The sequence below is a fragment of the Pseudorasbora parva genome, chromosome 20 (assembly GCF_024679245.1).
Source record: "Pseudorasbora parva isolate DD20220531a chromosome 20, ASM2467924v1, whole genome shotgun sequence".
In the NCBI taxonomy this organism is placed as follows: Eukaryota; Metazoa; Chordata; class Actinopteri; order Cypriniformes; family Gobionidae; genus Pseudorasbora; species Pseudorasbora parva.
Genome location: NC_090191.1, coordinates 31,391,644 through 31,463,732, shown reverse-complemented (window position 1 = coordinate 31,463,732; position 72,089 = coordinate 31,391,644). Strand labels below are relative to the sequence as shown.

Below are 72,089 nucleotides of genomic sequence, written 5' to 3'. Positions count from 1 at the left end.
CAAACGGTTGTGAATCAGCAGATCGATTCATGATTCAGATCGCGTGCCAAACTGCTGAAATCACCTGACATTGGCGATCCGTATCATGAATCAATACGCTGATAACTGTTTGAATCTTTATTTGAGTATTGAAAACAAACCCAGAATAGAAGATAATGCTTAATAAAGTCATAGTTTTTGTTATTTTTGGACCAAAATGTGTAGTGTGCATACACTTAGATATGCTGTCGGACTAAATATAAAATATCTTAAACTGTGTTCTGAAGATGACTAAAAGATAAAGATGAACATGGACATAAGGGTGAGTCATTAATGACATACATTTCATTTTTGGGTGAACTAACCCTTTAACAAATAAAGACTTACTATAATGTTTTACCATAAATCTTTTTCATAAATTTCATAAAATGACTACAAGGATGATGGATCACTTTTTGGTTGGACAAACAGTCATTACATAACAGAAATGGATAATGTTCAAACAGACTGTGCGAGTGGGACTGAAACCCTCATTGTGATTCAGACGCACACACACACACACGCACACACACACACACACACACACACACACACACACACACACACACACACACACACACACACACACACACCGAGAGACTTTGACGGCAGTCCCACTCATCCATACTGATTGGCACTCACTCATTCACACGTCCACTCTGTAACACTTTCTCCCACTCATTTTCTTTTTTTCCCTCCTAGAACTCATCTATCTTTTCTCTCAAGATGCTGCATCTGTTGTAAGTCATTGGAAGACTCTAGAAAAAGATCGGCCCTTGTATTGCACAAAGAAATTTATGTTAAATGGGGTTATTCTGAAGCACACAGTGCAGTTGAACTGCGTTTGTTCTGTATAGCCATCTGTCTGTCACTGAAAACATGGATAGGTGGATTTGATTTATTACCCAGACATAAGGTAATTAATATTACACATCCTACAAATGGTAACACCATAGAACTGTGCTACAGTACATTTGATCTGATTAATTTAATCGGTTTTAAAGATAAACAAACAAACAAACAAATATTTTGAATAGAAGTTAATGAAGAAGAAAATGTTTTGATGAGTTTTTAATTATTGTTTTCGGACTTGCTTTCCAATTAAATATCAAAGTGTGTGTGTGTGTGTGGGGGGGGGGGATTATTGAGAAAAACACTGCACGTCTTCATCTTGAAGTATTATTTTTTAATATATAATTTTTTATACCGTTTATATATTCTCTGGAGACTTAATATTCAACAGTAGGTTGTGGTGCTTCAAAAGAAAATGCATTTTTAGGGTTTTAAAATATTATAAGAGGAAAATAAATGAACGGATGAATGAATGAATGAATGAATGAATGAATGAATGAATGAATGAATGAATGAATGAATGAATGAATGAATGAATGACTGACTGACTGAATGAATGAATGAATGAATGAATGAATGAATGAATGAATGAATGAATGAATGAATGAACACATGCATATACGTATTTGTGGACTAAGTTGGATATGGTAAAAGTATTTTAACATTGAAAATAAATATTCATTGCTCTGTTTGAGCAGACCAACATGAACCAGAGCCCCTCTCCCTAAAGCGATCTTAAAAATTGCTTAACATTGCAGTATCCAAAGTATCCATGGAGAAGAAATTACTTTTTAATGAGTTTTTAATTGTTATTTTTTGTCTTGTTTCCCAATAAAATATCTACAAATCCTTGAGTAAAAAAACTAAGAAGAATTGGATAAGATATTAGGACTTGTTTTAGAGAACATATCTTCAATATAAATGTATGTTTTTCTTACTGCACTAACAGATCTTGTACTTGTTTTTATACTTACAAAAAATGCTTATACATCTGGATATTAAAGATGTATTATCCAGAAACTTAAAGGGATAGCTCACCCTCAAAAATTAGATTTTGTCATCACTTTCCCTCAAGTTCAAAAAAACGAAATAAAATATTTTAATGAATACTGGTAATCAAACAGTTGACAGTAGACATTAATTTCCATAATAGGAAAAATATACATGGAAGTGTCTTTGTCTGGTAACATTCATCAAAATATATCCTTATGAGTTCAACAGAAGAAAGAAACTCATACAGGTTTCAAACAACATGAGGGTGAGAAAATGATGGCAGAATCTTTGGATAAACTATCCCTTTGCCAATCAAAAAAATGTATTTAGTTTGAAGGGTTTTTAAATATAACTGAAAAATAAGAACTCTGTAACACTCATTTTCTCCCACTCATTTTCTTTTTTTTCCTCCTAGTATCTTTTCTCTCAAAATGCTGCATCTGTTGTAACTCATTGGAAGACTCTAGAAAAAGACCGGGCCTTGTGTTACACAAAGAAATGTATGTTAAATGGGGTTATTCTGAAGCACACGGAGTAGTGCGGTTGAATTGATTTTATTTTAAGGGGAGTAAATGATGACAGAATTTTCATTTTTGGGTAAACTATCCCTTTGCCAATTAAGAAAATATATTTGGTTTGAAGGATTTTTAAATATAACTGGAAAATAAGAAAAAGAAGTGAATAAACTTCTTTTGTGTGGGACCATAGACTAAGTTTGAAATTTCTTCATTATCTTCCATTGTAGAAAAGTGAAGCCACCAATGTCGAATATGGCACTGACATATTGTGCTGATTTGGGATTAAAACCCCGCCCACACTTTTGCAGTATCTGCAGTAGGCTAGTACAGTTTACAGCAGATCTACTCATATTCACACGAAAATCCAGAAAAAGTCAGTTGGTGCCTCAGTGACAAGAGAAACTGTCAATCATGACATCACATCCCCGTTTTTATAGCATAAAATAAATAACTAAAACTAAACTTATTTAAAGGGGTGATGAATTGAGAAATCAACTTTCCCTTGAGCTTTTGATATATATAAAAGGTCATGTTAATCTAAGATTATCCTGTCAGTTTCAGAGCTGAAAAATTCCTCGTTAGTCAAAGTAAAGCTTTTATAAACACCAGGCCCAGAAAACGATTGCGTGCTTCATCCTGATGTCTAGTGGCGAAACACCGCCTCTATAGAATAATAAACGTGTAATAGCCCCTCCCAACGACTCAACAGATCATGCTAGCCGAAGAAGATAGCAAGATATTGTGGAAGAACAGTCGCTGCTTAAGCTTCCTTTGGATCATAACATTAGGAATGTGTCATACTACATTTATTTTTAATGAAGTTCAAGTTGACGTGGGGAAGATATGCACGTCTACATGTAATTTACAAAACGTGTACGTGTGTTCATTTCATTTCACTGTGGAATTGTTTGTAAACAATTCTCAGGAGCTGGATTTGCACAATGTTGTGCCTTCTATATTGGATCTGACTAGCCTGGTTTTACCAGACTCTCGTACATTTCATTTGTACATAGAGTCTGGCCACTCTCCATTGACAAGGGTTTATTTCCGCGAAGGCGGGCACCCTGTTGAGGTTTAAAACTATTGAGCCACTCTGAATCTGACGTTTGGTCGTGACGTATGTCATGCGCCCTTCGCCTGTTTCACTCATTGAAATCCGACAAAATAAAAGTGCACATGTGCATGCCAACTCAGTGATAAAACTATAGGATAAAACCTAAAACTTGTGCATTCGGATTGTGATTTATTTATGTCACGGTGGAGAGGAGAGTTCTGTGACCGGGAACGTGGCACTCACGCGGTCCGTAACATCATCGCATGCTGTAAATAAAATGTCATATGCTTGGTATGATAATAAATGGTGCTATAAATAACGGACCAATTCAAATGTTTAAGTGCTTTTATTTTAATTTGTTTGAGCGGAGATTAAATATATTGCTCTTCTAAATACTTGCCAGCATTTTAAGGAAATACAAGTCTAGAAATGCATCCTAATAACAGCAAAGCAATCGTATGGTGTTCTGCAGTGGTCAAAAATGATTACAAACAGTGAATTTTGAAGTGATATATTGGTGAAAACTCAGAGATGTGGATTCGGACAGCTATTACATCAACACGACGTTGCGTTTGTCAAAAGCAGTCGGTAACTCGGCCGGGGATTTTTACGCGGGTGGTGAGAGACGGACGGCAGTAAAATAACTGACCAGTCCCTGTAACTTAAATGATGGCAATACCTTCCGACCCCACGAGAAACAGTTACCGTCCGAATAGCTTCAGCCAACTCCTTCATCACTAACGAAGCGATCTGGAAAATCAAACTTTTTCCGAATTTACCCTGTTGGAGGGCCACAACATCATGGCCACCAACAAACTCCAGCAAAGACTGTTATTGCTCGGGGCTTTAATTTCTGGATATTCGGCAGCGGTACCACAATGCAATGAATGGTTTAGTTTGCATCTTTCTCCGCCGCCATTACTGAACTACATCTCAAACTAGCGCTCGACATCAACGTCATCGTTCTCAGCCACTCCCTCTGTTCGCTGATTGGACCGGTAAAAATTTGTTTGGAGAAAACCTAAGACTGCACAGCAGTCCCAGACGTAGTACTGAAGGAAAATGAAAATTGAGCGGAAGTACGTAGGAGGGCAGAGCCAGGCTAGGATCTGACAGGAATGGTGCAACAAACTTATGTGAGTAAAACATCTTTTTTATATGTAATAGTAGTCCCAGGGCTGTGTGTTTTCCAGACGGGCTACAAAAATGTACACCTGTCGGCAGAAATAATATTTTCTTAATCTGGGTGCACGTGTGTTTACGCTTATATGAACACACACACGCACAGAGATAGTGCGGACCATGTAAAACAGAAATAATATTCCAATCAATTGCGGGTGGATGAGAAATAAATCATTGTGTTAAATATGCAAATCTTATCCAATCCTGGGCCTTTACTTTCTAAGTCTCCAGTGAGGCACGCCCATCAAAACCCAGAATTCAGGAAAGAGCCTCAAAACCAGTGTAGAAAATTGCCTATTACTTATTAGGTATGATGTTTCTGAAAGTAAAAAAACTCAGACAACAGTATAAAAAAATTAAAAAGCCAGTTCATGACACCTTTAAAAAAATAACACTTGAATTTATGTGACAAAAACTAAATTTGAAACCCTTTTGGAAAAAAATAATTTGATTGTATAGCTTTTGTGTCCCATTAGAGTACATGGAGGGGCGTGGTTTATGAGCTGTACTTGGACCAACCACCTGGGGGCGATTGAGACGCTTTGGCTTTACATTTCAGGACGTGTGCTGCACACTTGTGTGAGACTAGTGTAAATAAAGTGCCTTGATACTAATCTTCAACATGTTTGCCATGACATGTTCATGTGGAGTTTGAAAAATATACATTTTTAAATCACATATAAAGCATGCAGTTAAAACATATTTTAATGCAGTGCTTAACTGTTGTCAAAATTTACACTACAATTACAGCGCACATAAAACATTTTGGACCGCATCTACACCAGCAGTCTTAATACCATGCTGTACAAGAAAAAGCTCCGTCATAAGTGCTGTGAGTAAGTGTCCAGCCACACAATGGAAAGCAGCAAGCTATTCAGAGACAACAGATAGAGAATAATATAAGATGGAGAAAAGAATGGCATGAGTGCATGAGATTCTTTAAGGTCAGAGAGAAGAAGTTGGATGGAACTTGAAGGGAAGGGGGGAAAAATGGGTTTGAGATAAAGGAAAGAGTACGGAGAGAGGGGCTGACTGGAAGGATAATGATGAGACTGAGTTTGAAAGTGCTCTGACAGTGTCCTTTAAAACACCCTTTCTGCTTCCTTCAACAGAAAGAGAGAGAGAGAGAGAGAACGAGCGAGCAGCCATCTGTCAAGACTTTACACTGCAGTCTTGCAGCTATCTGATAGCCGGCAGGAGAGAGCGGCCTGACAGCTCAGTGTAACACCTGCATTAGCATTCGCCGGGCAGAGAGAGAAAGCATGTAAGGGCAGGACAGAGTGCTGAATCCTGCTGATATTACAAGAAAGCTTTTTAAGCACAAATTATTCAAAAGTAGCCCCTTTTGTGAGGAAATTCACTTTCCCCACGCATCCGCGCACACACTCGGACTCCATTTTGCCCTTGGGGAGGAAAATAAACATTTGCCGCAGGATAGTCTTTGTTCTCAGGGTTTATTGACATTTCAAACAGATGAAAAATGCTGGGCTCTGTTAATGGCTTAGCGTTTCCTTGCTGTTCGAGCAGGTTTTTGCAGAACAGTTTATTTATTGTTAGTAGATAAAGCAGTTTATTTATGAATATAGGTTACGGAGAACTCACACTGGCTGATGCTTGACTCCAGTAGGCTATGCACTAGCATGCTAATTTATTGCTTTCTTGAGTAGGTCACTCTTACATTGAATTTCTGCCTGAGTTTGAGTTTAAAGACTGTTTTATATACATTAAATACATCTCTTTTAATCCCATGTGAATGTGATAAGGTTTTAAAATATTATTACTCCGAAGTCCGAAACCTCTTTTTCTTGATTGGACTCTCATCCCAGAAGTCCTGAACTACCAATGTTGACTGACAGGTTATTCATATGACACAGTATGGTAGTGGTTAATAGCTGTCTCCTTCTACAAACTGCCAGTAATGTTTAATGTCATTTTTGTGCGGCACCATCAACAAGAAACTGGAATAAAATTATACATTTCAATAGAGCCACATGCTAACACAGATTCGGTATAAACAGCAACATAACCCATATTAAATTCTCTTTCCTCTTCAAATACATCTGAGTTAAAGAACAGATACTGTAAGTTTGAGGTTGATAAGAAGTTTTTGAAAGTCTTTTATGCTATAAGGCTGCATTTATTTGATCAAAAATACAGTAAAGCAGTAATATTAATATATAAAAAATGTTTTTAAATGTAATTTATTTCTGTGATGCCTGTATCCTTCAGAAATAATTCTGATAAGTTGATTTGGTTTTTCTTATTATCAATGTGAAAAACAAATTGTGGTGCTAGTATTTTTGGTGAACACAATATATATATATATATATATATATATATATATATATATATATATATATATATATAATTCAGAATTATTTTATGAATTTGAAAGCTCAAAAGAGCAGCATTTATAAGAAATTTTAATCTTTTATAACAATACAAATGTTGTTACTATCACTTTTTCCCTTGCTGAATAAAAGTATTTTCTTTCAGAAAAGAGACATCTATAGATCCGAACATTTACGTTACTCAAAATTGAATATTATACTTGAATAAAATCACAAAGGTGCCCATTTTAAAAATGTACTTAAGCATCAAAAGTCCAATCTATTAGGACAATAGATATTATGCACCAGAAAAACAAGTACACAATCGTTAGAATTTTATCTTTGAACTTTGTCACATTTTGCTGTACCTCTATACATTCCTATGGCATCGCTGTTGAGGCTAAGTAATCTGGAAAAAACACCAATTGTTGAAAATTAGAGGGAGAAACATCAACAACCCGAACGACAAATGCCAAAGATGTGACCTTGCTGCAGTAAAAAGGACCTGGAATATCTGATTCAAAGACTCAAAGAAGAAAGCAAATGCATAGGACTGTATCAAGAGAATATCAAGAAAACAAATGTAATAAAAATAGCAGGCAATGGCACACATAACAATCGACAATAAGAGATCTAATTGAAAACGAAATCAAGAAGAAAGAGAAAATGTATTAGCACTGAACAAAGTTCCTGAACTTTGAAAAAGTACTTCCTCATCATGAGCTAGGACGTTTTGAAGTTTCCCCAGAACTTAATTTAGACCTTGGTTCCTGTGGTCGAAAAACACTGAGTACCATCCCAAAGTACCTAGTGGGTACTGGGTAAAGTTCCTGCAGTGAAAACACAGCTATAGATTTAAAATAATCGACGCAATAGTTTTCCTGATCTCCACGTATGCATGTGAAAGCTGAACACTTGGTGGACAGAAGAAAAATCTGCATTTTTAAACTGTTCGCCTTGGTGTAAGGGCGAATGCTGCTCAGTGCTGCTACAAGATGATTCTACGGCGAGTTCAAACGAAGATTATAGAGGGCAAAATCACAAAGCAGCAACACTCATATTTTGGTCATATCATGTTTGCTAATTTCTTGGAAACAACATTAAAGACATCAAAGAACACACTGACTGGACATAATCAAGGCTGACATGAACATGTGAAAGAATTTAAAGAAGCGGACAAAGATCGTAAAGCATGGAGAAGGATGATCCATAAAGTGACCAAAAGTCAGCCGTGACTGAACGGTTAAATCATAATCACATACCAACAAAACGAACCTGTATGCGTTAAATCAGGCCGAAATAGCTCTTTAAATGTAACAATTGCAAGTTACTAGCCTGACAAGCCAGACCCACATCAAGATGTTTGGTCTGGAAACTCACCATAGACAGGGCTCAATCCGAGGGGCGGGATAAACGGTTGTCTTTCAAACTCCCTCTGCACGCGATAGGATAGCGCTACAACCAACCAGAGCAATGAAGGTGAAGCAGAGCTTTTTGATAGATTAAACATTCGTCGTATCCGGTCGGCAAAACTCTGAACACATCTTCCCTTTTTAAGAATGACTTCAGTGCCGTTCTTTGTTCTTTTCTCAGAGAAAAGCTTAACTCCAAGTCTTCCAGAGTCGCGGTCAAAGCTGATTCGAAAGACCGCTGTTCGCCAGTTTCTGTGTTTAAGCATGCAAACGCAACTCGGCCTTCGTCATTGTAGCAAAGTTCGATATAAGGAGGAAGGAAGAGGACAAGGGGTCGGCTGGACGGTTGATGCTTTCTCTTTATTTTCTCAATAAACTTGTCAGCACACACACACTCAAGTGTGGAATCTCATAACACGATCTCTCGATCACTTCCGGGTCGGCACTTCCGGGTTCCGGTACTCAGTCTCAATACATGGGGGTTCGCATCAACCGTCCGGGTTCTCTCTCTCCTCGATCTCCGGTTCCACTGCTGTTTTATCCCCTCTCCGCGCTCATTACTAGAACAAGAGACAGGTGTTATTAATCTGCTTCCAACCCACTCACGTACCGCTTGTCCCGCGGCTCTCTCTCCCGCTGCAGACCTCGCTGAACCACGCCCCCCTTGCCACATACCCCCACCGCCCGACTCAGGCCGGGGAGCCGTCCGGCCTGCAGCCCCCCCCCCCCCATTTCTGGAGAGGAAGTCGGCCACAGCCATCTGAGCACCCGGCCTGTGGACCACCTGGAACTTAAAAGGCTGAAGAGCTAGATACCAACGGGTGATCCGCGCGTTGGTATCCTTCATGCGGTGGAGCCACTGGAGAGGAGCGTGGTCCGAACAGAGGGTGAACTCCCGCCCCAGAAGGTAGTAGCGGAGGGTGAGAACGGCCCACCTGATGGCAAGGCACTCTTTTTCGATGGTGCTGTACTTAGCCTCTCTCTTCGAGAGCTTACGGCTAATGTACAGCACCGGCCGCTCTCCCCCCTCCACCTCCTGGGCCAGGACTGCGCCCAGCCCCCTGTCCGACGCGTCAGTCTGCAACAGAAAAGGGAGAGAAAAGTCAGGGGAGTGTAAAAGCGGCCCGCCACATAGAGCAGCCTTAACTCGGGTGAAGGCCTGCTGGCACGGCTCCGTCCATTGGACCGTATCTGGTAGCCCCTTTTTAGTAAGGTCAGTCAGGGGGCTGGTGAGGTCCGAATAATTTGGTATAAACCGTCTATAATATCCCGCCAGCCCCAAGAACTGCCTTACCTCCTTTTTGGTCTTGGGCCTCGGGCAGGTTGCAATTGCGGCGGTCTTATCAATTTGGGGACGCACCTGTCCATGACCCAAGTGGAAGCCCAGATACCTTACCTCCACCCGCCCAATTGCACACTTCTTCGGGTTGGCCGTGAGCCCCGCTCCCCTCAACGACCTCAAGACCGCCCGGACATGCTGCATATGCCGCTGCCAATCGTGACTGTAAATCACGATGTCGTCCAGGTAGGCAGCAGCATATGCGGCATGGGGACGCAAAATCCTGTCCATGAGGCGCTGAAAGGTAGCGGGTGCCCCGAACAAACCGAAGGGAAGCGTGACGAATTGGTGCAAATGAAGGCTGTTTTTTCTTTGGACAATGGAGACAAGGGGATCTGCCAATAGCCCTTCGTTAAGTCCAATGTCGAATAAAATCGAGCCGTGCCGAGCCGATCAAGCAACTCGTCAACCCGCGGCATTGGATACGCGTCGAATTTCGACACTGCGTTCACCTTGCGGTAGTCCACACAGAACCTGACCGAGCCGTCGGTTTTAGGGACCAAAACGATCGGGCTCGCCCAGTCACTGTTGGACTCCTCTATTACTCCCATATCGAGCATTGCCCCTAATTCTTCCTGAACTACTTTTTTTTTGTGTTCAGGTAAACGATACGGCCGGCTGCGAACTACCACGCCCGGCTCGGTCTCGATATGGTGCTGAATTAAGTCGGTATGGCCCGGTAGGGGCGAGAACACGTCGGCGAATTCCGCCTGTAGTTTTGAGAGATCAGTGAGTTGGGACGGTGAGAGGTGATCTCCCCCAGGGGCCAGTGCGACCGATTGTGCTTTGATGCTCGCCTCTGGCCCGAGATCATCCTCTCCCCCGATCACCGTCGCCAACAACACTGATTCGACCTCATTCCATTTCTTCAGGAGATTGAGGTGATATATTTGCCGTGCTCCGTTCCTATCGGACCGTATCACTTCATAATCGAGGTCTCCAACCTGTCGAGCGACCTCAAACGGCCCCTGCCATTTCGACATTAATTTAGAGCTCGATGTCGGGAGTAATACAAGCACTTTCTCTCCCGGTGTGAATTTGCGTAGTCTCGTACCCCTGTTATACGACCGGCTTTGGCGGTCCTGGGCTTGCAACAAATTCTCCCTAGATAGCCGCCCCAAGGTGTGGAGTTTTGTTCGCAAGTCCAGCACATATTGAATTTCGTTTTTGGCCAAAGAAGGCCCCTCCTCCCAAGTTTCTCGTAGGACGTCCAGCACCCCACGGGGCTGTCGTCCGTAGAGAAGCTCGAAGGGGGAAAACCCCGTGGAGGCTTGCGGGACCTCTCGCACAGCGAATAAGAGGGGTTCTAACCACCGATCCCAATTTTTGGCGTCTTCCTGTACGAATTTACGGATCATGGATTTAAGAGTGCGATTAAATCGTTCGACCAAGCCGTCTGTTTGTGGGTGATAGACGCTTGTCCGAATCGATTTGATGCCCAATAACCCGTATAATTCGCTTAACGTGCGTGACATAAACGCCGTGCCTTGATCAGTGAGGATTTCCTTCGGAATCCCCACTCGGGAGATTAAACGGAACAGTGCGTCCGCAACACTCTTCGCCGAGATGTTGCGGAGAGCCACTGCTTCCGGATATCGTGTTGCGTAGTCCACGATAACTAGCGCAAAACGATGTCCGCGTGCGGATCGCTCTAATGGCCCGATGAGGTCCATCGCAATTCTCTCGAAGGGGACCTGCATTAATGGAAGGGGGCGCAATGGCGCTTTTGGGGAGGCCAGGGGATTCACCAACTGACATTCAGGACAAGACGCGCACCACCTGCGCACATTGTCGTGAATGCCTGGCCAAAAAAATCGGGTCATTAAACGATTCAGCGTGGCCGCCTGTCCCAGGTGGCCCGCCATTGGGTTAGAGTGAGCCGCCTGGAAAAGCATTTCCCGGCGGCTCTTTGGTACTAACAACTGGGTTGTATCCACTTTTGTCTGAGCGTCTTGGGTCACTCGATACAACCTATCCTTAATTATGGCAAAATAAGGATACGTGACGGGCAAGGCGGGTTGAAGGGACTGACCGTCGATAGTGCGGACCTGTTGGAAAGCATGTTTTAGGGTATCGTCTTGAGACTGCTCCAGAGGGAAGTCATCGCGGTCCGAGAGAATCAGTCTCTCGACCCCGCTCGGTTCCTCTGAAGCAGTTCCCGAGGGTCCCGTATCAGTCTCACCAACCTGCACTCGCACCGCCCCGTTCCTAGCCTTGCTCCCCCAAGCGGCATCCGCGCATATCGACCCCAATAACGCCGGAAAGGCGGGCCAATTTGTCCCCAGAATTAGCGGATGCCGGAGGTGGGGACTAACCGCCACCTCAACACTATGATTTTCTCCCCTAAACTGTATCGTGACTGGGACAACCGGATATTCCACCACATCCCCGTGCACACACCGCACCTTAACCATGCGGCTTGTATCCAATGCCCCAGGCTGCATCAGGCTTTGATGGATCGAGGTTTGGTTACAGCCTGAATCCACCAAAGCCTGATATGTACCCCCCTTGATACTCACAGGAACTTGGTACTCTCCTGCTTGATCAGGGGTGGCCCGCTGAACGTCCGGGACCCGGATCATTGTCCCGATGTCCATCATTGGACATCGGTCCACAAAATGGTCCGGGTCGCCGCACCGCCAGCAGGCCAGCCCAGGCCTGCCCGCCGCCCCTGCGCGGAGGGGGGGTGGAACCGGAACCGTTATCCCCGCCCGACCCCAGCAGCCCCGCCCCCCTGGGCGGGGCCCTCGAACTCCCGTACTGCCCTGGGCCCATTCCACCCCGACCTCTGGGGGGAATGCGAGGGGGCCCTGGAGGGCGGGACCTAGGGAGAGGGACAGGGTGAGAAGGAGAGACAGAGGGGGGAGAGAGAGAGGGAGAGGTTAGACGGGGTTCGCCGACCCCTGGGCACGCCACCAGATGGTCCTCCGCCAGGTTGATGGCCGTCGTCAGCGACGTGGGCCGGTGGCACTGGACCCACTCGGCGGTCTTCTTGGGTAGCCGAGCGATGAACTGCTCCAGTACCACCAGATCGACGATGTGGTCCACGTCGCTTCCACCGGCCAATAGCCATTTGCGGCAGGCGTCCCGGAGCTGGTGGGCCATCGCGAAGGGCCGGCCGGTCTCCCCCCACTCCAGCGAGCGGAAACGCTGACGGTGCTGTTCGGGGGTCCGACCGACCCGCTGGATGATGGCCCTCTTCAGATCTTCGTAATCCAGGAGGTTCGCCACCGGCAGTTGTTGGGCGGCTGCCTGGGCTTCTCCGGTGAGCAGTGGAATAAGGCGCACCGGCCACTGTGCCCGGGGCCACCCGCAGGCCTCCGCCGCTTTTTGAAATAGGTCAATGAAGGCCTCGGGATCGTCCTGTGGCCCCATCTTGTGTAGGGGCACGTGGACCGGTGCGCTGGCGAGCCCGGCGGCTTCGGTGCGAACCTCCCGGTCTATCCAGCTCCGGAACCTCTCGCGGTCCTCTTGCTGGCCGCGGACGATGGCCTCGAATCGGCGCTCCTGGTCCGCCCGCAGCTCCAGCATGGACTGATGTTGTTCCTGGTGGAGGGCCGCGAGAGAGGTGATAATGTCCGCAAACGGCGTGGCGGAGGGCGTTGGAGTAGTCATGGCGGCGGCGCGGTCCTACTTCCTTCCCGGGTTTCGGCACCACTGTAGCAAAGTTCGATATAAGGAGGAAGGAAGAGGACAAGGGGTCGGCTGGACGGTTGATGCTTTCTCTTTATTTTCTCAATAAACTTGTCAGCACACACACACTCAAGTGTGGAATCTCATAACACGATCTCTCGATCACTTCCGGGTCGGCACTTCCGGGTTCCGGTACTCAGTCTCAATACATGGGGGTTCGCATCAACCGTCCGGGTTCTCTCTCTCCTCGATCTCCGGTTCCACTGCTGTTTTATCCCCTCTCCGCGCTCATTACTAGAACAAGAGACAGGTGTTATTAATCTGCTTCCAACCCACTCACGTACCGCTTGTCCCGCGGCTCTCTCTCCCGCTGCAGACCTCGCTGAACCACGCCCCCCTTGCCACAGTCATTATGGCCCCGCCCACCGACTCTATTCACGATGTGATTGGCCTGGCAAGAGTGAGGGGAATACAGCTCAGAAGGGTATTGAGAGTTGCTAGACGACACACGCGGTCAGAGTAGATTTGCTGCCGCTAGGGTGCGTCTAGATTTCTAAGCTAGCAAGTTACCACTTTTCCCTGTAAAAAAACATTGTTTCAACTTAAAAAGTAAGTGTTCGTGCTGTCCTAAAATTTGAAGTTTAGCCAACTTAAATATCCAAGTTGTCACTTCACTTCACATTTTAACTTGATTAAACTTAAAATTAAGGCAGCATGAACATGAACATATAAAGCAAATAACTGAGAAAATTAAGAATTAGACCTCAGATGCCATGTCCATAATTTATAGCAAAAAATCTAGCATCAATTCGAAATAATAATAAAATGTTTTTTTTATTTTTTAAAGCAGTTAGTGCTCCATCGCCTACGTGACATCATTAACCAGCGTGGTTGAACGACAGATTTGCAACAATATGGTTTTGAGAAACAGTCGTACCGCTAGTTGATTTCTTCAACGATGCAATGTACTAGTTTAGCAGTGAGTTACGTTGTTGTACAGGAAACGCACCCCAGCCTGTAAGCTCTGTGTTCACGAGGGATAATCAGAGACAATTATGCAAGCTTGCTTCTCCACACAATGACATAGGTGATAAGGATTATTAAGCCTTTTAATAATAATCAGAATTTGGAGTGAAAATATTCAGGTTTACATCTGAGGTGTGTTATAGTACATCACCCCTAGATCATGTCCCATTATAGGCCTGTAACTGTAAACTGTCCATTTCTACTGAACACAAAACTATGAATGATGAAGTCTATAGGCCTAAATTATTCAAATCATACATTGAAAATAAATCCTTTTTTGCCAGACACATGAAAAGAAGAACACATAGCAGGAATAAAGGAGGATTTATTTGCGACAAGGACTGCTTTTAAATTTCGCATTAAGACCCTTAACTGTATCACCGAGCTTTATTATGGAGAAATAATCAAATAAAAAAAGTGCCAGCTCAAAATATTCATGCTATTCAAGAGTGTTCATTACTGCATGAACACGCTCGATGGCACAGACATCAAAGGAAAAGCCCTGGCCATAGATCTGCTGAACCTTCAACACAGCATAACGAATCCCCCTTCTACCATCCTTCAGTATTCATACTTTTCACACATTGAGAGCTTAGGTGGCTTTATATTATAGTAAAATCATCTCAAAGCAGAGTTTTTTTTAAAAAAAACTTCAGATTGGTTCAAAATGACTTTAAACTGCAGGCATATTACTGCTGGAAAAGGTTTAACTAGCAAATATGATGTGAAAAATAAATAAAAGGAAAACTCACTTTCCATGCAGTGAAATTAGATAATTCAAGCTACCTCTATAGGTCTATAATAGTGAAAATATATCTCATGACCATGCTTCTTTAATTTCAATTGACTGAAGTGAGCTGAAAAGGTGGGATTGAATGATATAGGGAGGGGAAAGCAAGGGAGAGGGAAAGAGAGCAAGGGATTTCACACCGTGACTTTTTTCATTCAGTGAAGATCAAAGGTAACACGATTCCTTTTCTTCTGCTGGATCAGAGGTTTTTAATGTGTCTGCTATTCTCTAAAGTGCTGTCTTCCTGAACTGGATACGACTGGTCAGAATATTACACTCTTCAGTAACCTCAGTGAACATTTCCTCCTGTCAAAAATAGTTACTCTATTATGAAATGTACAACATCACTTAATTTTAAATTTTCATATAATTGAAGATTTGTATAGCTATCTTTTTGCTGTGTTCAGGGTGTGAGGAAACCCCAGCAAAATTGTAATAACTCAAAAGAATACTTACCACTGAAGTATTAGGTTGATCATTTATGAAAGTCTGACAGTCGTTTGCTTTGGTTTATTTTCTTGTATTTCTACAGTGTGTTGTTTTCTGAAATAAATAAATAAATCAATAATAATAATGAAAAAACATTAAAAATGAAATACTTATATGTAAAGATATTACATATACACAAATATTTTGTTTACCTGAATTCCATGTGACCATTAACCAGCATCAGACAACTATGAAAATCGATGTACCCCGAAAAATGAAAATTCTGTCATTAATTATATTAACCCTCATGTTGTTCCAAACCCGTACAAACTTTTCTCATCTTTGAAACACAAATGAAGATATTTTTTATAAAATAAGAGTGATTTCTGTCCCGCCATTGATAGTCCACGCAACTACCACTTTGATGTTTCTAAAAGGTCATAAAGAGAGCATAAAAGTCGTCCATATGAATTCAGCAGCTTAGTCCACATTTTCTGAGGAGACTCAATCGCTTTATATAATGAACAGATTTAATTTAGGCTTTTATTGACAAAAATATTCATCAACTTACATATCAGATATAGTAAACAGAAGCGCAGGCATGTTTGCTTGATGTGTAAGAACCAATGTGTTACGCAGCACGTTTAAGCTTTTGCAAGAACCAATGAGGTCCATTCTCGTGTTATGCAGCACGTTTAAGCTTTTGCAAGAACCAATGAGGTTCATTCTTGTGTTATGCAGCACATTTGAGCTTCCTCAAGAACCAGTGAGGTTCATTCTTGTGTTACGCAGCACATTTGAGCTTCCTCAAGAACCAATAAGGTTCATTCTTGTGTTACGCAGCACGTTTGAGCTTCCTCAAGAACCAATGAGGTTCATTCTTGTGTTACGCAGCACGTTTGAGCTTCCTCAAGAACCAATGAGGTTCATTCTTGTGTTACGCAGCGCGTTTGAGCTTCCTCAAGAACCAATGAGGTTCATTCTTGTGTTACGCAGCACGTTTGAGCTTCCTCAAGAACCAATGAGGTCCATTCTTGTGTTACGCAGCACGTTTGAGCTTCCTCTAGAACCAATGAGGTTTATTCTTGTGTTACGCAGCACGTTTGAGCTTCCTCAAGAACCAATGAGGTTCATTCTTGTGTTACGCAGCATGTTTGAGCTTCCTCAAGAACCAATGAGGTTCATTCTTGTGTTACGCAGCACGTTTGAGCTTCCTCAAGAACCAATGAGGTCCATTCTTGTGTTACGCAGCACGTTTGAGCTACCGCAAGAACCAATGAGGTACATCAATCTCTTTCCAAACTCTTTAACTTTTTGAAAGTCAAAGGGGTAGTTGCATAGCTGTCAATGCAGAGTATAGAACTGGCTCAGATTTTATTAAACCTTCATTGGTGTTCCGAAAATGAATTAAAAGTATTGTGTTTGGAACAAGGATTTTATAACGTAAAATCTTAAGGTAACTGTAAATATTAAACAACAGTAAATAGTAAAACAGTATTTTGGTCAAAGGGGTTCAGCTGATAGAAAATCTAAAGGGAAAATAATATTAATACATTTACAAAATGATTGTACTATTTTTTTTATGCACCCCAGACATATTAGAGTAAATATTCACTGATCATGAGGGATAGAAAAAAAAGATTATGTCTCTCACACTTTAAGAAGTTATAAAAATGTAGAACCATTTCTACAAAGGTTCTACAAAGTGTCACATGACTTCATATGGGTCACTTTTATGGTGCTTTTACATCCCTCACGAAGCTTGTAAGGTTCAGAGCCCATACATTTTAATTCGCTTGAAAAAAAGAATACTTCTTTTGTTTTTCACATCAGAAATAGAGTAGAACAGAATAGGTTTGGAACAATATGAAGGTGAGTAGATGATGTCTGAATTTTTATTTTGGGGTTAACTCTCCCTTCCAGTCTGTAAAACTTACTCAAACACTGATATATAGAGGCTCTATCCTCTTTCAGAGTCAGATTTCCTGGCAGTCTGTCCCACAGGCGCTGACGTAAGAGAAGATCTCAAAGGAGCTCTCCGTGGTGCTGATATTTCCGCTGAAGCGTGGGGCTCTTCTCAGCTACAGGCTTTTCAGAGCCAGCTGGATAACCAGACAACATGCCGGGTCACTTGGTCTCCCCTCCCCTCTCTTCCTCTCTGCACTTCACAGGCATGAGGAAGCACTAGTCAGACTCTTGGCTCTCCATTTGCCAGGACAGACAGACAAATATAGAGCCAAAGTGCCCAACAGCACGGGGAAAGAGACATTGCCAGTTAGTTTTGGCAGGGACCGGATTCACCACTTCAGCAAGATTACACACTGAGCTGAAAAGGGCAAGAGATTAAAAAAACAAGCTCTTGGTGAGAGAATGAGAATAATAATAAGCATGGCTAAAAAATGTAATCAACATGGTGATTATAGGTCAAAGGTGCACTTAGTAATTTTTTTACAACTTAAAAAAAGAAGACATAAATAGCACTTTAGCTCACATGAAATTAATTAACTCATATTTTATTTAACATGGAGGGTCACCTCTTGGGGGTCACATTGATCACATGACTATAACAAATACTACTCATTTTATCTTTGTTATTGGAACATTTTGCTCATGGCATGAATTATTTATGGCGGATTGTGATTAGCACATTAAGGGTACTAGAGACTGAAAACGTTGGTCTTATACTCCAACCCTCCCACTAAGTATTGAACATGATGATACGATTAATATGACTACCAAAGAAAAAAAAGTGTATATATATAATATTCATATCTCTTATGTATATCTTCTCCCCAGAGTTTTAGAAGCTCTTTTAGTGACAAATTAATATAATACAAAACAACAACAATAATAGCGTTAATGATACTACTACTATTACTACTACTATTAATAATAATTATTACAATTGTTATTATCATTATTATTTGTATGTGGTGATAAAAATTTGTATTGCAAAATCATTACATTTCAAATAAATAAATAAGTAAAATGTAATAAAATGTTAAATGAATTAAAATGTAAGTTAACAATTAAAAAAAAATTCTATTGTTTTTAAAAAATAAAACGGGCAGCTTTGGTTGCCAGAAAAATTCTGTAAAAATACCGTAAAAATATAAACATATTTTACTATTACAGGTTTCTTTCCACATATATAGAAGGGTAAGTTAATGTTAATCAATTAACAGCTTTTTACTGTCAAATTTTACAGTCTTTTACAGTTACAATTACAATATATATATATTTATATATATCTTCACAAAAGCATTTCACACACAACACACAAAATGGCGATTCTATAAATAGCTACTCACATTAATCATGTATTTAATCAAAAGAAAACACAGAGACATACCAACCCCCATATGTCCACAGACGCAAGCACACACTATAGGTCAGATTGGCACATGGCGAGGCCCTCATAGAGCCGAGGGCTGGCACGGTCACATCAGATCTGCAGTATGGTCACTAATATGTGGGATCAGTAAAATCACGGAAATGAGAGCCATCACACTGCAGTAATCTCCTGTGTGTGTGAGTGTGTGAAAGAAAGAAGGATAATGTGAGATGAGAGAGGCTGGTAAACCGCACCAGCCATGATCAACCAACTATTTAAACCATGTGTAATTGCAAAGGATTACTGGCATTGAAATAAACCCGCAAGTTCCTCCTGCATGTGAAGAGTCCAGACACCAGTGTGATGAAAATAGACTGGAAGGCCGGAAAAGGAAAAGATGCATGGGAGGTGACAATGAATCAGCAGGAATGGAAACAAATGGACAAAATAATGATGCAGAAAAGCAAATATCATTATTCCAATTTTTCATTGTCTATTTTGAACCCTCGTGTTCTTTTTGTTGCGGCCTGAGAGATCCCAAAGCCCCTTTAATATCTCAAAAATATACTTACAGTCAAGATTGATCTTATCTAGTCTTATCGTGCAAGATTCATCTGTGCATGTTATTCCAAAGAGAAAATATTTGTCTACGCAAGCTGTAATCTTTAATCAAAATGTGATCAAACTCAAAATCAAACTATAATAACCCTCTGAAGGAAGTAAAATGGATTGCAAACTGCAGTTCATATTGACTGTCACATTAAACATATTATTCTAGGTTATAAAAGAAAATTAAACTTGGTACATGAATAACTGCAATTCATTTCTACACGATCTACAAGAATTTCTGATACACACTGATTTGGATTTATATTGTGTTTTTGTTTAAATAAATAAAAAAGGACCACAATGCATCTAGAATTTTTTCCATGGAAACCTTTTATTTCACCATGACACAATAGTGCACCGAGCCATTGAAGAAACAAAACATCAATTTGACAGGAGGTGCAACATAAAACATCAAAGTAAAGACGGAATTCAAAGGACGTGAGAAACAAACACATTAAATAAACTATTCACAACATCAAGATCATATTTCCCCCTGGAGGGGAGAGGAACTACCATTTATACTGAAAGAATTAAACACTGGTAATACCTGTAGGTCATTTATACAAAGGGGTTTCACCATGTCTGCAGTCTGCTCAACTCATCAAGCACAAAACCCTGCGATCGACAATAAATTAACCTTTTTTTCAATGTGGTTTTGACATTGAAACCTGAAAACTGAATGGAATTCCCAAAGGTTGATCTCTTTATCCGAATATTGCGTCAAATAAACACGTTATCAAATGCATCAAGCTAATCTGAAACACCGCTCAAAGCTAAAACGATTCAGTTGTCTGACGGTTGCTTTATTTTTTGTATGAGTGACTGTTCTATCTGCATATTGTTTATGTTATAATACACATGAAGATTTGGTATAAAATGATCTTCTGAAAGGGATGGAACTGAGAGAGCAGGGGGCAAAGAAAAACAGGCAAAAGGAGAGAGAGAGTAAAGGAAAAGTACTCAGACATTTTGCCGTTCAATAGGACTAGAGGCACAAAGGGTCCACAGAGCAACAGACGTGACCATTCTGTGGAGAAAAAAGAAAGGAAGGGAGGGAGGGACGGAAGGAAAAGGAAAAGAGGCATTAGTCCAAAAAAAAAGAGAAAATCACTCATTCAACCACTTCCATATGCGCGTAAAGCATCGGCACAGCCTCTCACTTTCTCACAATTCATCTTTCAGCTCAAACGATGCTGATGACCTTGGCCAGTCACATAAGGTACCTTAATAAGTAGATGAATTCTGTCCTGTCCATGAGCACAGTTCTTTATTCCCGCATTCATCGCACAGTACCCGGGTCCATTTTCTGCGTGCTCAGCTGGATTGTCCATGTTTCTTAGCCATCTATCTATAAATGACTTATCCCATCACTTAGAGAGGAGAACCAATGCCTGAGATCACTTGAAAGTACATCTATTTTAATTCATTTATTTCTACTGATTTATTGATTATCAACTGAATTTATCTTTAGATCTTTTCATTATAATATATTTCATAATTAAAAATAGACTTATTATTATGTTTTATTTAGGCTATAATTTTTATTTTTAGCATCATTTGATTGAAAAGTTTAACGAAAAAACATTTAGTCTTTGTATTTGGTCTGGCTTTCTTTTTACTGCATAAACTCATAAAAACATAAGATTATCCAAACAGCATATTGAACTTCAATGGGAAAACTAAAATGCTGATTAGTGATCTAGAAAAATATATGTATATATAATAAAAAAACAACAGCACATAAATATGGGTAGTACTTTATTTTAATGTGTCATTGTTAGAGTGTAATTATTTGATTAACAACATGCATGCATAATTTACTGTTATTTCTATGGTAATTAAGGAAAATGTAAAATAAAGTTTCTGTACATCATAAAGTTTATTTAGTTTTAATTGTTTTAAATTCTAAAATGTTGTTTATCTCCAGGTTTTAATTAGATTCCAAATCTTAGATTTTTAATGTGGTCTCAGACTTTCGGATTTCACTGTTAGTGTTCTGTGAATATTTATATGCTGACTGAATTTGTATTAAAATGTTTAAAAGCAAATTAGCCAGATGTCCATGAAACCTTTACACCGGGTCAACACCGGACACGAGTGGCGTAATGCGTCGTGACAAAAGATAATATAACCCATTATAATCCGTGATGTTGTCTACACCGGGAGTGGCGCGGCACGGCGCATCATGACAAATCCTTGACAGGAAACTGACGCCTCGTTCTATTATGACGTACTGACATGAAGGACAAATGCTTTGCAAATGCTTGTTGTTTTGTCACATCTATTACAGACAGCTTCTAGCTGTACGCATAAATGGTCGCTTCCTGTGTAGACAAGGTGTTAGAGGGCCTGTGGAAGCTGTGTTCATTTTATGTGAAAGGATCCAGCACAAAGTGGGCATGAAATGATAGCCTTTTCTTTCGGATAAGTTGTTCTTATTTTTGTTCTTATCGAATAAGAAAAAAATGTAGGGCGGGACTTAATTTTGATTGGATGACTGTGGTTAGCTATTACTGTGATGTCATGTGAGTGACAGGTCAGGTTGTCCCGCCCGCATGACAGTAAACACATCATCAGATGTCATAGCAAGAGGGAGGGAGAGTTACTTCGATGAAAGATTATAAAGGTAAATACATTTTTTTGTGCATGGATAAATAATTTATAATACATACGGTAATATTCCATTAAAAAAAACAAGAATTGCCGATTTTAATTTAAAGGAACTGTATGTAAGAAATGCATTTCAATTAATCATAAAATGTCCATGATATGTCACTAGACATCAAGAAATCATGTTAATTTCAAATACCTATATCACTGATAATAGTAGTCCGGTCAGGATATTGTCGTTTAAAATTTTACCCTGAAGCTCCACCCTCCACCTATCGACCAATCACAAAGTCAGTAGTGTTTCGGCATCCGGGTTGCCAGATCTGCTCTAGTTAACACAGCTGAAGCTACAAACGTTCATGCTGGATCCTGCAGCCTATCTGCAACCTCGAGTCAGGGGGGACTACTGACTACAGTACTAGTTTTGGCCACAATCTTACATACACTTCCTTTAAAGGCGACTTTAAATGGGGAAAACCACAGTGGTTTACGCCTTAATACTTAAAGGGTTAGTTCACCCAAAAACCAAAAATGTGTTGAAGTCCAATGGCTCAGAAAGGCCTACATTGACACCAATGTCATTTCCTCTCTCAAGACCCATAAAAGGCACTAAAGACGTCGTTACAAAGTCCATCTCATTACAGTGGCTCTACAATAATTTTATTAAGTGACGAGAATAGTTTTTGTGGGCAAAAAACCCTAAATAACGACTTGTATAGTGATAGCCGATTTCAAAACAAAGCTTTGAACTGTTATGAATCAGTGTATCGATTCATGATTCGGATTGCGTGTCAAACCGCTGAAATCATGTGACTTTGGCGACCCGAATCATGAATCGATACACTGATTCTCGAAAAGCGTTGTTTTGAAATTGGCCCATCACTATATAAGTCTTTATTTGCTAAGTCGTCGGATTTCAACACAAATATCTTAATTTATGTTCTGAAGATGAACGGAGGTCTTACGGGTGTCGAACGACATGAGGGTAAGTGATTAATGACAATTTTCATTTTTGGGGGAACTAACCCTTTAAACACTCAATAAAGCGCATGACCTTGGTGAATTGTAATGTGTGTGTCTGTAGGTGGTTATGTAAGGGTCAAGTACCTTGCACTGGCAGAGGGAACACTCCGTGCCGTGTTTGGTCCAAGCAGAGCCACTGAAGCGAGTGATTCCGTATTCGTCCACGCAGGTCTTGGTGATGTCATTCCGAACAGTATCGGCCAGGCAGGGGTCCGTGACGCAGCGTGGACAGCACTCGCCCTCAGGAACCACTGTAAACTCACAGTCAGAGACCGGCGCGCATGATATCGGCCAGCAGTCCACTTCACCCCTCTGAGAAACACACAGACAGAGACATATTTCATTCCCACACTGAATAGAATCAATATTTTTGCAATTCCGTTCGGTGACACTAGTGGCACATAAATTACACACTTCCACTTTAACAAGCTGCAAATCACAAATACTATGTTGTACTCACTGATCCAGAGAGAAGCGTGTAATGAAGGAAGGATCGATACGACATTCCTAGGTCAATGCTGGTTTAATCTAGTCACATACACACATGGCTATCTCCGTTCCGTATTCTTAAAATCTCTGTGCAACATCTGTTAGACTGCAGGTGATGTGTCAGAATATATCAAGGCTTCGGTCCTTTTTGGATGTTTTCCACAGGTGCAAGGATAAAGTGATGGAATACTCGGAATGCCAAATATTAAAGTGTGTGAAAGTCACTCTGGTCAAACACTGCATGTTATGTTTAAGACCGACTTCTAGTCTATCAAGAGAGCATATGAGGAGATGATATTTTATCCTGCCTTTCAGTTTTTTCAGTCACTCACTTTTTTGGATAGAGGCATCACCTGTTTTGTTTTTTGTTTTTTACACTGGAATTGGACTAATCTATTTCTTATGTTCATGTCACGTCAGTTTGGGTTTTGTTGGTGTTCATGTCTTTTATTTTGAAATTTTCATACACTGAATAGAAACATTCAATTGATCGTTTTTGAGCATAAATGTGTCATTTTGAGTAGAACATGAACTCCAAATGTCACAAAATGGCAAGTTAGTAAGCTTAACAACAAAAGCATTAATAAAGCAGTGTAGATACAGCTGGAAAACAGTATCAGAAAAGTTGAGTATAGTTTTACTTAATTTTATAACGCTGATGTTTATGCATTGAATTCTACAAGCTTGAATTGAGAATTGACTTGCCTGAACTACACTTTTTCTTATAGAAATCACATTCGTTTTTTTCTGTAGTATTTACTTCACCACAAACTATTTCATTGTAGTCATGTTCTCTTTTATCATCTTGTGTTCGAGATCCACCTATGGAAGGGCATCCATATACCTGACCTCTGCAGCACCAAGTCAATTGCACCAAGTCCATGTTTCCTGCTTCCTGTTTGTCATGTAATTCCCTTGTCCTCAAGTGATTATCTTGTGCTTCCCTTAGACTCATGGGTTATTTTCTCATTGGTTGGTTTTGGTCACATGCTTATCAGTTCTGTTTTGTCATTGGTTCACAGTCTCAATATGACAACACGCTACATTGTATTCAGAGCTGTTCATGTCATCGAACAGGGAATTATGTCTTTCTATGGCACCACTATCAATGCCGAAAGGAATCTGCAGTGGCCAGGCAGTACAGCAGTCACGTGGTACAGAAAACTCCTATCTTACATGCTGTAATTACGAGCTTTACAATGGCGTGAACACTTTTTACAAGTTGAAATCTCATAGTTACGGTAATTTCAACATAGCGTGAACGCAACATTAGTCTCTGTTTATAGCCCTCATGTTTCCATTCCATTGTTGTTTTGGATTTATGTAACCCTGTAAACCCAGTGAGTGGATTAGTAAGAAAACATGACTATGATAATTTCAAAATAAAAGACATAAACACCAACAAAATCCAGTATCGGGCAAGTAAATAATAATGGTCAGTAAAAATGACACTCTTTTGTTTTTGAATTATGAAAGTAATTTATATAATTTTTTAATATTTATTTTAAGGTTTATCTGTACATTAATCTGTGAACTGATTTGATGTATTCCACTGCAAGACAGCCTATTTTGCAGATTACATCATGAATCAGACCGAGCAGCGAACACAGACCTTGATTACAAGGGGAATGCAGATATTTCTCTGAAAGTCTCTCTCTCTCCCCTCCTGGAGTTTTCCGTTCCGGAAACATTCTTTGTTCTTTCACTCCTCACACTTTTGTATCCGTAAAATACAAAGCATTCTTCCTGCCTCATACTTTCTTTTTCTGTGTCTCTTCCTCTCTTTCAAGTTCTATGTACCTTGTACTTCACGGGGAACAAGAAAAAAGCTGATGAGAACCAGGATTCGGAGTGTAAAGGGAGTTGAAAATGACTAAAAAGAAAGCGCTGACTGAAAGAGAATGCGATAACAGTCCAAAAGTGTAAGAACAACATAAAAGAGACAAACAAAAACCAGCTGTTCTGAAACCTAATGAATGTCAATATGACCACACAAAACTGGCTCTGTTTGATCATGTTCCTTTCTCAAAGCTGGTTTAATGGACACAGATTACACTTGTGCGGGATTAAAAAGAGTTTTCAATTGAAAGTCAGTTTTTGAGCAATTAATCCGGAGCCTGGCTTTAGCAATTCATTACAGAGCTACAAGTTTAGCAGCCCTAAACCCTGAGGAAAAAGCTTCATTCTCTGTGTACCCAAAAACTTCTCAGACAAAGTTTAGGAGCCCTGTTTGAGCCCATTGTTAGTTCAGCAAATACTGTTAAAAGGATTTTCACTGTAGAGAAAGATGGAGCTAATTCAATTCTTCACCAAGTGCAAAAAAGTGCATAAAGAAAGAAAAAATGCTATTAGATGAAAGTTCAGTGCTGAACCCCAGCACGCAGAAGGGACAAACACCAGAGGGGCTGAAAACAGCATTGTTCAATGTTTGGAGAAACACTGAGATATTGCAGAAAGTTCTACTGTGACCAGCAGTTTCTTTGTATAATGGTTCTGAATCTAATACACAGAGAAAAGAACGACAGAGCCGTTTATTCTGTGCATATGTGAATGCATACTGTTTGCCAAAGATGACATATTTCACACTTTTGCATCATATTCTTTCCCTCGAGTCCAATTCTAACATTAGTCAAGGTTTCATTTTTCTTAGTCAAGGCTAAAAAAAAATCATTTTTGATAATTTTCTCATACACTCATATGCAAAGTTAAATGAAAGGAAGTCCATCCTTCTGAATACTGAACAACTGTTATATATAAATGTGGCTGGTCATACTGCTTTTATTGATGGTAAAACTCTTCCAAACTGCAAAAATAATTTCTAAATAGTTTCGAAAAATATTCAAAATGTTATACTACTACTGCAACTAATTATTATTATTAAATAAGCAATGTGTAATTAAAAATATCCAAAAGTCTCAGAACATTTAAAAAATAATAAAAAATAGTTAGGCATGTTTACATATATTATTTTATAATATAAAATGTATAATATATTATTTTCAATATTTAATAAATATTTATATTTTTAAATAATACACATTTATAACAGATTGTATTATAATAGATATATGACATTTACCATGTTAACAAATTTCACAGCTGCTACTAAAATACACAAGATGCTATCTGGAGCCTTCTCGGATCATGTTGTAAGAACCATCAGGTTTTATTGTATATCAGTTTCCATAATTTAAATTGTAATAATAATAATAAAAAATGTTTTAAATGAGAAAAGAATGCAAAATACAAGCATTATCCCTAGTGGCTTCAGACATTTGGACCCCAATGTATATAAATGTTTTGAAAGAACCTTTTCTAATAGCAATAGTTCTAACATTGACCATACGATATAAACTAGTTTATAAATATATACTGGTACTCATAATGTATTACCACATGGAGTTGGTTTAAGTTAATGTCACTCACCATACATTGGCACTGCTGGCAGTTTTCCACCCAGGTTTCTCCATTACTGTATGCAAGCAGACCGTTCTGATGCAAACACTGAGAACTAAGACGAGGATCGCATTCAGGACAGCACAACACATCCACCGTGGGATTCTCACAATCACACACCATCCGTCTGCACATCACCAACCCCGACTAAAACAAAAGAGAAAGACGGAGATTGAGTAAAAGCTTGTTTCTCGGTTTTCCTTTGACCGCAATTCCCATTAGCCCCATTGTCTCACCTGACAAGAACAGACCGAGCACCTGTCGTCATCCAGCACCCAGATCTGCCCATTGTGTTTCACCTTCCCGTCGTGGGCGCAGTCTCCCGTGCAGTTCCTACCGTGCGGACAGCGGCAGTCGTAACCTCCGTCCACGTTAAAGCACACCGTGTCATTAGCACAGCTGTGCCTCCCAGTGTCACATTCATCAATGTCTACCAACAAGAAACAAACACAATAATTAAATCCAGGGGGTCAAGGTTTATCGGGTTAGCATGGCCACTGTTGGCCGATGGCGTGACTACATCCACGCTGAAAGGCAAATGACTTCCATTCAAAAGAAGCGCAGTTTCATTAGAAATAAGTTACCTTCACATGACTCTCCATTGGCTGAGAACATTCCGTTGTCATGGTATCCGTCACGACACTCGCAGTGGTACCAGCCGGGAAGGTTGACACAAATGGCTCGACTGTCACACTCCACAAATCCATCGAAGCACTCGTCGATGTCTAAGGGGACAAGGTGGAGAAATGCATGAGGAAAGCCAAGAATATAGGAAAAAAGCAGTGCCACTCTATTGTTTTAACAATGATAATAAGGAGAAATGTTTCTTGAGCACCAAATCTGATTTCTGAAGTACCATGTGACACTGAAGACTGGAGTAAGGATGCTGAATATTCAGCTTTGCCATCTAATTGAATAAAATAAAAAAAGTCATAACGTTCATATTCAAATGTTGCTATGCTAGAGTATATTGTATCTATACAACCTTTTAAAATTCCTAAATAAATGCAAATAGTCATATGCCAAGTATGTTTGATGTCTGTCCTCACACCAAACACAAAGGAAGTGAGACAAACAGAGTTTTTGCCATGGTCGTCTTGAAAGGCGCGTATCCAACAGCTGTTGATAATGATGCTCTTCAGAATCTATTCAACTTCCAGTCCTTGTCCTTGGATTACACTCTCACAGAGCGTTACTCAGACCCAGTCAGTTCAATGACAACTTCAAGCACAATGGCATACTGGGTAAGAAATGATTTTGTGACTTTAACCTTAGGCTACAGAATGTGTTTCACCTCACCCATCTTATTAGATTGCTATGGGGGAATTACATTCTGTTGTATTTCAATGGCAATTTTTTATGTCTGAAATAAAGGCAAGGCTGAGTTGAGAGGCGATGAATACTATGGGTTTGTGGGTATGTGTGAGAGAGGAAAACATGTATGTAGCCTTGAGAGTCTTTCTGAAAGAGCATAGAATATGAGACGCTGCCTAAAGGAACTTGTGAATTAGGTTTACATGTGTTGCTTGTTTGTATTGCACGGGCTGAAACATCTTTAAAGGGATAGTTCACCCCAAAATAAATAAATGTTCTTATATTATTCACCGTCAAGTTGATTTAAACACATGTGACTTCATATTGAACACAAAATAGACGTTAAGCAGAATGTTCACGCTGCTCTTTTCCATACAAGGAAATAAAAAACAACAACATAAATCAACCAATAAAAGTAGTCAATACAACTCATGTACTCTATTTAAAGTCTTCAGAAGCCAAAGGATGACTTCTGAGAGAAAAAAAATACACTAGCATTCAAAAATGTATGATTTTTGAACGTCACATATGCTCACCATGACTGCATTTCTCAAAATTACAGTAAAAGAAATATTGTGAATATTATCACAAGTTAAAATAACATTTTCCGCCCTATATTTGAATATATTTTTAAAAGTAATTTATTTATTCCTTTGAAAGCAAAAAGCTGAATTTTCAGCATCATTACTCCAGTCTTTAGGGTCACGTCATCCCTCAGAAATCATTCTGATAGGCTGATTTGTTGCTCAAGAAACATTTATTATTATTATCAATGTTGAAAACATTCAAAAGAACAACATTTATTTGAAATAACATTATGAATGTATTTCACATAAATGTCATTCATTTTAGTGTAAATTAAAATATTGCAGAGCAGGCAAAACTCTGTGAACATTTGAATACGTACATATTCAAATCACACTAATTAAATTTGAGTGCATTAACAGAGGGTTATTGTATCTTTTGTTTTGTTTTAATGAAGGCAGAACATTATTTTTTTTCCCTTTTTTATTGAACCGTCCTTTTATTCTGAGGAACATTCTGAGGAACATTTCATCCCAAAAAATTATAATTCTGATATGAACATTTTTCATGCAGGAGTTCTCAACATCTCACTTCAAAGATTCCAACACTTTTGTCAAGATTCTTCTCCCCTAACACGAAATCCCTCCTCGATGGCAAAAATAACACAAACAATACTGAATAATACATAGATGTAGGCAGTGCTGATGACATTTATTCATTTTCTTCCATGAGCACAAACACACACTGCACTCATCTCCCTCAGAGGAACGGCTGGCATTTGTGCTGTCAGAAAGCAGTGGCGAGTATTGATTGACTGTGTATTCATGGGCAAACCCCCAGGGTTCCCGCTGTCCTGCAGCCTTGCCACTAATTTGTCACGGAATGTCACAAGTCGACGGCACAATACATAGTCTCCATCTCATTTGCTCCATCTTCAGCATTTGGGATCCTCATACACTTCCATTTGTTTGTATTGGTGAATTTTGCTCTAGCAAAAAACCAAGGGTGAATTTCTTTTAAAGAGGACATATTATGCCCTTTTTCAAAGTCTTGATTTAGTTTTTAAGTTTTAATGTTTAAATGTGTTTACATATTTTGTATTATTGCAGCACCTCTCTTCGCAGTCTGTCAGAAACACTCTGTTTAATTCTGAACCCTCAAAACCATCGGTTAAGGTAACCCTAATGTCGTTCCACACCCGTAAGACCTCCGTTCATCTTCAGAACACAGTTTAAGATATTTTATATTTAGTCCAAGAGCGTATGGAAGTGTATGCACACTATACTGTCCATGTCCAGAAAGGGAATAGAAACATCATCAAAGTAGTCCATATGTGACATCAGTTAGTTCATTAGAATCTCTAAATACGACTTTATTCAGCATTGTCTTCTCTTCCGCGTTTGTTTTCAAACCTCAAATAAAGATTAAAACGGTCATGAATCAGTGGAATGATTCATGATTCGGATCGCTAATGTCACATATGGACTACTTCGATGATGTTTTTATTCCCTTTCTGGACATGGACAGTATAGTGTGCATTCACTTAGATACACTCTCGGACTAAATATAAAATATCTTAAACTGTGTTCTGAAGATGAACGGAGGTCTTACGGGTGTGGAACAACATTAGGGTGAGTCATTAATGCATAAGCATAAAGCATAACCACGAGTCACTTTTAACACACTATTAAAGCAACTCAACCAGGCCTCGTTCCTTTTTTGAGTATACATTAGACAGGAATTATTTAAATGAGCAATATTGTGATGTGAACGTTCCTGGAAGAAAACTCAATACTACAATCGAGGCATTTCAGGGAGTTCAGAAGCAGCGCTCACTGATATAGAGAATAACTCCCATTGGAATGGATTTTGTGCTTAGTATTTTCGCAGACCCTTTTCATGCTCAAACAGCAGCATTAAAGTGTACTTTAAGCATTAAAGTTGAAAATGTAAGACAATCAAGAGGATCAGGGTGTATACACAAAATCTACAATCCCAGCATGATGGGGGGAATAGTTATGGGTCCACCATGGTATCCTCAAGTCAGTTTCATCAGGGATGATTCTTCAAACGCTAAGTCATCAATCCATTCAGTCCCTTAACATCTTGGCTGTTCCCATCCCAGTTATCTCCTTCATCTGCCCTGCTCTCGATTCCCCCGCCACTTCCCTTCATCCTCCCCCTCCATCCTCACACTAATGAACAGATTCACACCCACTGCTGGGCCTCGCTGGGGAGCTCGGCACTGTAAAAGGGCCTCGATGCAAATGAGGGACTCTAAGTGCGGTTGTGTGAAAGCCTGGTCCCATTCTCAAAAGTCTGAGACTTTTTTTTAACAGTAAGTTGCACACCTTTTCTTCTCGAGAAGACAGATAGCAGATCCTCAGAGCTTCCCAATAAAAGCAGTTATTCAGAGGAAAGTCTTATCTTTAAAGTTGAAGTGAATTACTTTTCGGAAACCATTTTATTGGCTATAATTACTTATTTCAGAGAGAAACTGATATTCAGTGAGACACAAAGTTTCTTGGGAATAACACGATGAAACAATAAGAATGACCATTTCAGAATGTAATCACCGGTGACTTTATCTGACGGAAATACAGTCTAAATGCAAATTTTTACATTTATTTAACGGTTTCTTTCTTGTTTTAAACAAATTTAGAGATGTGCAAGAACAACAAACAGGTAAGATAAATACATTTAACTAAAATATAGTTATTCTATGGAATATTGTTCATTTATAATATATGTTTATTAACAATAATTATATTAAATGATATAATAATAATAATTATTTTAATAATTATCATGGAAATGTTATATTATTCTACATACAAATGTATAATCATAAAAATAATATTCATACAAAATGATATATGTAAATATGTGAGGATATATATATATATATATATATATATATATATATATATATATATATATATATATATATATACATATATATATATATATATATATATATATATATATATATATATATATATATATATATCATGCACATTAAAAATGGATAATAAAATATTTAAAATGATATACAATAATATAAAAATAATACAATACATAAAAATATAAAACATATAATCATCATTTTAGATGATATTATTACAGTGTTAATCAAGATAAAACCGAGGTCTGTGTTGCACAGTAAGGGTAAGACGTTCAACAGCTAAACTCTAATTAGCTCCACCTCATTAGACATGATGAGTAACTCCTTGGATTACAAGAACCCAATGAAGCAGACATAATCAGAGCGCTTAAATAAACATGGAGAAGTTTTATCGGAGGACAGAACTAGCAGCTGTTTTGAATCTCTTTGTACACACAGTGTTACGCTCCTCCCTGTGGGACTTTCTCACTAGAGCTTCTGAAGATATCCTCATTAAAATTTGATAGGGGTAGGGCTCCAGTCTAGCTTTATATTACGAGTAAACACTTCTCAAGACTCCTGTCCTGGTGCAAAGACACGTTTAGGGTGTTCAGTGACAGAATGCAGCCATTTTATCTGCAAGTTGAAGGTGCTTACGTCGCCTTGCTATACACCTATCACATAAAGAATTAACAAGTAGCCTGCAGAAATGTCTTGTTTAAGAGGAACGACCCCCGAGCTCAGGGCGTTTAACCCCTGAGGACCTGCTGTAATTGGGTTTCCTTTATGAACAGTGAATGTGTGAAGCATCTGAGCCAATCCGATGGATAATACATGGTGCCAGTCTTCTAAGAGGTAAGAGCTGAATATGAAAATAAATGGGACTCTCTACAGCTTTCTATTTCAGAGGAAGATAAAAAGAGAGCGATTCTTATTCCGAAAGCATCTCTGCGGCAGGATATTTGATGGAGAAGATAATTCTTGTGTCTTTGTACTTTAGTCGATTACTCTCATTAAAGAACAGAATAACAATAAAAACAATGCTCTTATCAAATAATTTCTCTATTTCAGGAGAACAATATCCCCTGAACTAATGGATTGCTTTGTATTTACAAAACTGGCAGGGAGTCGCCATATGTGGTCATATGTGCCAAAGTCAAGCTGGCACAGACATGAAAAAAAAGAAGAAGAGAGGCTTACTGACAAAGACGGAGAGTTTAATAATGCAGTTCCTTTAGTGGAGGGATAGGAGGTTTCAAAGGGATGAAGAACAGACTTTTCTTTGCCTCTTTTGTTTGTTTGTGCAATATTTTCCCCTTTTTTATGCCTTTGTCATAACATTATATTTCCCCTTAGAGGAAGAAAGAAAACATGAGGGAGAAACCGTAAGGGATTACAGACGACTGAGCACACAAAACAAGCATAATCTCTCTCTCTCTCTCTCTCTCTCTCTCTCTCTCTCTCTCTCTCTCTCTCTCTCTCTCTCTCTCTCTCTCTCTCTCTCTCTCTCTCTCTCTCTCTCTCTCTCTCTCTCTCTCACTCTCACTCTCACTCTCACTCTCACTCTCACTCTCACTCTCACTCTCTCTCTCTCTCTCACTCTCACACACAGGTGATGGTCATATAATTAGAATATCATCAAAAAGTTTTCACTAATTCCATTCAAAAAAGTGAAACTTGTAAATTATATTCATTCATTACACACAGACTGTGAAAAGGTTCATTATTGAAGACATCTGGTGCCACACTCAGCTAATGAACTAAAAACACCTGCAAAGGCCTTTAAATTGTCACTCAGTCTACTTCTGTAGACTACACTATCATGGTGAAGACTGCTGACTTGACAGTTGTCCAAAAGACGACCATTGACACCTTGCACAAGGAGGGCGAGACACAAAAGGTCATTGCAAAAGAGACTGGATGTTCACAGAGCTCTCTGTCCAAGCACATTAATAGAGAGGCGAAGGGAGCAATAGAGATAACCGCTCCCTGGAGAGGATAATGAAACAAAACCCATTCAAAAATGTGGAAGAGATTCACAAAGGGTGGACTGCAGCTGGAGTCAGTACTTCAAGAACCACTACACACAGATGTATGCAAGACATGGGTTTCAGCTGTTGCATTCCTTGTGTCAAGCCACTCTTGAACAACAGACAGCGTCAGAAGCACACAGTGCCAAAGCAACCTGTACCTGGTTTAAGAACCATGGTATCCCTTTTCTTAATTGGTCAGAAAACCAGCCTGACCTTAACCCCATGGAAAATATATGTGGTATTGTGAAGAAGAAGATGTGATATGCCAGACCCAACAATGCAGAAGAAGGCCACGATCAGAGAAACCTGGGCTCTCATAACACCTGAGCAGTGCCACAGACTGATCGACTTCATGCCACGCTGCATTGATGCAGTAATTCAGGCAAAAGGAGCCCCAACTATGTATTGAGTGCTGTAAATGCTCATACTTTTCATGTTCATGAGATACTGAATTTGGGATTTTCCTTAGTTGTCAGTTATAATCATCAAAATTAAAAGAAATAAACATTTGAAAAATATCAGTCTGTGTGTAATAAATTAATATAATATATTAAGTTTCACTTTTTGAATGGATTAGTGAAATAAATTAAATCTTTGATGATATTCTAATTTATATGACCAGCACATACAAAAATACCACAACATTAAAAAAAAAACCCTTCCATAAATGTGGTTTTGCCATGTTTTCCTATGTAGTTATTTTCAGCTTTTACAATCCTTGTGGGGACATTTGGTGTAAGGCAGGCAAAACCTGACCCACGTAACATAGCTGTGAGTTTGTCTGTGTGTCAGCCAGTTCTCCCTCCAAGAACGGTGAGTCAGGCGTTCAGCACACAGAGTGTCTTGCAAACCACACCTCACTCTATCTTCTCTCTATCTCTCCACCAGCTGTCTCCTTTAGTCCCCATGCCTCCTCATTTCCTCTCTCCTCTTTCCCTTCATCATCCCTCTGTCACTCACACATAGGAGTGAGTGGGTGTTGGACCAGTTTGTAAAAAACCACCGGCAGATGCCCTGCTGGGTAACGTTGAGCAAAAGGTTCTGAGGTCTCTGCTTCTCTCTCTCTCTCTCTCTCTCTCTCTCTCTCTCTCTCTTTAGACACACATGACACACACACACACACACACACACACACACACACACATACACACACACACACACACACACACACACACACACACACACACACACACACACACACACACACACACACACACACACACACACACACACACACACACACACACACACACACACACACACACACACACACACACACACACACACACACACACACACACACACACAGAGAGATCCCCAGAGCCATAAAAAAGCTTCATGTCTATCTTTCTTCTGCTGTTCAAGAGTTCAGTGGCTCGCTTGAAATTGTACCTGCCAACAGAAGTTTGGACTGCAAGGGACTGCAAATATTTTCTTAATCAGTATTTTTCGCTTGTTTGGGTTTAAAATTCCAAACTTCTTTAGAACTTTAATTTACTAAAGAAGGAAAAACTCCACAATATTTTAGGTTTGATTTCAGAAAATACACTATAATGCCAAAAGTATTGGGTCACCCCTTCCAAATTAAATTCAGATTTTCCAATCACTTCTGTGGCCACAGGTATATCAAATCAAGCACATAGGCCTGCAGACTGCTTCTACAAACATGTGTGAGAGAATGGGTTGCTCTAACGAGATGACTGTGATAGGTTGCCACCTGTGTACTAGATCCATTCTGGAAATGTCTTCACTACTAAATATTCAACAGTCAAATGTTAGTGGTATTATAACAAAGTAGAAGCAAATTGGAACAACTGCAACTCAGCCACAAAGTGGAAAGCCATGTCAAATCACAGAGCAGGGTCAGCCCATGCTGAGGCGCACAGTGCACAGAAGTCGGCAACTTTTAATAGGTAAAGACGTTCAAACTTTGTGTGGCCTTCAGATTAGCTCAAGAACAGTGTGTAGAGAGCTTCATGTAATGGGTTTCCATGGCCAAGTGCAATGCAAAGCGTTGGGTGCAGTGGTGTAAAGCACGCCGCCACTGGACTCTAGAGCATTCGAGATGTGTTCTCTGGAGTGACGAATCAATCAAGCTTCTCTGCCTGGCAATCCAAAGGACGAGTCTGGGTTTGGTGGTTGACAGGAGAACGGTACTTGTCTGACTGCATTGTGCCAAGTGTAAAGTTTTGTGGAGGGGGGATTATGGTGTGGGATTGTTTTCCAGAGGTTGGGCTTAGCCCCTTAGTTCCAGTGAAAGGAACTCTTTATGCTTCAGGATACCAATACATTTTAGAAAATTTCATGCTCCCAACTTTGTGGGTACAGTTTGTGGATGGCCTCTTCCTGTTCCAACATGACTTTGAACCAGTGCACAAAGTAAGGTCCATAAAGACATGGATGAGCGACTTTGGTATGGAGGTACTTGACTGGCCTGCAAAGAGTCCTGACCTCAACCCGATAGAACACATGTGGGATGAATCAGAGCGGAGACTGTGAGCCAGGCCTTCTTGTCCAAAATCAGTGCCTGACCTCACAAATGCCCTTCTAGAAGAATGATCAAAATCAAAAGCTGTTTGGGCTGCAAAGGGTGGGCCAACTCCATATTAAACTCTACAGATTAAAATTGGGATGTCATTAAAGTTCATGTGCATGTAAAGGGAGATGTCCCAAAAAGTTTATATCTTTCTTATTTTAAGTTTAATCCTTGTAAAATATTGTTAGATTCATGTTTAAAACAAGTTCAAATTATTCCTTACCCATTTGGGTAAGAAAATAGTTTAAGAAAAAAATGATATTATTTTAAAAGAATAAAGTTTTTTTTACGAAAGAAAAGAGAAAATACAGTTTTTGTTGCAGTCTGCTTTCTTTCTGAATTTGCAGTATAAGGAGCACCCACTCAGGGATAGCTTGTCCTCACCATGATATGGCAAGTTCCCAGCATCAAGTAATTTTTCTGTCAACACTAAAAGCAAAATACTGCATGAAGCCACACAATCACAGACCTTCAGAACATATTTAATGTTTAATATACAGCTATGAGTGGATGGAGTTAGTCAATGCAGTGTGACAAAATACAAACAAAGCAACTGGCAAGATGTCTTGTTGTGCGTCACTTGTCATGGTTGATTAGGACACAAAGTGAAATTACTTGGAAGAGATTTGATCTGTATGTGTATATCTTGACGCATTCATGTCACATTTGGTTAAAACACGTTGTCGGGGAGACAGGTTACAGCTATCTTCACAGTCAGACATACGTATCATTAAAAACGACAAAGCTGACCACTGAATCTTGCTCATTGACAGAGTACAAGAAGAAGATATTAGTTGTTATAACTTCACCATTCTAGACAAAAAAAATTATTTAATGCTATGCATTTATAAATTATATTTATATTAAATTACAACTAAGTTAGTATCAACAATATAATTATTTATATAAACATTTAACTTATAGATGTTATAGATTTTTATGTTAATTTATATTAACATTGAACTTGCATTAAATTATATTAATATTACAAATTGTTATATATTTCAACATATATCCATTATTATTTTAATTATATTAAGTATTTAAGTATTATATATTAATTAACATAATATACATTTTATATTAAAAAACATATATGCTTAAAATAATTGGTTTGAGTAGAGCCAACTCAAATTAAACATAGTTCAAACAAATGAACGTTTTTATTATGTATTTAGAATTTTCCTTTTCTTTATAGTTTTCAAAAATGACACATTTTAAATAATCTGAATGTTTCATTGTCTTGAGTTTTATGAACTTGTTTCTTTTAATTTAGACTAAACTGAGCTGGGGTTTCTATTTCCCAGCATGCTTTGCCATGACACTCAAAAGGGACAGTAAAGGCCAAACTAAAGTGTTATATTGTTTTTGTTTGTTTGTTTGTTTGTGTGCAAGATTAACTTTAAGTGGGATATTTAGTAGTGTTTGATGTTTTGTTATGCTAAGAGTTTCTGTTATGTTGGGATTTTTGTAGGGTTACCATCATGGTGATGAGTGGAGCATGAGCTTAGTTTGAGAACAGTTAAATGTACTTTATTGCTGTCCTCATTCAGCAAGTGCTATACTATGCTAATGCTACCAAAACATTGTGTAACCAATTGGCAAGGTGGCATTTATTGAATTAGCCAGTTAAAGCTAGTCAAGTTTCCACCAGTAAAATTTGATGACATGACATTTGAAGTTAATGAATTAGCTCACTCAAATATCAAGTTCAGATCATTTAAAATGTATGATTAAAAAATAAGTTTAAAAAATAATAATTTGCAAGTTTTGCTTACTTAAACTTCACATTTCTTAAATTAAAACATTTGAGGTAACTGTTTGCCTCAATTTTTCTGAGTTTTGCCAACTGCGTTACAGTGCATTATTCATCAAATTCAGAGCAAACATGCATATCTACAGTGTTATAAAATATTGCACAGTCTGCAGAGAGAACTCTTTGGTCATGTTCACATTCATGGAAATCATCTGACATAAATCTCACTCGCCTGAAAAATATAAAAAATAAATCTCCTCTCCTCTATGCCTTCTGCAGCTCCTAGCACAACATTTCTACCAACTCAGTCCATCACTGTAATATGAAAACACTTGAGAGGCTACACTATGTGAATATGTTGTACACTTTTCTCCGCTCTCAATTTTTCAACCCGTTGAAAGGTTACAGGAAATGCCCTTCCACTGGCCCAATTGCGTCTTACCTGTCTCACATCTCTTTCCAGTGAAGCCCTGCTGGCAGATGCAGGTGTCTGGAGTGACACAGGAACCTCCGTTGAGACACTGGCCATCACAGAGCGCTGCACACCAAACACAAGACACAGGGGTCAACACACATTTCAGCAGGGCTTCACCATACCAGTGAAAAAGAGTCTCTGCAAACCAGAGGCTGTGCTGTGTGCAGTGTAGGGATGCAAAAACGATTCTCAGTGCTGGGGAAAGTTACTTTTAAAAGTAATGTGTTAAATATTGTGTTACTCCCTAAAAAGTAACTAATTGAGTTACTTATCACCGTCCATTAAAAGTAACTGTGTTGTGTTATTTTTGCTTTATTTTTGTCTCTTGGGCTGGGCTTGCTTTTTTTTTTTTTTTTTTTGATCTTTTTTTTTGGGCAAATGTAAAGGTCCTTTCACTTCGAAAGGGAAATGAATAAGCCTATGAATAAGGAAATGCACATTCACACTTATAGAGTAGAGGTCAATTAATGGAAAATTTTACTAAAGTAACTCTTTATATCCTTATCGTTATATCCTTCCAATTTAATGAGTTTAGTTCCTGAGTACTGTCTGACTGACATGTACACTGTAAAACAATATCAGGTCTCCAATTGAACATTTTCAAGTAACAGATTACTTCTAAATTTTTCAGTTGGCCGAATTTAATTTCTGTAAATTAAATTGCATCAATTCACAGAATTTAAATTCGGCCAACTGAAAAATTTAGATGTGATCAGTTACTAGAAATTTTTCAATTTTCAAATTATTTTTTTTTTTATAGTGTAGTGTATATGGAGAGAAAAGTTTACATTCTGAATTTAAGCATTAGGTCAATACAGTCTAATGGACCTGACACTTATTGCTTTATAAGCTTTCCTTTGTTTAATTGAATAACTACTTTAGGAAAATAAACTGTTTACTTCATTGAGAAATATAATGTATATCAATGAATTAATACTCATGTCAACAATTAATACCAATAAATAAAACAAATAGTAAATAAATATATAAATATAATAATTTATTTACAATGAAAAGAAACGCATAAGTTGTTAATAATAGTTAATTTGTTTCTTTGTTTAGTATTTTATTACAATGTAAAAAAATGCATGTCTCCAAATGAACATTTTCTAGTGACTAATCACATCAAATTTTTTAGTTAGCCAAATTGAATTTCTGTGAATTGATGCAATTTAATTAACAGAAATTCAATTTGGCCAACTAAAAATGTAGATGTAATCAGTCAATAGAAAATTTTCAATTGGAGACCTGATTTTTTTGTACAGTGTACTGTTTACTTTAATAATTTGAATAATTGTTTTATCAATTGAGAAATATTAAAATGAACATATTAAAATGAACATAAACACATCAATGTATTCATATACATTTTAATATAAACAATTCCATTTGCTATTGAAAATAAAAAATTGTAATATTAGTTCTGTCATGACAACTCTCTGGAGACTGGTATGGTCATATTAGCAGGGTTATGGATATGGCAATGTTAATGTATTTGGACACTGCTGTTGGTACAGAGCAAGTACCGAGACTTGCTACTGCCAACACATTCATAGACATTGTTGTGAGCATGTAAGACATGCTGCTGCTGCTAAAACATGTAACATACATGAAACAACCCCAGTAGCAGGTCTATACAAGAGGAGCTGGGGAAGGTGGAGGGTTTCTGAAAGCGCGTTGTAGACTGCAAATAGCAACATTACCGGTATTTGTTTGAATGTTGAGCAACAACCAATCAGCTGTGCTATGTTGATAATGATGTGATCACTGATCACTACCAAATGAGTTAGACCTATCAACCTGCCCCAGTTTCATGCCAGATCTATGCAATACAGATGGTAGTGCAGTATAGTGTGGAGTTCAGATGGTTGTGCTTACCTCTGCAGACGGTCCCGTTACCGACGTACCCTGGTTTACAGGAGCAGCTGTGCCCGCCAACCATATTGAAGCAAAGAGCATTTTCGTCACAGGTATTCAGTCCACGCACACACTCATCATGCTCTGAAAACACAAGGGAAGTGTGCGTCAGTGCGTTTTTGCACACTTTCCTCTAACTTGTTGCCCGTTCTGCACTTTCCTTGCTGCGTTTTTTCTCTAAGGGGATAACATTTAGGCAGGCAGATTCAAAACAGGCAGAAGGAGGAAGAAAAAGACGGAAAGAAACAAAAACATTGAAAGGGGAAGGAATCAGATGTGTGTGAGCATGGCGTTTAGGGAATAACTGACACTACTGTGCAAAAATAATATTCCACAGTCTTTGCTAAAGGCTGTCTGCGCATTTGAGATGCTGTCAGAGACTCCCTCTATATGGGCAAGTGCAAAGGCTCAAAGCCCTGAAAAAGCATGTCGTTTATGATGTTAATAACTACAGTATATTAGCGCCCCACACAAGCGCAAAAGTATCGTTCTGTTTAACGTAAGCATGCGCTGCAATTTTGACATCTTCCACTCGTTCATCTATCTATCTATCTATCTATCTATCTATCTATCTATCTATCTATCTATCTATCTATCTATCTATCTATCTATCTATCTATCTATCTATCTATCTATCTATCTATCTATCTATCTGTCTGTCTGTCTGTCTGTCTGTCTGTCTGTCTGTCTGTCTGTCTGTCTGTCTGTCTATCTAGCTGTCTGTCTGTCTGTCCATCCTCCCTACCTTGTGGATTCTGACATTCCTTTACATTGAGAAGGATTTTTAGAAGAATATTTTTATAATTTTCATTGTAGTTATCGTCCCGGGCATCAATGGGTCATTAGAATCTACCAGGCTATTTTATGGTACTGTTCAATTAAGACTTCAATGTAACTGCTCTCTTTGTATGTATAATGCAGGCTCAAAAATAGCACTGTTCAATCCTTATTACATTTTGATAGGTGTACTACAATATGCATTGAAAATGGCAATCAACTGGTTAAAGTATGATTGCAATAAACAGGGACACTACTAAAAATCTTCAGCTACACTGATTTATAATGAAGACAGCAAAGTAGTCCATATTGTTTAAAAGAACAGGGGTAGGGTTCAACAGTTCAGTAATAATCAATAATAATAATTAAAAAAAAATCTTGAATCTTGAATTGAACTTGATCATGAAACATTCAACAATCATCTCACAATTATATAGTCTTACAATGACCTCCAGATGGCCCCATACTGCCTGCCTGAAATGCCAATGAAAGGTCCTGTGCTTCAGAGACTCATGTCATTAATATTTCTGTTCGGGGTAAAATGTTCCCAAAGCGGCCAAGAGTTCAGGAGATTTGGAGAGACTTTCAAAGAATTGTGAAGATACTCTGTATAAACAGTGGAGAAATCTCAGTGAACATTTTGGCAAATCTAATGATGCTTTACATTATATTGCTGTGAGGCCTAAAATCATCTGTAGCTTTTTAAATGATTGATTTAGTACTTTTTCTCCTCATTGTAAGACCCAAAAGACAAACAATATTTAATAATAAGGCAATAAACAATTTGGCCCAATACCAGCTCCAATGGCTTCCCTGACTTGCCAGCTTGGTTTACCTCAGTCAGGGATATTATAGTCATGCCAAGCCACATTTGACAGAGACGAATCCCTCACAGTGGACGTGTTTGTGTGGTCTGATTTCTCATCTGTGTTGACTCATCTGCCCATGACAGCTAAAGTGACACCAATTATCCTTCTAATTATTCATTAACAAAGCTCTTCTCTCCTTCTCTCACAAATGTTCATTCACTTTCTATCTTCCAGATGGGCAGATCTGTCAGCTACCACCAGGTGAATAATAGAGAATGTTCTCTCTGCTTCTCAGGAAAACACTGACCATCCAGCCATCCGTCTGTCCATCTATCTAACCATCAGATCAGGGATAACATTATGACAACTTTCCTAATATTGCGTTGGTCTCCCTTTTGCTGCCAAAACAGACCCATCAAGGCATGCACTCCACTAGACCCCTGAAAGTGTGCTGTGGTATCTGGCACCAAGATGTTTGCACCAGATCCTTTAAGTACTGTAAGTTGCGAGGTCTTTTTCGTCACTACGTGTTATTTTTCATCTCCTCAAAATCCCTCCAGTGAATTGAAACTGCCTAATCAACTTTAGTCATAAATCTTACAACACAGATCTTTAAATCACACTCATTAAAATGTCATTAAATCATCTCATTAAATTGCACTTTGACTGATGAATGATGCTGATTGGCTGGGTGTTTTTATGCGGTGGTCCTCAATATCTCAGGATGCATTTCCAGCTGAATTGAGGATCATTCACCAACATAATGCAGATCACATATTCAGTCTGAACGCTCTGCTTCTTTTCACATCGAACTGAGAGACAAAAACCATAATCGGTTTTATGCCTCTTTTCAAGAAAGCAACAAAATCGTTTTTTTGAAAAGATGATTCTTTGTGTTTGTACATGAAAGGGATAGTACATCCAAAATTTTACATCATTTACTCATCCTCATATCTTTCGAAACCTGTATGACACAAACATATCATATGGCTTTAGAAGACTTTGAATAGTGAGTCAAAAGAACCATCTTTATGATGCTTTCATGGTGTTTTTTGGAACTTGAAAAGCCCCATCATCATCTTTCATTGTGTCTAACAGAACAGCATGAACATTCTTGAAAATATCTCATTTCGTGTCCCATATAGAAAAGTCACACTAGTTTGGAATTACATGAGGGTGAGTAAATGACAACGGGTGAACTATTCCTTGAAAAAAAGAAACTAAACGAAGGTGAAATCTGTCTGATCTTTGAAGACACATTTACACTGACATCTCTGTCCAGAAGAGCACATAAATGAGCTGATTGGAGACTAATGTCCTTTTAAGCGTAACATCTGCTGACTGCTCAAGAGGAACTAATGAGGAATTGTGTAAGAGACAAAGAAAGAAAGGAGAAAGAGGAACTCCATAATGTCCATTCTTAATACCATATATTCTTTTTTGAAACAACAAATGCTAACTAAGGACTGGTACTGTTCATGTAACTGACAAAACCTCTTATCGTGCCAACAAGTTTGTTCATTGCAGAGTAAAGGACATAATTAGTAAATATCACTGAGCCGATCATAAAGGCAAGACAGAGCTTTAATGAACAGATATGGAAACATTAGAGCGCAATTAAAAAAATTACAGTAATTCAAATAGCGTCTGATGTTTTAAATTAAAATAAGATCGTCTGATTAAAAGTGTTCTTGTCTTATACCAGGTAATGTCTATTCCAGCTTCAAATTAAATGAATTCCAGTTTCAACCGACGTGAAGACAGCCTGCAGATTATCTCATAATAATCCCACGGGCAAAATATGCAATATATTTCTCTGTGACTGCACACATGAATAATTGAAAATAATAATGTTTTGCCATCAGAACGCCAGCCTCAGTGAGACTCTAAGTAATTACAGAAGCAGATGCACAGCTTTGAGCCAATCAACAACAGACGCATGGCTTTCAACCAATCATCAATGGGCTATAGATCCAGAGGGAAGGGGGTGAAATTAAACATATAGTGTTAAACTGATAACTGCTGCAAGTAATGGTTTTATTAAATTGATATAAAAGCAGTTTCGAATGTTGGCTTGTTGTGTACTTGCTCAAAAATGTATTTTGAATCATTTTTTACCAGAGAACGTTATGGACTACAGCTTTAAATTAAAAGGCATCTTTCACCTGTACGTTTTGAGAAGACACAAACTCAGAGGAACAAATAAAATGTGATTCTGAAACAATTATGTGAGAGTTTTATCCTTTTGAAACCCAGCTCTTCCCATTACAAAACAACAACAACATTGTTGAAGCACTAAAGGTGCCCTAGAATGAGTTAAAACAAAAAATTGTTCACAACAAACAATGTTAAATTGTTCTCTGATATCTACATAGAGGGTATGTGCCTTATTTAAGGGCAAAAATTGTCCAGATACAGTTTTACAGGTCAATTTACAACCCTATTGTCCATAGGATATAATGCTCTGTTTTAGCCTTATTTGGAAGGGTCATGAATATTAATGTTGAGCTCTGCTCTGATTGGCTTATTTCAGTTCCTCACACTAGTTCAGTTGTTCAGCAGAGCGGCTCGTGAGTCCTGACATAACACAGACCGACTAAGTGACACTTTAAGCAGAACATTTCAAAATGGAAATTGATAAAATGCAGCTTATTTGTTTATCGGTGTTTTCAGATCATCCGCGCGTGAGAGAGAGCTTGTGTGCATATGGTTGCCAGTTTGCACGTTTAGGTAAAACACCGGATAGTATACGTGTTCTTTTCACAGAAAAGCTCTGATTGGGGGATTTAAATTACTGAAATCTGGCAACCGCAAGCACGAAGGCTGGAACGCTCTTCTTTAGACAATCTAGAGACAATGCTGTCTCTCTAAGAAACTTTCAATTTAATCAGAAATTGTTTAAACAGTCAAGGAATGCAGGAATATAGTTGTAATTGCCCCTTTCTTCAGTTTAAGACGCTGAGTGAAGCTTGCTTGAGATGGGCAGAGCAAACAAACAATTTTGAATTAAATTGTTGCGGTATCTGATTATAATAAACATCAACCAAGACTGTTGACATTTTTTGTCAGTGGGAAGGGTATGAAAAGTCCTCACGTCCCCTGCACAGCCTGGAACATGACATGTGTCCATGAGAGCTGCCGTTTTCGCTATCATCGAGTGTCGCTTGTTTACCTGCAGTCCCGATGATTCGGCTCCGTCAGTTCCGCCTGACAATGAACATGTTTGGACATATGCAAATGTTGGGGGCATACGTATTAATGATCCCAGCGATTACGTCACAGTTGGCGTTATGTAATGAATCGCCTATTTTTCCGTGGTGTTTTTCATGCACAAGGTTTACATAAGAAGTAGGAGACAATGATGTTTGAGACTCACTGTATGTGATGTCCATGTACTGAACTCTTATTATTTCACTATGGCAAGGTTAATTAAATTTTTCATTCTAGGGCACCTTTAAAGGCACAGAGGTCAGAGAACTTGATTGCGTGGTTGGTGTAATGCAGACTACTTGAAAAAAGAAAAAAAAATGATAATAATGCAGCTGGTCTTGATTACCCATGGATTTCTGAGATGATCATCATGAAAAAAAAACTAGAATAGCTTCCAAAATAAAAGCTGAATTTGTGTTGGTCGAGATGCACCTTACAGCCCAGGTGCAGTTTTCGGTGCTTTTTTGTGTATTTATTGAGATAGAAACGAACGTTCCTGGACTCTCTGTTATAATTAATTCAGTTTTAAAGTAGGTCACAGAAGGACTAAGGCTCATTTATCGTGTAGCTTTTCCCTTGTGCCGTGTCTCGCTTCCTTATCCTGTGCTCCTGAAGAGATTTAATTGCTTTTTTAAGTTAAAGATCAGGAGCACGTATACCATCTGTACTTTCCATCAGTGAAAACTTTCACATATGCTGTCTTTCTTTAACTTTTTTTTTGTCTCATTCTTGTTCTTCCTCTATTGCACCCATTAGGTCATTAACAACAGTATTAAACAATGCCTGATAAAATGCATAAAACAAACCTCATTAGTACAAAAAAATTATAATAATAATATTTTATATATATAAACAAATGTGCTGGGTCTGTACATTGCCTGGAGATGTAATATATTTAGCATTTTAATTATTTAAATATGAGTTATTAAATTAAATGACTTTCCCTTTCTTTTACTTATGTTAGAATATAAAAATAGCAAAAAATTATGCTATTAAAATCACACTTAAAACTATATGACAGAATGGGCTCCATGTTTTAAATAACTCTAAAATATGCTATAACACAAATAAAATAAAATAAATAAAATAAATAAAATATAGTATGATAATTAATTGAAATATATATTAAAAATCAGATGATTTTTATATGATTGTTTAATTAAGTCAATGTATGAGCAAATGTGAATCACTTTTTAATCAGTGAACATTTTAAAAACAGCAAATATGTCAAAAGTAGCTTATTAAATGATTTTACAGGGTCTTTAAAAACATTTTAATGACCTATACACCTTAAGCCATGATGCTCATCTGATAAATTCAGGTTTGAATCCTGCCTTCACTGAGTCCCATTCTTCTTTCCCCAATAATTCCTAATAAATCCCTGTGGAAAAAAAAGCATATTATAATGATCTCATTATACTCACCTGTGCAGGAGTAATCATCAATACGGACGTAGCCGGTGTGACAGACACACATAAAGGAGCCGGGTGTGTTCATACACATTGTGTTCTCCCTGCAGTAGTGTTTCCCCTCTGCACACTCATCGATATCTGCAACCATAGCATAACACAAGACACTGTGTACTAAGACCTGAACACAACACGGTTTTCAAATCATTTGGGAAGAAGCTTTGCCAAAAACCACCATTCACACTGCAGCTGTGATCAATTAACAGCATTTGTCAAGGGTGCTGGAAGATCCAGTCATTACATCATGAGCGTTCTGTTGTACGAACAACATTACTGTTCAACACTGCTGCAGGAAACTGCTAAGACTGAAATATAACAGGAACACCAACACCATGCTTGAATGTTTCAAAGAATATTTAAGGGAAAGCACATCAATTCTGTCATTATTTAATCAAGCTTCTGTTGCATTTGAGTCCTTGTCTTCAGTGGAACAAAAAAAAGCAAACTCTGCGGGTTCTGCAGGTTCCACATTTAAACTTTTTGTGCATCTGCCTGAAGGTTTGGTAGCCTTGATAACAGAGACTAGATAAATATATCTACAATAAAGAGTTAAAGATTTGAATAACTTTTGAAAATAATGTACAGTTTGTATCTGTGACTCAATTCAGTCCTTAAACTGCATTAACAAAACACAGAGCACTTCTAGACCTTTCACTTTCTGTCCCTTTCCTCCACCTCCTTCACTTTCTCAGCCTCCAGTTTTTTCTCTTACACTTTTCATATACACGCTCTCGTCCTTCGGTCCACCCACTCTCTCCTCCTTAAGAACAGTTTATATAATCTTCCTCACATTTCTCTTCTCTGTTTAAATCTACACAGCACAAAATCATGTTCTCAATCAGCATTATGTCTACATGGATACATATTTAATGAAGAAACAGTTGCTTGAGATACAGCATTAAGACTTTTTTTCAGACAATACTTTTTTTTCTTACCCCATTAACAGATGTAACCATAAATCGAACAAATGGTTAAACTAAAAATCTCCAACTATCCATCCATCCATCCATCCATCCATCCATCCATCCATCCATCCATCCATCCATCCATCATCCCACTATTCCAACCAATCATCTATCCATCACACCCACCACTCCATTGCACTGATCCATTGTACCCACCACTCCAATCATTTATCCAGCTCACCCACCACTCTATCCATCCATCCATCGCACCCACCAATCCAATCATCTATCCAACTCACCCACCACTCCATCCATCCATCCATCGCACCCACCACTCCAATCATCTATCCAACTCACCCACCACTCCATCCATCCATCCATCCATCCATCCATCCATCCATCCATCCATCCATCCATCGCAACCACCACTCCAATCATCTATCCAACTCACCCACACTCCATCCATCCATCCATCCATCCATCCATCCATCCATCCATCCATCCATCCATCCATCCATGCATCCATCCATCCATCCATCCTTCCATCCATCCATCCATCATCCCACCACTCCAACATCCAACCACTTCTCATCCATCCATCCTACTGACCCACTCCATCCATTCATTTATCGCACCCATAACTCCATCCATCCATATAAAAAGAAATCTCAAAACAACATGCATTCTCTGAAAACCAGTATTATTAACCAAAACAGAGGCATAGCAACAGTAAATAGTAGAGAGAAATTCTCTAAAGTCTTATCTGTCCCAATGTGTCTGCTGTGGAGGAGCCTAAAATTCAGAGCCTAAAACGTGGAGGAAAAAAACTCCCTTATAATTTCAGAAAATGAAAATGTAATGCCTTTTCAGCTGCTTTTGTTCTAGAAGATATGAATCCCAAATTAATAATTTAAAGTTTATTTAAGAGCTGCGCTGGCACTGGTATTCACATGCCTGAGGCTGCTACAAACTACAGACTACAATCCATGCAAACATGCTGAATTTCTCCCAAACTAGCTGGTTATTTAACTTTATTTACCTTGCCAGTCATTTACAGCTGATGTGTGTAATTTAAATGTTAAATCAGTTATATATTATAAATTATCCCGCTTAATGTGCAAAGAAAACTATAGTGATTAAAATGTGTTAATTGCCACAAAAAGCATAAACAGATGAACAAAAAGACTGCGCTTTTCTGACTTAATATCACAACAGGAAAATCACACACATTCCCAAAGGGTAAAAAAGTTGCTTGATAAAGAGCGCTATTATGACCCAACTCTCAGATGTATCTCAGATTTTATCAAGCCATACTGATATTGTACAGCAACATTACTGTAACAACTGTGTTGTGCAAATTCTTCCAGACACTTTCTGTGCATTTGTGGTGACCAAAAGTTCTTCAAATGTCACCCCCCAAATTGTCTATTGATTGTCTATGCTGGAGGTCCTACTGTCGCCTTCCCATCACTTTAATCCGTAGCCATCACCATTGATTTTTCACAGTTTTCGATTAACACGTTTTCAGACTTCCTCGACATTTTCGAGGCAAGTCAAAACTATTATACAGCAGGACACATTATATTTTTTTCTCCTTGTATAAAAAAAAAAAACAATTGAACATTTTCTTCCTTTCTGTTCTGTTTATAACAACATGGTGGTGAGTAAATTTTATAATTTTCTTTTTTTGGGTAAACTCTCCATGCTAACACAATGCTATGCAAAAGCACGTTTGCAAGCAACACTGTTAAACGAAAAAAAAAAAGTCTTTTGTTTGAAAAAAGATATCCATCACATACTCGCTGGGTTGCCGTGTTTGTTTAGACAAGGGTACTGCCTATTGAAAGCCAGCGAGCCACAGGAATCCCCCTTCACATCTGTACACACACTCGCGCAGCATGAACTCCAGGGTTTACAATGCATTAATTACAGCTGTAAGGATAATAGTGGTGCTGAAATATTCATTCAGCGAGACACTAAGTAATCACCAGTCAACAGCTTTCATCGGTAACTCCTCCATCTGTGATTGCAGGCAATTTAGTGATTTGTGAAAGCCCTGTTATTTACTTATATGAAACAAAAATTTTAAGCAAGCAAATCTGTGGGGGTTCAAAAAACAGGTGCTATGTATGGAGCGACAAAAGTGTTAGTCGGATTTAGAGTTTCATTTGTTTGTATAGTGTTTAGAAACACATATATCAATGATTGGCAGGTTTGTCTGTGGGAGTTTAAATACCTTGGCAGTAGGCGCTGTCATCCCTGAGCGCATGGTATCCCTCTTTACAGCTGCAGCAAGCTCCTGCCTCCAGGTTAATGCAGTCCGAATTCTCCACACAATTGCGGTTGTAACCCTCAGCACAGAAATCATGCCCTGGGAGTGAGATAAATAGAGTAGAAGTGGTATGAATTGCCTAAATCTGACATTTATAATCAATGGATTATAAATGACATTTTTTTTACCGTGTTGACAAATTTTCACATAAGACAATTCAATTGTGGAGGATTTATTGTTCACTCCTGACTAATTGACATGAAACAGGATGTTGGGACATTTTGGGACATTGCATGTCCTGCGGCGTGACAGGCTTTACACCATCTAAAACCATTCTAAACAGCATTTTGCTAATTATTTTATAATGGTTAATAAATGACTTCTTAATTGGTTTTTAATTGGTCTTTTTTACTTGTTTCCAACAAACATCCTTAAAACTAGATCCATTTACTAAGCCTTTAAAGCCTTGATTTTATTAAATGTAAATGTAACTGTACATTCTCTTACTGCACTGGTTTTACTCTCTTTATGCTGAAAATAAGTGAAAAAAATATCTTATGCAGTCTTGCTTGACAAATAAATTGCTCATTGCAATCATTTTTAGATATTTTACTATTTATTTTTGGACCCACTTTATATGACCTTTACTACTATACAGTGTAAGAAAAAAAAATTCAGGTCTCCAATTGAAAATGTTCTAGTGACTGATCACATCAAAATTTTTAATTTGGCCGAATTGAAATTCTGCAAATTGATGCAATTTAATTCACAGAAATTAAATTCGGCCAACTGAAAAATGTAAATGTGATCAGTCACTTGAAAATTTTCAATTTTTTTTTTACAGTGTACTAAAACAAATTTAATTAATCATGATACAAAGCACTTATTGTGTCCATACACGTTTTTACATTAAGTACTTACATTTTTTAATTCCCTGCATGTAATTACATCTGTAATTATAATTCAACTGTTGATCCTTCCCTTACACTTACCCTTAAACGTATCCACACCACACCTGTCCCACACTTTACCTGTATCTCATCTCAATATCAGCAGAAGTGTTTTGCATTACAATATGGACACAATAAGTACTTATTTTTTGATGTCCATATAGTTAAAGCCACTTAAAGGGATAGTTCACTTTGAAATTAAATGTTGATATGTTTTAGCTTGCCTCATGGGCATCCGAGATGTAGGAGTATTTGTTTCCCCAGTAGTTTCAATTTTGATCATTTTAGGTCAAACCGTTCTTGTCTGTGCCTCACATAATGCAGGTCTATGGTCACCACCTCAAAGAGCATGCCCATGAGGTAAGCTAAAACATATCAAAATTTAATTTAAAAGTGAACTATCCCTTTAATATAAAGTGGGGCCATCATTGTTTTGCAGTGCTTATGTGATCTCAAATAAATAGAGAGAATACATGGGCCATTTGTACTTTTAAAAATGTACTTTTCACAACATTGTGATCTAAAAAAATCTGAGTTGCAGTGCTTTTGCGAATTAAACTAAATAAAAAGAAAAGAAATAAAGGAAAAAAAGTATTACAATGTATTCTGTATTCCTGTACAAAATGGTTCAAAAGTGTGTTAGGGTTACTGCACACGGTGGCTCAATCTGTGAACTACGAGAGGTGTGGTAAAGTCAAGCAATATCGCTATTACACTTGGGTGTGTTATGTGTGTGTGGTTATATGTGTGAAGGGTGCAAAATATGTCATGCACAGTCATGGCTTGGTGTTGAGCACAAAATCTAGTTTGTTTGCACAGTGGTCAAAGGTGGCTGCCCTTAATATGACTCCAATCAGTGGAGTGTAGAGGATGTGTGTTGTTCCTGCGTGTGTGAGTGTGTCGCACCTCTGCACACTTGGCAGCAGCGGTCCGTGAGTGTGATCTGCTCTGACTCTGGGCAGTTCAGCTCTGGACAAGTAGTCATCTCAACTCTACGCATACTTCGTTCCTGCAAAACACATAAACAAATGATTGTTCAATTAACCTTCCAAGTCAACTATTCAGCTTAAACTTTGGAACATGGTAGCTGGTCTCAGCTGGTCTTAGATGGTTTAAGCAACAAACTAACTTTTCAAGGTGGTCCAGATGGTTTCTGGAACATGACCAACCAGCTAATCGACGAGCTATCACGTTTCAAAAAACAAACAAGCAAACAGTTATGAGTTAAAGATGGATTTAGAAATTCAAATGCTGCTTGGAATTTGAATTTTCAACTAGACTAAACAGAATTCAAATTCATAACCATACTCGGAAAATAATCAAATTCTGCGTAGGACTCAAACTCACAAACAGATCCAGACAGAATTTAGATTCCGTCTGGAATTCAAATTCATAATTAGATTCAAATTCAGATTCAAATGCAGCTTGGCACAATATTATCCAGCTGTAGCCCCGCAGCACCACAGTTTCAGAACCGTTGTTCTATTCATAATTAACGTATTCATTTATTTTTTTCCGGAATGAAACGACTTCTTTTCAAGTCTTTCTGCAGAAATGACATAATATGGGTTTAAGAGTCACAAGTTTTTGTGTTTTTAAGATCATTATTTGTTGTTTGCATGTTTCTTTTTTATTATAGGCCATTTAAATACGTTTTAAACCTATCCTTAAACCTGTCCTTTTTGTTTTCACCCAGAGAAACATCTTTCATTTGTTCAAGGCCTTGTATTAAATGGTTATTTTTATTTGACATTTGAAATTTTGAAATGTCACATTCTCTGTGTCTAAGTATTATTTGTAACAACATGAACATGGAGGAACTAATACGACTGAATATACAGTCAAATGGGAAACACTTCAAAACATGTTACACATTTATTATATCATATATTTTTTTTAAATAATAAAATGGTGTAGTTGAAGTAACAGTAAACTATACAGTGTTTGCGTCCATTAACATTAAATCTCCTCATACTTTGTGTCAGTATTATTTTTTAACATGAATGTGAAGTAAATAATACTAACGCCGTCTACACTACAGGTCAAAAGTTTCAGCCAGTAATATATTTTTTTAATGTTTTTAAAAAAAAATCTCTTCTGCTCACTATAAGGCTGCATTTATTTGATCAAAAATGCAGCAAAAAGTATTTACAATTAAAAAAACAGTTTTCTATTTGAATATATGTAATTTATATCTGTAATCAAAGCTGTATTTTTAGCGTCATTACTTTAGTCTTCAGATGATTTGCTGCTCAAGAAACATTTATGATTATTATCAATGATGAAAACAAAAATGATATTTTAAAATATATTCAAATAGAAACCAGATATTTGACATATTGCTAATATTTCACAATATTACTGTTTTTATGTATTTTAATAAAATAAATTCAGCCTTGGTGAGCAAAAGAGACTTCTTTAAAAACCAAAAATTCTTACCGTTCTAAAACTTTTGTCCGGTAGTGTATAGCTATACAGTCAAATGGGAAACAATTTTTCAACATTTTACACATTTATTAGCCTAATATATATATATATATATATATATATATATATATATATATATATATATATATATATATATATATATATATATATATATATATATATATATATATATATATATATATATATATATATATAAAAAACAGTGTATAATTGTAGTCTGTATCCCTGGAATATATACTACTGTGTTTGTAACCATTCATTGACATTAAGCATGATCAAGATCATGGTATGCATATTATATGATTATGACAAAGTCCATGTGAAAACAGCTTATATTTAACCAAAAAAAAAATCTTGTGTATTTGTAGTAAAACAAATAAAAAAGATATGACTGTTTAAGCCCCGCCCCTAAGTTCAGGTTCTGTGGTTGCGGTTCTAAAACTGCTGTTCTGAGACTGCGGTGCCTCTGGGCTGCAGCTGGATATATCCTGCTTAGCATTCCAATTCATAACCAGACACAGACAAAATTTGAATTCATAATCAGAACCAGACCTAGACAGAATTCAAGTTCAGATTCAAATTCTGCCTAATTTCAATTCATAAACACATTCAGAAAAAAATTATAATAATCAAATCAAATCAAATTCACAAACAGATCTAGATACAATTCATATTCAAATTCTGCGTGGAATAAAGAATATAATCAGGACCAGACAGACTTTAAATGCAGCTTTTAATTCAAATTCATAAATCTGAACCAGACCCAGACAGAATTCGAGTTCAAATTCAAATTCATAATGTCTCAGAAAAAGTGAGTCTGGTGGTTTTCTGTTTGGCTTTCCAATTCATAACCAGGACCAGCTAGCAACGCTGTACATTCCCATCTTTCATGTCATGTGTGTTTTGGTAAAATGTGTGTTATTTCGGCAAGGTTGCCTGCTAAAATTCACATTCCTGGGTCTATATATCACATAATTGAGGTTGCTTCAACCCACGGACATGGAAAACAACCAGCGGAAAAACCACAGACTTGGCAAAAGTTGAGTTCTGTTGACATTCGACAACTAAAGTAATGCGTCCCTTCGTTCCTCTGATTGGTTGTAGGTCTATCCAACTGAGGTCTTTTGGATACCTGGATATACTTTTTGGACCTGGTTTGGTTGAAACAAGCCCCATAATTACAGCCCAATTGAGCAGAATCAGACTCACATTCTGTCTAGAATTGAGTATGACGACATCAGACTACCATTAACACATCCACCTTAAACAATTCAGAAGACTTCCCCCAAAAGGAGTGCATATAAATACAGAAGATTCTGGTATGGGTGTGCTGAACACTTTCAGACCACCGGCCTGCAGTTACTCTGGAACTTACCCTACATTCAAACAGCAGACAGTTCCCCTCAGAGTCATGTACGCTCTTACGGTCACCCTCCACGTACACTCTTCCTCTGAACAGACACACGGCTAAGACAGAAAAGATATAAAGAGAAAAATAAGAAATTAAGAGGATAGAGACAAAACAAACCAGTAAAGCATCGATCGCACAAGCATGTTAGATTAAGCCTACCAGAGCGCAGTGTTAAATAAAGCCCTGGTCATCAGTCAAACTGCTATTAGCTTCTGCACATTAGCTCTGCTCACTCAAACACAACATGCTGCACACTGGCCTTGAATAATTAATGATACCAGAGAAAGTGCGTGACTGCGTTATGTGTGTGTTGACATTCGAATTTGTGGCAGCGGTAACCTAGCAACACAGGGATGTGGTCAGTTTGTCATCAAGACCGCAGCATGATTATAAAAAAGATTTTGGTGGAAAGATAGATAGTGAGGAGAGAATCGAGAAGATGGAGCGATAAAGGAGAAAATATGAGACAAAGGGAGAGAGAGGCAAAATATACGCAGATCTATAGATGAATGGCCTCATTTTGTGTGTGTGTGTCTGTGTGTGTGTGTGTGTACACACTTACGCTGGCACTCTTTACAGCATGCTCCAGGCATGTAGATTGGAGCTGTATCAGGAGGACACTGAGGTGGTGGGCAGAAAATACTCTCACACTCCACTGTACCATTCTGCAGGTGAAACACACACACGCACACACACCATCATCATCATCATCATCATCATCATCATCAATAAAAGAACTTCACAATCAAATGATTCTGCAAAATAAACCAACAGAATTAGACATTTCGAGTGATGCTGGCAACTCAAATTTTTAGATCTTCAAAATCTTCACAACTAAAACAGAACCCCCAAAATGCTTGAGGGCATTCCCACACTGACAGCTACAAAACAGCTTGACTTTTCATACTTCTGTGCTATAATATGGCAGCAAAACTCAACATTTTATATTTAATAAATTTACTATGCTTTAAGGGTGTTTGGATATTTTATTCCATGGTGGAAGCAGGGAATAAAAAATAAACAGTAAATGCTGTAATGTCTAGTGTGTTGGTTCTGCTTTATGCTCAGCAGTTTATCTCCATCAAGGCAACCAGGCCATTGAGGACAATGTCCAGAACTTTTGTAAACTTTCCAACCAGGTGGATTTTAATGACGTTAAACATATAGACCATGCCCTTTTGTTGTGAAGCTCATGTTTTAATGTTGGAATTTTGGATGAAGGGCTCCATAATCCTGGCTACTATAATCCCACAGTCCACACCACAGCCCAGCCTGCTCACGTCTTGCACATCCAGAGTCCAGCGGCGTCTCCTGTCCACATCCAGAGTCCAGCGGCGTCTCCTGTCCACATCCAGAGTCCAGCGGCGTCTCCTGTCCACATCCAGAGTCCAGCGGCGTCTCCTGTCCACATCCAGAGTCCAGCTACATCTCCTGTCCACATCCAGAGTCCAGCTGCATCTCCTGTTTGTGTCCAGAGTCCAGCTGCATCTCCTGTTTGTGTCCAGAGTCCAGCTGCATCTCCTGTCCACGTCTAGAGTCCAGCTGCATCTCCTGTTTGTGTCCAGAGTCCAGCTGCATCTCCTGTCCACATCCAGAGTCCAGCTGCATCTCCTGTCTACATCCAGAGTCCAGCTGCATCTCCTCTTTGTGTCCAGAGTCCAGCTGCATCTCCTGTCCACGTCTAGAGTCCAGCTGCATCTCCTGTTTGTGTCCAGAGTCCAGCTGCATCTCCTGTCCACATCCAGAGTCCAGCTGCATCTCCTGTCCACGTCTAGAGTCCAGCTGCATCTCCTGTTTGTGTCCAGAGTCCAGCTGCATCTCCTGTCCACATCCAGAGTCCAGCTGCATCTCCTGTCTACATCCAGAGTCCAGCTGCATCTCCTCTTTGTGTCCAGAGTCCAGCTGCATCTCCTGTTTGTGTCCAGAGTCCAGCTGCATCTCCTGTCCACATCCAGAGTCCAGCTGCATCTCCTGTTTGTGTCCAGAGTCCAGCTGCATCTCCTGTCCACATCCAGAGTCCAGCTGCATCTCCTGTTTGTGTCCAGAGTCCAGCTGCATCTCCTGTCCACATCCAGAGTCCAGCGGCGTCTCCTGTCCACGTCTAGAGTCCAGCTGCATTTCCTGTCCACATTCAGAGTCCAGCTGCATCTCCTGTCTACATCCAGAGTCCAGCTGCATCTCCTGTCCACATCCAGAGTCCAGCTGCATCTCCTGTCCACATCCAGAGTCCAGCTGCATCTCCTATCTACATCCAGAGTCCAGCGGCGTCTCCTGTCCACGTCTAGAGTCCAGCTGCATCTCCTGTCCACATCCAGAGTCCAGCTGCATCTCATGTCCACATCCAGAGTCCAGCTGCATCTCCTGTCTACATCCAGAGTCCAGCTGCGTCTCCTGTCCACGTCTAGAGTCCAGCGGCGTCTCCTGTCCAAGACCAGAGTCCAGCAGTGTCTCCAGCCCGTGAGCAATGTCCAGAGAGAGCTCCAGTCACTGATCAGGTTTCAAGATATGCTCCAGGCCATGAACCCATAGCTCTACCCAATAATTTGTTTTTTGTTGTTGGTTGGGGGTAGTAGGTCACGGAGTTAAGGCCATGGAGGCCATGACTCTAATGTCCTCTGAACTTCCTGCACCGCCATGGTCTCTTGAACAGTCTGCACTTCCATGGCTTCCTGAACTGTCTGAGCTGCCATGGCTTCCTGAACTACCAGGTCCGCCCATGCTCCCAGCCTCGCCAAGTTCCATGTCCTGTTCCCCTACATGGGCCTGGCCCACCATCCCTCCTAGGCTCTGTTATGTTTTGTGTTGGTTCTGTTGGGCTTTGGGAGCTGCCCTTAGGGATCTGTAATGTCTAGTGTCCTGGTTCTGTTTCATATTCATGTGTCATGTTCTTTTTATATTCATTGTCATGTTTCCCTTTCTCACGTTGATTCCATTGTGCCCCTCATGTGATCATGTCATGTGCTTCCCTAGTCTCTCGTGTCATGCTGTCATTGGCTGATTTAGTCATGTCGGTTCTCAGTTCCTTTCTGTCATTGGTTCCTTGTCTTGATTGTTCAAAGGTGTGTCTTGTTAGTCATTAGTTTGTGTATTTAAGCCCTCCTGTTTGCCATGCGTCCTTGTGATTTTTTGTGTAAACTGCTGTTTAATGACATTTGTTTGGTGTGTCAAGTCCAGGTTTATGTTCATGTTGATTTAATGTCTCAAGTTTAGTTCAAGTCATGTTTGTTCATGTTTGGATTTATGCAAATAAACTGCACTTGGGTTCTGCATCTTACCTCCAGTGGATCCATATGTAACAACTGCGAGTTTTAATCGTACAATTCAGAATATTTTTATTGCAATTCTGACTTTATAGATAAATGAGTTTATATTTCAGGATTGGACTTTATAATGCGCAATAGTGAGTTTATATCTCACATTTCTGAGGAAAAAAGTTAGAGATACTGGTATATAATTACCTAATTGTGAGATATAAACTTGCAATTCAAAAGTCTGAATTATGAGATCAAAATTTGCTCTTTTTTCAGACAAGCTTCCATATTTCAGAGCCCCAGCCTAAATGTTGTAAAAATTGTATATCAATGCTTTTGCGATATCTACAAAACATTTGGTTTCTCCTGAACAAAAAAAAAAATTGTGATGGAAATAACATGATAGGAAAAGGTATATATATATATATTTTTGTTTCTTGTGGAACGCAGTAGTTTTAATAGAAACAACAAAAGTTTTGGTGTGAAAAGCAATACTTTTGCCAGAGAATGCAAACGTTTTGAGAGAGAATGCAAAATGCTTTGCTCCCACAAAAAGTAGTCAAATCATTAACTTATTTCCACGTAATAAGTTATTAATAAGCAAGTTATTTTTAACTAAGCTGCACTGTCATTGATACTCAGATAGCAAACTATAAATGAAAAATAATAATCCCAAACAAACAATCCTGTTACCCTGTCCTGGGAATACACGAGCTTACTGAGCATGTGCAGTTTCTGCATCCATCTATCCATGCATCATCGTCCCTATATATCTCTCCATTCAGGGTGCATGTCCTCTCACAGTAACAGCCATCCAAGTACTTCATCTTTTCTTCGGCAAGTGCCAGCTAGACACAATAAAGACATGAGAAAGAAGAGAGGGTGTGACTGAATGAATCATTTCTAGTGGGAAGCGATACAAAAAAAGAAGAGCAAGCAAAATAAATGTTAAAAGGGAAATAAGAGATTTATGATGAAGTCAGCATTTGTGGGGTTCACTACTAAGGACATTAACAGAACATAAAAACTAGTGACATTCAATGCATGCACGCACACAAACACACACGCACGCACGCACGCACGCACACACACTACTATTACTACTTCTAGGGAGCCCCTTAAGAGACATTAAAATGCAGGAACATTTTTTACATGTTTTGCATTCTCCTCAGAAACTTTGTGTTTGCTTGTAAAGAACTCAGAACTTCCACAATCCCCCCCCCCCCTCCCCCCGGATATTTTTTACATCATCATGTCCCGTGTCCGTACAATACAAATACTGAGTATTTGAATGAAAAGGAAGTAGGCCCTAGGTCCCAATAAAATGAAACGCATCAAAATGACTCAATCTCTTTCAACTATATGGCTAACAATTGCAACATTAGTATCCTAAGTAAATACAAATCTCTTCACAATGTAAGTACCACCTCAGACCCAATGCAAACAGATTAAATAAACATCTATATACACATTTAAATTCAATGCACAGAATGAAAATGAAACTGATCAAATTCAACAATTGTTTTTATCTCAGTATAATTAAATAAATTAACCAAGCAGAAAAATCAGCTTTTGAAGTCAGGTTAAATATTGAAACTTGCCTTGTTTGATGTTTTAGCCAAAATATCTTGAAGTTCCATGATTTTCTGAACCAACCCATGGAAATCATTACAAGTGGGACAAGCTGCAAAAGTCGTGAAGTTTCATTAATGGCATTTCCAGACCAGTGAGTAAACGAAGTGCATACATTTTCTTTTTTTTTCCTTGAAGAATGTACTTACTACGATTGAGATCTGGACACTGGACAATGTATCCATGGGGTACGACTACCAACTGAACATCTTGCATAACTCCCTGACAGAAAGATATCGCAGAAAGCAAGTCAGAGAGATGTAGACAGGACGAATTTACAACTTACATATTTTATGGTATATTTTCAATGTTGTACCCTGAAAAAACCATGGGCGTCATTTCTTTGACCAAGCCAGATGTTTGTTCCTCTGGGAAAGTCCATAGATGGCGTCTCCACAATTCTTTCGTAAATTCTGAAAGCAAGTACAAATAAAAAGCAATGTGTGAACATTGATAAGGAAAGGCATTCAAATTTGGCTCTGGTGGTCCTTTTATTCTCCAGCCATTCACCTGTTGCAGTCAATATGGAGCACCACTTGGGTGGCACTGAATGCCAGGGAGACTTTGTGCCAGTGTCCATCTGCCAGACTATAGGGGAAGACCTCTTTCTGCTGCCGCTGATCTGAGGTCTGGAAGAAGAGGCGGATCTCATTACGCAGACCGCTGCTCTCAACCTCCAGAAACCTGAGGAGGAAGCCAAGGAAACACAAATCATTTGCTTAACATCTAAGAACTTCGGGAAATAACTGCTGCCATGGCTCTTATGTTCCCATGCAGGAGGCTTCTGCAGCACTCTAAAAAATGCTGGGTTGAAAATGGACAGACCCAGAAATTGGGTTGTTTGAATGAGTCCATTCACTGGGTGAGACCACTCACTTTAGAGTAAGGTTAAGCTGCCAAATAGTTGTTATTAAATTCTGGAATATAGCAACGCATCAGGGGAAAAAATGGAGCTCAAGGGAATGTGTGCGTTCTGAATGAATGTGAAGATGAGCAGTGATCCATAAATCTCTTGGCCTGTACTCCGAGTGCTGACCTTAAAGAGGTGGTAGAATCAATACTGTGTGTGTTTAGGAAATGTCAGTGGACACCCTAATCAGAAATGTTACAGACATTCCATCAGGGAGATTATGTGTTCCTCTGAGAAACAGTAAATTAAAAAAGAAAAAAGAGAAAGAGGGTTTTACTGGAGCAAAAGCTTACCTACTGTAAGGATACACCGATGGATGGTGGATACAGATAGATGGCTGGATATGTGGATGGATGGATGGATGGATGGATGGATAGATAGATAGATAGATAGATAGATAGATAGATAGATAGATAGATAGATAGATAGATAGATAGATAGATAGATAGATAGATAGATAGATAGATAGATAGATAGATAGATAGATAGATAGATAGATAGATAGATAGATAGATAGATAGATAGATAGATAGATAGATAGATAGATAGATAGATAGATAGATAGATAGATAGATAGATAGATAGATAGATAGATAGATAGATAGATGCGGATGGATAGTGTGATACCTCTGTTCTCCATAGTGGATGGACAGCAGCACTCCTGAGCTGAATTTCTCTTGTTTAAGGGTCAGTAGAAGAGTGAACTCTGTTCTTCCTCTCAACTTCTGAAGAATTCTCTCTGCTGCCTTGAGGGAAGCTCTTGCATTCCTTGATGAGCCTGATGGAGAGAGTGACAGAATAGACTGTAAATGAGAGGAATGTAATACATTAAAAACAGACACTACCCTATTAAGAAACCATTTGCCATCATGAGTCATGAGACGTGAGGCATACGCGGATGTCATAGAGAGCTGACCATAAAATGAAGAGTTATGGAACAATTAATTCCATGGTTACAATAGATGCTGTACTATTCTGTAACTATTCTGTATTATTTCCATTCAAATTTGAATTACACTTCCTAAATCACTTTTAAATCAACTGACAAATTCATCATTTAAAAAGAGATAAATTCAGTGTTCAGGAAAATCTAATATCTTCCTTAGATCACTTTTATATGATCATACAGGCTTATATTACAGAAAGACAGATGAGACAGCTGAAAATGCTTGATCCATCCATCACCGTCCGTGTCACTGTTATGCCAAGTATACAACACAATCATAAGCATGTAAGTTATTTGTTAATCATTTAGACTCGTAACTACTGGTTCCAAACAAAAGTGGCATAGAAAGCAGAAAGCAAGTGGCCGTTTTGCACCAAATTGACCATCTGGTGATATTTATGTTTAAATATCCACTCTGGAGGGAGTGTGAATACTGAAATAAGCTTGATAAATAAGGGGTCAATGTTTTGTTGGTTAGCATAGTCCGGTTACCCCCAGCTGATAAGAAACAAGCATTTTTCGCCATTTCATTGCTGCCTTTTTGCATAATAGAGCAGGACAGACACTACTGAAGGGTTTGGGACTCTGCACATTCTTACTGTAATAATCATTGTCATTATGTCATTTTTCAGAACGATTAGTCAAATGCCATATATAGCTCTGGGGCCTGATGTATAAACATTGCAATTTTCCACACACATGTTGGCATTAAAAAAAAAAAAAAAAAACCTTGTGTGCACCGTCCGCACACTCTAGCATGACAAGTATGTTATAAACGATCCTCGTTCACATGGATCCACAATTAAAAACGCTGCATTCTGCTGCCAGGCCAGTAGTTGGCAATGTTACGGTATAAGAAAAGCTACATGGAGACCGAACACATATTATGCATTCGCATGATGTCACCATTTTCACAAATTCATGTTTTTTGTAATCTACACGGAGACAATAATGTTTTTTTTTCTTCTTTTTTTTTCAAATGTTTGCTTAACGCTGTTGTTGTGTAAATAGCCCCTAAGAAACCAGTCTAAAAAAAAAAAAAAAAAAATGATAAAAAAAGATCATGGCAATTATATACCTCCTTGGAGCATACAGATACCAATTTTAAGGAAATGAGGATGGTCGACAGACATGTGGGTCATGCTGAGACACTGATGTGAGTGCATGGCAATGGCCAGAAGTGTAAAAATAAAATAAAAAATGAGACGGAGGGAAGGAGGAATCACTAGGAGATGTGATGAGTTAGCTGAGGAGGGCAGAGGAAGTTGACTGCCTCCTCAGGGACAAATGTTTAAATCAGTCCTGTCAAAACATAAGAAATGTCTGGGTCTGGTCTTCTCAAATGGTGTGTGTGTGTGGGGGGGGGGGGGTGCAACACACACACGCACTCGCACACACATTAAGGCCAACCGGGGAACACTAATGTTCTGTAGCTATTGTCAAGTAAAGCTCAAGGGGGTTGTAAGCTGCAGCCGTGAGCCTATTGTATGGCAGGAACGAAGCAGAGTTTCGCCACCTTCATTAATCAAATACACTGTACGACAGTGAGCCGAAGCTAACCTGGTAACCTCAACAATCCGCAGAGGACACCACAGCTGATCTGATGGATTCCAAGACAGTTCACAAGTATCAGCATTAAAGTCCTCTGGGATAGTGCTGGGAAAACAGGGTTTTTTTCTGGCATCTCTCTGATTAATTCTTATTGGATCGACACTTCGTCTCAGATGTGCTATCCTTCTATCGCCATTGTGTGCTGTAAATCAAAGGCTAGACGTTCGATGGCAGCATTTAAAGGTCAAAGAGCAGCTAGAGACTGCTGGCCATCCGCTAGGAAATTATGCAAATGATCAGCAATGACGCTTTAAATAATTACATTTAAATTCCATATAAAATAAAAGGTTGGAAATCTGTACAAATAAAAAGCTAAATATCAATATATAAATGGCTACAAATATCTAAATAAAAAATAAATACATTAATAGTTAGTTAAAAAATTAAATATAAATGAATTGAATCATATACATTTTAATATTTATATATTAGTTATTAAAAAACAAAACAAAAACAAAGCTAGTTTATCCCTCTCTGACATTAAACTTCTCCATTTTCAGGGCATGAGGAAACCTCACCTATCAGCAAGGAGGGTTTTTTTTTTTACACCATGAAACTGTAATCAATCGCTCCCAGTTATCAAAAACCCCATCCCATTATAACTCTAATGACAAATGAGAACTGTGCTCCTAGGAGCAAGATAAACACAGTGTGATGCAAATTATCTAACGCTGTCGACAATATTCTGGAAGAATTTAAATTGAAAACCTTTCAAGAAGGTTGCTGGTGAGTTTTCTTCTAACGATGTTGAGTATCCGTGCCAGCAATTACATCTAAAAAGCACTTAAATTGATCAAAAGTCAGGCTACTTATGATGCAAGCACTTAAAAGTGTGTCCTAACACCATTGTAATGTACCTTAATGAATGTTTAAAGCCCATGTAAAATGAAAAACCTCATTTACAACTGATGAATTATTCACAACCTATTATAATGACAAAACGAACAAGTGTCTCTCCTCAAATTAACATTGCATTAATCAGAAGACGTAGGTCCATTATTCCTCAAAGCCTCAAACCTGTGTGACCAAAACAGTGGCTTGGGACAGAAGCAATGCAGCAGATGAGAGTTTTAAATGAACAGTTTTTGAATGAAAATTCTGTAATTTACTTACACTCTTGTCTTTTCAATTGGCTAAACATCTTTTGTATTCCACACAAGAAAGAAAGCCATATATGGTAAGTAAATGATGACTGAATTTCTATTTTTCTATGGGTGAAGTAGTCCTTTAGGTCTCAGCAAAATATGTTATAATACTGCAAACACAAAGTGGAGACACGGAATCTCAGTTGAGGAATGCGAGTGCTACGAGTGACGTAGAGCATTTGTCTGGTCCAGACCGCATCCTTGGGCAGGAGAAACACTTAGCTGATGTCCCTGTTGGCTGCTGCTTGCTGAAATAGCTGATGAATGAGCAGGAATCTGATCCTGGCACTTAAAAGAACCAGTCAGCACCCGTCCTGATGGAAGAGGTACAATTGTGCCAAACTTCTTTCTTTTATTGTTTGCTTCTGCTCTGTTCCACCCATTTGCTTATTAATTCCTTCAGTCAAAGCAAGTTCCTGCTCAGACTCATAGATGCGTATTAGCACTGGAAACTGTAATGTCAAGGTACAGATTCAGCTGTAATTTTTACAATTAAAAGAAGATATGATATAATCAAAGTACTGTTATTAAAGTATATACAGGGATAGTTTATATACACATTTGAATTCTGCCATCTTCCCACTCTCATGCTCTTCCAAATCTTCTGTTGGAAGTGTCTTAATTGTGGTTCAAATGTCTCATGTGACTGAAATTTAATACATTGTTTACTGACAATCTTCTTAGCCAGTGGGCGGTGATTGAATCACCCAATTCATGAACAATCATTCAAGATTTGTGAATTGAATCAACAGATTCATTAAAGACAATTGGCCATTGCTATTTTTCTACCTTTGCTCTACACTCTTAGAACAAAAAGGTTCTATCGGCGCTACGTTTTTGGAAACCCTAAAAGGTTCTATATAACCCTTTTTAAGGGTTCAATCAAAATAACCCTTTAGGGTTCTTTATAACCAGGAAAATGTTATATATGGGACCTTTTAGGGGTTCATTCATTATCAATTGTTTTGTCCTTTCTGGATTAAATATTTCATATTATTGACTAACATTTCACTGCATTATTCAGTGTATTCAAATGCATTTATGAATGCATGCGAATGATCACAAAATTCAAGATATGGGGGTTAGAAAATGTATATATTTATCTCATTTTATGTAATCAATCAATATCACATAAAGAGTGCCATTTCAGTTTTCTCCTCCAAAAATCAGCATGATTAAAATGTGATATTAAGTTACTACAATAGTTTAATAAACAATAATTTAATTACAACTACAAAATGTTGTACAATAAAGTAATACATGAATGAATAATAGCCCAAAGAACCTTTGTGACAAAAAGGGTTCTTTCTTGTTATTATAGAACCTTTTTAGCATAAAAGGTTCTTTGGAGTTGAGTAAAACCCTATGGTTCTATATAGAACCCTAATGAACTCTTTTTTCTAAAAGTGTACAAGATATACAGTATGGACTACTTTTATGATACTTTTTGGGGCTTATTCTGACATTTTAGAGCTTGACAGCCTCACTCCTCGATCACTTTCATTATATTGAGAACAGCGTCCAGGATATTTCAAAATGTAACTTTGGCAGTACACAAAATTCATAGGGGTTTGGAATGATGAGCAAATACTGGCAGAATAATTATCCCTTCAATTCATTCCATTCTCCAACAGTTACTCACTGTGCTTAATATAGAAACTTCTTTTGATGAATTTCAAACAAAAATAACTACTGTGATGCATACGTTTCTGTGATATAGAATTACTCTTTCCATGAAATAAGCAGTGGCGGAACTAGAGTTTTATACACGGGGTGGCCGCCGCACGTCAAAATAAATGCTGCTTTCAACAAGTGGAGAAATTTCAATCAGCTAGTACAGTGAATTAAATATTGGTGAGGCACCCGGGAGGCCAATGCTATCCTGGACACCCCTCTGGCTCTGCCACTGGATATAAGATTTTGTTCCTACCACCCACCCACACCTACTCATTGCCACATTGTCTAGCTACAGTGTCACAACAGCATGTTCAGCCTTGAATTTTCTCTAATATCTCCCCATCCTCCCCTCTTCTCTTCTCTCGCCTCCTTTCCCCTTCTTTATAAACAGCACAGCATGGATGTCATTGACGACATTGATAGGTCTCTCATCTGCATTCTGCACATTTATGACCTTGTCTCGGAGCCTGTCTGTTAGATCCCAATTCCGCAATCCCACTGGCATTTACTGGAGCGCCAATCAATACTGCGAGGTGCCACCCGCCCAAATTAGAACAAGACTATTGCTTCCATAGATATCAAATGCATCTGCTTATCCTAGAATATCAGACTTTTTTGAAAAACAGTTTTTTTTCACTAAATACGTATGCATCCTAACTCTGCCTAGTGCAGTGTGTACCTTTTATGTGTGCGTGTGTGTGTTTGAGAGTTTATGGGTCTACAACACACGTAAATTGTACACAGTATAAATACATTCCCCAGAATTGCAGTCCCTCATACACCATTCATACTGCAGTGCGGAACAGAAGTGATGACACAGATGCTGGTTAACTGCAAACCCAGAACGTTACTCCATGCATAAAAATCTGTCATCATTATAGGTCATGGGAGTGGTGACAGCATAACGCTTAAGTTAATAAAAGGTTGGTGTTCTTGTCCTAGGTGCTGAAGAGTGGTTGAGCCAGAAAACAGAGAATGACCATCACCATTCTGCCCTTGAGCAAGACACTTAACCCAAACTGCTCAAAATGGGATGTCAATCTGGATTAACAACCATCTATAAATCACCAGAGGGACACCGATGCTATAGACAAATCTGCTAAAACAGCCCTCCAGATGAACAGAATGGAATGGAGTAGAATAAAACCAAATAGAAACACTAAACAGAGTAGAATACAGCAGAGCAGGCATAAGAATAGAATAGAATAGAATAGAATAGAATAGAATAGAATAGAATAGAATAGAATAGAATAGAATAGAATAGAATAGAATAGAATAGAACCAAAAATAATAGAATAAAGCCAGACATAGAATAGAATAGAGTAGACATTGAATAGCATAGAACAGACAACGAATAGAACATAATAGAACAGCAGAGTAGAAAATAATAAAACAGAACAGAATAAAATAAAATAAAATAAAATAAAATAATTTTATATAACAGAATGCAGTAAACTATACAAATAATATAGTATAAAATAGTTGAATACAGATTAGAATAAGACTAGTATAGATGTGGAACAGTGTTGAATAGAAAAGATAACACAGAAAAACACTAAATAGAATGGAATACAGTACACTGTAAAAAATTATTTAGAAAAAAAGTAACCTGGTTGCCTTAAAATTTTGAGTTCATTGAAATTAAAATTTTGAGTTAATACAATGAACATTTTTTGAGATTCGACAGCCTTTATTAAAATAATATTAAAAGATTTTTGTAAGCATATTGGGTAATCGTGTGTGTTATTTCTGATGACACAGTGAAACATGCCAAATTGTGCTATTTTCATGATTTATCAAATTTTTTATGTGGTTCAGATTCAAAAAATATTTTGAGTTTCTATTTATTAAACTAATTTCCTTCATTGTATCAACTCAAATTTTTAATTTCAATAAACTCAAAAATTTAAGGCAACCAGGTAACTTACTTTTTTAAGTTAAACCAACAAAAAACACCACAATTTTTTTACAGCGTAGAATTGGACAGAACAGAATAGAATAGACAAAGAATAGAACCGAACCCAAAAGAATAGAATAATGTCAGACATTGAATAGCATAAAATAGGCACGGAATTGAAAAGAACAAAACAGAAAACAGTAGAGCAAACATAGAATAAAACAGAACAGAAAAAATAGAATAGAATTGAAGTATAGCACCCACACAAAAACAGAATACAGCAGAGCAGTTTTAGAATAGAATAAAGTTAACTAAACAAATAAATAATTGAATACAGAAATGATTAATAATTGAATAAAGCAGATTAGAAGAATTTAATACATGTGGAATAGTGTAGAACAGACAAATAATAGAAAGAGCAAAATAGAACAGAATACAGTAGACCAGACATTGGAATGGAATGGAATGGAATAAAATGGAATATAATGGAATAGAATAGAATAGAATAGAATAGAATAGAATAGAATAGAATAGAATAGAATAGAATAGAATAGAATAGAATAGAATAGAATAGAATAGAATTTGATAGAATAGAATAGAATAGAATAGAATAGAATAGAATAGAATAGAATAGAATAGAATAGAATAGAATAGAATAGAATAGAATAGAATAGAATAGAATAGAATAAAGCCAGACAATAGAATAGCATATAGTAGACATTGAATATCATATAATAAAAGTGCAGTATATCACCCACACAAATAAGAATATAGAAGTTTAGAACAGAATAGAAAACAATAAAATAGATGAATAAAATGCATGACACTGAAGACAGTAAACTAACTACACAAATGATGGAGTATAAAACAACTGAATACAGCAGATTAGAATAAGAGGTGGAATCTGCGTAGAATGAAACAAAATAGAACACAGCAGAGCAGATATAGAATAAAACAAAACAGGTGCAGTATAGCACCCACACAAAAACAGAACACAGCAGAAATGTTTAGAATAGAACAGAGCAAAGTGGAATAGAGCAATAACAGAACAGAAAAACAGAGCAATTGTCACATGTGGTCTATGTTTGAGTTGGGTTTCACTGTCTCTGCATCAGTTCCCCTTGTCTGTGATCATTTGTTACCATGGTTTTTAATTTACCCGTTATGTGTCTCACCCATGTATTGTTAATTATCTTGTTTAGTCTCAGTGTGTCCCGGTGTATATTTAGGCCAGTGTTTGGTTCAGTCCTTGTCTGATTTTGTCGCTAAATTGTTGTTCTGTTCATCATGCTTTTTATACCAGTTACTCTGAGATAGTGTTATAGAATAGAGTAGAATAGAATAGAATAGAATAGAATAGAATAGAATAGAATAGAATAGAATAGAATAGAATAGAATAGAATAGAATAGAATAGAATAGAATAGAATAGAATAGAATAGAATAATGAACAAACACAGCAGAAAACGTCATGAAAAAAACTTGATTTAAAAAGCTTTAATAACTGAGTTTAATAACTCATTCTATTTATCATACTGTAACTCTAGAGCCATAAACAGCATCACCGTGGCATTCAAAATGAGCCATGGGGCCAGATGTTATTCCCTTCTCTCTATACCCACTGTCCTCATTAACTGCTTCTCCTGAATGAGATGACAATTCTTTGATGGGCAAGAACTTGCTGCTCAACACAGGAGCCTGTTTACTCCTGGGACTTATGTTTCACTGTTGGGTTGATCCATTTTTCATGAGAGATTAAGTGGGATCTGGAATTATGCCGTTCTAAACCAGCTGTCTGCCTGGCTCTTTCCTCTCACCAGATGTTGACAATGGATTCCAATTTCTCTAAATTGATGAGGCTCACTTGCAAACACTTTTTCTGGAATGCTGCTCTGATGTCAGTTACACTCTGATGCTGAAACAAAAGCAAAGACCCACATGCCAGTTCAACTGACTTGTTAAAAAGCCAGTTACTCGTACCTTCAAACAGATATGCTCTGCTCTCATTGTGGAACCCCTTGACCTGGGAGACTCCAACACTTGACCTCACAAGATCAAACTCCTGGAAAATGTCCACGTGTAATGCTGGATCAACCCCGAAACCTGAAACTAAGGGAACATTAACATTAGGAATCACTTTCTCTGATGCAACCAACATTTTAATAAAACAGCAATTATATTAGTGAGTCAGATTCTATAAATAACACTTAATAACAAAACTCTGATTTTGTATATTTTGTATATACTGATGACCACCACAATGACCCATCTGGTAAAACAGAAAACCACATAATATTTTAATATACAGTATTTTCAATTTAGTCAACACTGAATTTCTAGGAGCCATGCATAATAAACATGCTCACAAACACTTTAAAACACCATAACACAAAATGAAAAACATTTTTTTAGCATAAAACACTCTAGAGTGTGCATAAACTTACTATTTCCTCCACAAAAATGTTTTTATATAATTTATATAATAGGCTATGTAAACACAATGTTATTACCTTTTAATAGCATATATATATATATATATATATATATATATATATATATATATATATATATATATATATATATATATATATATATATATATATATATAAAATTGTAGATTACTTCAGTAAATTTGAATGTTAGTACAGTGAATATCTGTCATATGTAATGAGTTGTCATGATCCACTGAGTAGCCTAAAACCAGTGAATCCCAGGTAACCATCCCGTTGCTGAAATTCACTAGCAATAAGACATCTGACAAAAACTGAGCTTACCAAATCCGACAGAGCAAAGCGCAAAATAAAGTTTGAATAATCCCATTGTGAAGGAGGAGAGAAAAACGCCTATTCCATCATGCTGATGTTCTGCTGGAGACTGAGCGAGATACACATCAGTGATGCATCTCCAATAAACGCATCCTCAAACCTTCATTATACTTCGGCAAAACTTTAGCAAATGAACACGGGGATGTAAAGCAAGAGTGAAAACTCCATGAGGCGAAAATTCAGCTTAAAAAGATGGAGTGTATTCTTCTGAATGAGCGGTCAGTGGAGAGATGCAGGTGCGTCTGTCCTCCCCTCTCTTACGACCAGAGAGAGAGAAAGAGACCGAGAGAGAGAGACAGAGACAGAGGAAGAGAGATTGAACACACGCACCTGCAGCTTAAACATCCTGCCACCTGCTGGTTATTATCCACATGAACATGTTTAATATAACATTCACAAAACATTTGAAGTTTGCAGATACATTACACTGCTACACAAACTACACATGATTTTAAATGTGCAGTTCTTTTTTTTTTTTTTTTACATTTTTTCTTCCTTTTTTTAAACATTTTTAAAAGTGTTTTACGGTTTGAATTTTGCTGAAAAGCCATAATGCCATAAAGCCAATGCTGTTTTTGTTTTAATTCATTTTAAATTAAAGGTACACTCTAAAAAATGCTGGGTTGAAAATGGACAAACCCAGAAATTGGGTTGTTTGAACCCAGTGAATGGACCAATTCAAACAACCCAATTTCTGGGTTTGTACATTTTCAACCCAATTTGGGTTGTTTTTAACCCTTTTTTAGATTGTATGAATTTAAACTGATATTTATACTGATATTTAAAAATATGATATTTAAAATAAATGTATTTAATAATTGTATATCAGTTATTAGGGGAGAACGGGTATAGTTGTAACACGGGGAGAGTTGTAACCGTACCAGTTCCACGAATCACGGATAAGACAGTCATATGACAGTCTCAGTTTCCTCCGGCTTCCTTTACGATCCCACATGGAGGTTTTCCACTTCCCACTTCGTGTTGCTATCTCACTGAAAAGCTACAGCGGTTATTCTAAACCTGAGTTAAGAAAATAAAAAAATAACAACCAGATAATATTTTGTTTAGTACTTTGTATAATGTTGTATCAAGTCAAAGTGTAGTTTCTCTAGTAAAGAAAGGTGTATCAACCTGCTGCTAATTTCAAAGCACCATGCTAATAGAGCTACAATTGGTGACAGTGGCAAGGTAGGTTCAGGTTGTAATGTGTTTTGAAACAGCCATCCACTTACATACAACTAAAAACATTTTTGTGATTTTAATAATTCTACACAACGCCTATGTTTATGTCAATTTGCTCTCGCTCACACACACACCCATGTGAATGTGCACGTACAGACATGTACAAACAAACACACGTGTGCATGCACAGACACAAAATATGCACATACAATCTCCATATTCACACA

At 38.3% G+C, this 72,089-nt stretch overlaps 1 protein-coding gene across 1 annotated transcript; it reads right to left on the bottom strand.

Annotated features, from left to right (window-relative positions):
* Positions 1–19,828: 19,828 nt before the first annotated feature.
* On the bottom strand, positions 19,829–70,945 carry nell2b (neural EGFL like 2b). Its single transcript, XM_067427531.1, has 20 exons — positions 70,630–70,945; positions 69,836–69,964; positions 61,209–61,359; positions 60,182–60,355; positions 59,988–60,084; positions 59,821–59,893; positions 59,641–59,723; positions 58,759–58,887; positions 55,351–55,453; positions 54,753–54,844; positions 51,836–51,938; positions 49,944–50,078; positions 46,758–46,883; positions 40,499–40,621; positions 38,588–38,683; positions 27,682–27,822; positions 27,334–27,527; positions 27,068–27,244; positions 23,237–23,464; positions 19,829–20,546 (listed from the first exon to the last, which is right to left on the bottom strand). Exons 1-20 carry the CDS (start codon positions 70,673–70,675, stop codon positions 20,505–20,507), a joined length of 2,442 nt encoding a protein of 813 aa, XP_067283632.1. The 5' UTR covers positions 70,676–70,945; the 3' UTR covers positions 19,829–20,504.
* Positions 70,946–72,089: the final 1,144 nt, after the last annotated feature.

Excerpts from the sequence above, each read along its gene's own strand:
- nell2b (XM_067427531.1), bottom strand. The coding sequence starts at position 70,675 with ATGGGATTATTCAAACTTTATTTTGCGCTTTGCTCTGTCGGATTTG. Across the intron at positions 46,884-49,943 it reads TGACAGCGCCTACTGCCAAG|ATATCGATGAGTGTGCAGAG; the intron begins GTATTTAAACTC and ends CTATGGTTGCAG. Across the intron at positions 38,684-40,498 it reads TAACGGGACCGTCTGCAGAG|CGCTCTGTGATGGCCAGTGT; the intron begins GTAAGCACAACC and ends TTTGGTGTGCAG.